At 39.4% G+C, this 72,089-nt stretch overlaps 1 pseudogene; it reads left to right on the top strand.

Moving 5' to 3' along the window:
- The first annotated feature begins 37,634 nt into the window (after window positions 1-37,634).
- Window positions 37,635-43,392, top strand: LOC124101734 (sentrin-specific protease 5-like; annotated as a pseudogene).
- Window positions 43,393-72,089: the final 28,697 nt, after the last annotated feature.

The raw sequence follows: 72,089 nt of genomic DNA, 5'->3' as shown, positions 1-72,089 counted from the left end.
AAAATCCGGAAGAAGTATCAACTGTAACATGCAAATATTTTAATTTTCCAAATTCTGGCAAGTGTGTGATGTCCATCTGCCAAATATGGTTAGGTATCAGTCCTCTAGGATTGAGTCCAAGATTAACTTGTGGTAAAAAGGTCACACAATTTTGACATTGTTTTATTATTTGTCTAGCTTGTGCCTTAGTTATTTTAAAATGCTTTTTTAAAGTATTTGCATTGACATGGAAGGATTTATGAAAATGTGTAGCTTCTTCTAGTGTAGAAAAAAATATGTATGTCATGTGTAGTTTTGTCTGCTAAATCATTGCCCAAACTAAGGGCTCCAGGCAATCCTGTATGTGCCCTGATATGTCCTATAAAGAATGAATCTTTTCTGTCCCAGATCAGACTTTGTATAGTGGAAAGCAAAGAGAAAACAGTAGAGGAAGGGGAAATCCTACCAGCATCTTCAAGGAATACTATAGCATTAACTACATACTGACTATCAGAAAATAAATTAAATACAGAATCTTTAAACATCACAAAAGCTTGTAAAACTGCATTAAGCTCTACCTTTTGAGCTGATTGTTTGGGTACTAAAAATGTAAAAGTTTGATCAGGGGTAACTACTGCTGCTGTACCATTATTTGACCCATCAGTGAATATATTTGGAGCATTCATGATAGGTGTTTTTCTTGTCATTTTTGGAAAAACTACAGGATAAGAAGACCAAAAAGACAACAAAGGATTAGATGGTAAGTGGTTATCAAATGAAACATTAGATTTGCATATGATTATTGCCCAAGTATTTAACTCATTAGCTAACTCATCAATTTGATCCATAGTATATGGAGTAATAATTTTATTGGGAGAAATTCCAAACACTCCCTTTGCTGCTTTTATTCCTTTGAGTATTAATTGTCCTACAGCCTCAGGATACCTAGTAAGAATAGTGTTAGGAGAATAAGAAATGTATCCACAATAATGGACCTTCTTGCCAAAATACTCCTGTAGGAATATTTTTTGTTGATAGTACAATAAATAATAAAGGCAAACTTATATCAATTCTATCCAAATGCATATTTTCCATATATGGTTCAATGATTTTTAATGTCTTTCTTGCTTCAGGCGTTAACATTTGGGGTGAATTTGGATCTGATGGACCTTTTAGGATATCAAATAAAGGTCCCAACTCTCCTGTTGGTATGCCTATATAAGGCCTTATCCAATTTATGTCTCCTAATAACTTTTGAAAGTCGTGAAGTGATTTGAGTTGATCTACTCATATTTGAATTTTTGGTGGACGGACCATGGTCGAGGATAATAGAACTCCTAAATAATTAATTGGAAAATTTAATTGTACTTTATCTATTGCTATCTCTAGATTATAATTTTTAATAAGTTTGTAAGTGTGGCATAACATTCTAGCAATGTGTTTTTATCTTTGTGTGCTAATAATACATCATCTGTATAGTGAAATATTTGTAGTTCAGGATTTTGATTTCTAAGTGGCTGAATTGCTTTGTTAACATAAATTTGACACATAGTTGGGCTGTTAGCCATCCCTTGAGGGAGTACTTTCCATTCATATCTCTGATCAGGACCTTCATGATTCAACGCAGGGACAGTAAATGCAAAACATGGACTATCCTCAGGATGAATTGGAATTGAAAAAACAACAATCTTTAATATCTATAACTAAAACATACCAGGTTTTTGGCAAAGCAGACAATTGAGGAATCCCCGATTGAGCAGGTCCCATAATAACCACCTCATTATTAGTGGATCTTCAATCTTGCAATAATCTCCATTTACCAGATTTCTTTTTGATGACAAAAATGAGAGTATTATAGGGAGATACAGAAGGTTGTATATGTCCTTCCGCTAATTGTTGTTTGAACAGGTCATGGGCTGCTTGTATTTTTCTTTAGTCAGGGGCCACTGAGGAACCCATACGGGTCTTTCTGATTTCCAAGTAGTTTTTATTGTCTCAGTGACCCCTCCTGAAAACCCAATCCATGTCTATCTATTTCTTGATCTATTTGTATTGGTGCCACTATACTTTGTCGTTTTTCTCCTAATCCTTTTCCTTTCCTAAAACCTTGTCTAGTCATAATAGTGGGTGCATTTGAATTGATGTTATTTGTTAATGTTAGTCCTAATTGATCTAGGACATCTCATCCCCATAAATTTATAGGAAGATGATCCAATACATATGGCTGTATAGTTCCTTCACATCCTTCAGGATCCTTCCAATCTAATACCATCACACTTCTAAGGGGATTAATCGCCACTCCTAGGCCTCAAAGTGTTTGAGTAGCTTGTTGTAACAGCCAATGTTTTGGCCATTCTTGATGAGAGACAATGCTAAGGTCTGCACCTGTATCCAGTAGTCCATTAAATTCATGTCCTTGAATATTTTGTTTTAGCATGGGGCGAGAATCTAAATTTAAAGAAAGCATAGCCCAATCTATACCTGTGGAGCCTAATCCCTTGGAACCTCTTTCTACAGTACTACTGGAAAATTTATCATGTAGGCTGGGTATTATTAATAATTGTGCAATTCTCTCTCCTGGTGAAATTACTGATATACCCCTTGGAGAACTGGCTATAATTTTTATTTCACCTTCATAATCGGGATCAATTACCCCAGGACTTATCATAAGTCCTTTTAGAGTAGAAGAACTGCGTCCTAATAATAAGCCTACTGTTCCTTTAGGAAGAGCTCCCTTTACCCCTGTAGGAATAACCTGGACTCCCATCTCTGGAGTTAGTACTGCTCTGGCGGAGGCGCAGATGTCCAACCCTGCGCTCCCTCTGGTTTGTCTAATGAGGGATCTAATGGATAATGTGTCCTGGGCATTACCCTTATGGTGTTGCTGGGTTCCTCCAATGCCCTGTATATTTGTGGTCGTGGGCTCCAGAGCATTGGGCCCCCCTATCTGTTTTTTGGCAATGGAGTCCAATGTTTTTCTCCATGATATCGTGGGTAAATACCTGGTCCTTGTCCATTTTTTGATAACGGAGTACCCTCTGTAGTGGTTTGAGAACGGCATTCATTAGCCCAATGTCTCCCTCTAGGGCATCGTGGGCAAATACCCGGTATTCTACCCCTTTGATCATATCCAGTTTTGTTAAACCCTCCTCTTATAGAGCAACTCCTTCTAAAATGTCCTGTTTGTCCCCAGTTGTAGCATGTTTTTGGCCTGGCACCTAAAGCCTATTATACTGCAGCTGCCAAGGCTTGCCCCTGTTCATTAATGTCTCTACATAATTTAATATATGTGTTTAAATCTCCATGTTTCCATGGTCTAATGGCCTCCCTGCACCATCTATTTGCTTGTTCGTAGGCTAGCTGTTTAATTAATGGCATTGCTTGTTTTGTATCCCCAAAAACTCTAGTAGCTGTTTGTATAAGCCTATCTACAAATTCAGCGTAGGGTTCATTAGATCCTTGTATTACCTTAGATAATTGACCTTATAAATCTCCATGTCCTTGTAAAGTCTTCCATGCCCTAACCGCATCTGCAGCGATTTGTGAGTATATGGCAGGATCATATGCAATTTGTTGCTGCTGACCCTCATAAGGTCCCTTTCCTAACAACATATCTAGATTTCTCTGAGGATAACCAGCTGCTGCATTTCGCCTACCCATCTCCGTGCAAAATTCCTCATTGGCAACCTTCCATAACAGGTATTGTCCTCCATTTAGCACAGCTTTACACATACTAGTCCAGTCTGCTGGCGTTATGTTCAAATTGGTAATGGATTTGACCATGCTTACAGTGAATGGTGCTTGAGGACCATAGGTTGTTACAGCCTCTTTTAGATGCTTCACTGTTTTGAAATCTAAAGCATGGTGAATTCGCTGCCCTCCTTCCTGCTCAAATACAGGGCATGCTAATCTTTGAGGTCCTGTCTCAGGATCCTATCTATCAACTGCGGGGGTTGGGGGCCTCCCAGCATATGTTGTGTCCATAGGTGGAGCTGTTGGTTAGATACTTATTCCCTCTGGTGATAGAAAGGTGTTAGTAGCAGCCTCCTGTTGTAACTTCTCCCCTGATGGCTTTTTCTGCTCTAAACTTTTTCCCCTTTCTGACTATCTCGAGAGGCCTCCTCTTTTACTTGATCTATAATGTCTTCTCCTTGACTAAGGAAACAAGATTGTACCAACATCCATAACAGTAATGTGCCAACTGGCAGAGTTCCTGGGCTTTCCTTTTCTATCCTTTTTAAATCTTCAACGTATGCTCTAACTGTTCTTGATTTTACTGGGGTGACTCCTTCCTCTAACAATTTACTTAACATTTTTTCGGTTTTTTTTTTTTTTACTAATTTTTAATTCCATATTTCCCTGACGAAGATACCCCTCACTAAGATAATGCAAAAGAAGACTGAGACAAAATGAAACAAAAATGGAACAAAAATTCATTATATCAGCCTTTCTATCCTCCTGAAATATCCATCCGTCCTTTCTCCCTATCTGTTCCTCAGATGCAAATAGTTTTTCCTCAGATGTGAGTGGTTTTTCTTCTGTCTCACCCATCTCCAGGGACAGGCAACTTAAAACAGAAGCGAAACAAAACAAAAGAAGAATCTTAAAATGGCTTCCCATCCTCTCGCCCTGACCTCAGGGGCGAGTAGTTTACCTTATCACTTACCCTCAGTCCTTCCCTGTATGGGCCACCAAATGCCGCAGTCTGGCTGGGCACAATTCACGAACCACTTATCAAGCAGGAAGGAACTTTATTTTTAGCATGCACGCTGCACCACCCAAGCTCTCCAGGAATTCCCCAAGAGCCCAACCGCCACCTCCCGCACTTCCGGGGAGCACTCTCAACTGGAACTCTTAGGTCATTTTAAAATTTTCCTGTTCTTGAGGCAGACTGGCTGGGCCGCCAGGATGGAGCCAAAAGAGTCCCCCAATGAGCAGCTTAGTGGTCTGAAAGGGCGGGGAAACAGCCCAATGAGCGTCACCGCAGAGGAGCCAATCAGCTGAGCAGGTGGAGCCCAGCCCCTCTATCTTGCCTCCTCAGAGTGGTTTGCTCCTTGCTCCGTGGCTTGTGGACCAGGCCTGGTCTTACCTCAACCTGCGCCCGGAGGAGGCATTGTGGGCAGCGTGGATCCCCAGCCCAGCTCGCTTGCAACACCCGGGACCAGGCGAGAAGACCGCTGCGGGGGCTGCGGAGGGAGGTGGAGATGGGGCAGGCCACTGCAAGGGAAGGCGGGGACACGGAGGGGGACACGGAGGAAGACCCGGGAGCCGCAGAGCGGCCGCCGCAAGGGTGCACAGCCCTCAACACTTTGACTTAAAGACCCAACAAGAGCAACTGTATAAGAGAAAAAGTTTATTTGAGGGCTCATGGTTCATAGAAGGCTGCCTTCATTTCTCTGGGCTCAAGGTGAGGCAGAACATAATAGCAGAAGAGTGTGGCAGAGGGACAGGCCTCACATGATTAGGAAGCAGAGAGAGAGAGTCCACACACCAGATAAAAACATATACCTCAAATATTGCCTCAATTCATACCTCCTCCAGCCACATCCTACCACTTCATCTACCACTCAGTGAATCCCTATCAGGGGATTAAATCAGTGATTGGATTAAGGCCCTCCTAACCCAATCATTTCTTCTATGAACCTTCTTGCATTTTCTCATTCATGAGCTTTTGGGTGACATCTCACATCCAAACCATAACACCTGTGATCTTTAAATATTAAGCATAATAAAAGTGTAAACTTTTCTACTCTTTTCAGAGTATTGTATGTGCAAGATCTATTGGGATATGGTAAAAGACACATATCTGTTTTTAGATAAAGAAAACATTTGTAAATTTAAAAGTACATGTTCAATTAGTATCTCTGATTATTGCAGAATGAAGCATGTCAGAATAGGAGCAAACAAACAGACAAACAAAAATCCAGAAAAGAAATGGCCTTACTGATATTTATTAGCCTTGAATATCAGTAAGGCCAAAAAAACATGCTCTTTTCAGGCGAGAACGGGTGAAAGAACTTTGGAGTCTTCAAAGTCAACTCTTTTATTTGTTGAGGTCAACTACTTAGGAAATTATGTAGTGCACACGTTATTCAGTGGATGTTGTTTAAATGAAGAATAAAACCTTGAAAACTGGAAATGTGCCTAATCATCAATTTAACGTATGTATCATAACCTGGGTGTACTAAGTCTCCATTCAATATCTCACTTGTATGGCTCCTCAGCAGTCTATCTTGAACCAGAAATGATATCAAAGGGGACTGTTTTATGTGAAGATCAGGATAATGATAAATTTTTTGATTATCAAGTTACAAATTTAAATTGCTGAGTTAATTTTCCAGAGACACAGACATGCTGATCTTCTCTTAATAGTTTTATTTTTTTCCTATTTTTCTTATCCTCTGCCACCCCCCTATACCGATGTTTCTGTGGGTAAAATTTATGTGAAACTTATAAAAATGAATGTTAGTATCTGGGAAAATAGCAGCAAGATTCAGTGCTAGAAAGCATATATGGATCATTCACAAATAAGTCAGAAAAGCCACACTGTAAGGAGAGAGCCAAAAGGATATCAACAAGAATGTTCTCTGGTCCAACAATGTGGTTCAGGGTTATGAGAGTTGGAAAAAAAGGGTGAGGTCTCCTGAGCCCCACATCTGTTATGTAATGAAGACAATTAGCTTTCTGAGTAAAGTACCACTTATGATAGAATCCAAAAGTTTTATGAAGGTCAGACATGCTATATTTATTGCTTCCTCCTTGTATAAAAACCAGAACATTCTGTCACTATTGTGATACAAGCCATCAAGCACCAAATAGCAAATCACTACCAAAAGTAGTAGAAGAGATAAAATCAATAAAATGAGGACTGAAATCAATAAAATTGAAACAAAAGAAACAACCAAAAAAAGTGTCAAAACAAAAAATGGGTTCTTTGAAAAAAATAAAATTGATAAACCCTTTTCAATCCTAATGAAAAAAGAGAAATCTCAAATTACTAAAATTTGAGATTAAAAAGGAAACATCACAACAGATGCTATTAAAATACAGAAGATAATTAGAAACTATTTTGAAAATTTATACTTCAATAACATAGAAAATCTCAAAGACATCAACAAATTTATAGAGACATGTGATTTACCCAAACTGAATCAGGTGGATATACACAATTTAAACAGATCAATTTCAAGCAATGAAATAGAAGATACCATCAAAATCTACAAACCTAGAAAATCCCAGGACCAGATGAATTCTCAATTGAGTTCTATAAGGTCTTCAAAGAAGAATTAATACTCATACTTCTCAAATTATTCCATGAAATAGAAAAGAAGGAAATACTTCTTCATTCTATGAGGTTAGTATCACCTTGATAACAAAATCAGACAAACACACATCAAGGAAAGAAAATTTCAGACCAATATCCCTGATGAACATAGATGCAAAAATTCATAATAAAATTCTGTCTAATCAAATACAAAAACATTTTAAAGATAGTGCACCAGCATGAAGTGGGGTTCACCCCAGGGATACAGGGTTGGTTCAACATACAGAAAATAATAAACATAATTCATCACATCAATAGAATTAAATATAAGAATCATATGATCATCTCAATAGATACAGAAAAAGCATTTGACAAAATACAGCACCTCTTCATGTTCAAAGCACTAGAAAAACTAAGGGTAGTAGAAACATACTTCAACATTGTAAAAGCCGTCTATGCTAAGCCCAAGACCAACATCATTCTAAATGGAGAAAAAATGAAAGCATTATTCTCCCTAAAACCTGGACAGTGATGCCCTCTTTCACCATGTCTAGTTAACACAGTCCTTGAAACTCTAGCCAGAGCAGTTAGAAAAAAGAAATTAAAGGAATATGAATAGAAAAAGAAGAAATCAAACTGTCACTATTTGCCAATGACATGATTCTATGTCTAGAGAACTCAAAAAATTCCACCAAAAAAACTTTTAGAACTAACAGATGAATTCAGCAAAATAGGAGGATATAAAATTAATACCCATAATTCAATACCCAGATGAATTCTCAGTTGAGAATTCAAATGAATTTCTATACCTCAGTGATGAATCCTCTGAAAGAGAAATTAGGAAAACTACCTCATTCACAATAGCTTCAGAAAAATTAAATAAAATACTTGGGAATCAATCTAACAAAAGAGATGAAAGAACTCTACAATGAAAACTGCAGAACACTAAAGAAAGTATTTGAGGGCTGGGGATGTGGCTCAAGCGGTAGCGGGCTCGCCTGGCATGCGTGCGGCCCGGGTTCGATCCTCAGCACCACATACAAACAAAGATGTTGTGTCCGCCAAAAAGTAAAAAAATAAATATTAAAAAATTCTCTCTCTCTCTCTCTCTTTAAAAAAAAAAGAAAGTAATTGAAGAAGACCTCAAAGACAAAAAAAGATCTCCCATGTTCTTGGATAGGCAGAATTAATATTGTCAAAATGGCCATACTACCAAAAGTGTTATACAGATTTAATGCAACTCCAATTAAAATCACAATGACATTTCTCATAGAAATAGAAAAAGGAATTATGAAATTCATTTGGCCCCTTTATCTAGGTCTTCTCTTCACCTCATTGATTTTTTTTTGTTGTTGTTGTTTTTTTTGTTTTTTTTTTTTGCTGAGAAGAGGCTTTATAGTTTGAACTCACTTAATACCAAAAAAAACCCACCAACAACCCAATCAATAAATGGCCTAAGGAACTGAACAGACACTTCTCAGAAGATATACAATCAATAAACAAATATATGAAAAAAATGTTTAACATCTCTAGTAATTAGAGAAAGGTAAATCATCTCACACCCATCAGAATGGCAGTTATTAAAAATACATGCAACAATAAGTGTTGACAAGGACTGGGGTTGGGGGGAAGGCACACTCATGCATTGCTAGTGGGACTCAAAATTGGTGCAACCAATCTGGAAATCAGTATGGAGATTCCTTATTAAAAAAAAAAAACTTATAATAGAACCACCATTTGACCCAGCTATCCCACTCTTCGGTCTATTCTCAAAGGACATAAAACCAGCATACTACAATGATGCAGCCACATTAATATTTATAGCAGCACAATTCACAATAGCTAAATTGTGGACTCAACCTTAATGCCCTTCAAAAGATGAATGGATAAAGAAACTGTGATATATATATATATATATATATATACACACACACACACACACACACACACACACACACACACACAAGGAAATATTACTCAGCAATAAAAGAGAATAAAATTATGGCATTTGTAAATGAATGGAGCTGGAGAATATCATTATAAGCAAAGCCAATCACCCCAAAACAAAAAACAAATGTGTTCTCTGATAAGTGGATGCTAATCCATAATGAGAAGGGACATGGGATGAATGGAGGAAATTTGGATTGGTTAAAGGGGAGGGAGGAGAGGAAAGGGGGTATGGGGGTAGGAAAGATGGTGGACAGAAATGGACATGATTACCCTAGGTACATGTAAAATTGCACAAATGTAGTGACCCTACTTCATGTACAACCAGAGATTTAAAAAATTGTGCTCTATTTGTGTACAATGAATTGAAGAGCATTCTGCTGTCATGTACAACTGGTTAGAACAAATAAATTTAAAAAAGAAATTTATTTGGAAAAATAAGAGACCAAGAATAGCCAAAGCAAACCTTTTCAAGAAAAGTGAAGCAGGAGGTACCACAATACCAGGACATAAAATATACTACAAAGCTATAGTAACAAAAATGGCATGTTATTAACACCAAAACACAATAGTACAGAATATAAGACAAAGAGACAAACCCATATAAATACAGTTATCTCATACTAGACAAAAACACCAAAACCATGCATTAGAGGAAAGATAGTCTCTCCAACAATGGTCCTAGGAAAACTGGAAATTCATAAACAGCAAAATGAAATTAAAACCCTGCACAAAACTCAACTCAAAGTGGATTAAGGACTTAGGAATTAGACCAGAAACTCTGTACCTAACAGAAGAAAAAGTAGGCCCAAATCTTCATCATGTTGTCTTACAACCTGTCTTCCTTAGCAAAATTTCTAAAGCACAAGAAATAAAATCAAGAATCAATAAATAGGATGAATTCAAACTAAATATCTTCTTCAGAGCAAAGGAAACAATCAGTAATGTGAAGAGAGAGCCAAAGAATGAGAGAAAGTTTTTATCATGTGCACATCAGAGCACAAATGTGAGGATATATAAAGATCTCAAAAAACTTAACAGAAGAAACTCCAAATAACCCAATAAATAAGTGGGCTAAGGAACTGAATAGACACTTTGCAGAAGAAGAAATGTAATCAATCAATAAATACATGAAAAAATATTCAGCATTTATAGCAATTAGAGATCTGGAAATCCAAACTACTTTAAGATTTCATCTCTGTCCAGTCAGAATGGCAATTATCAAGAATACTAGCAACAATAAAAGTGTTGGTGAGGATGTAGGGGTAAACAAACACTTATACATTGCTGGTAAGACTGCACATTGGTGCATCCAATCTGGAAATCAGTGTGGAGATTCCTCATAAAAATCTTGGATGGAACCACCATTTGACCCAGTTATCCCACCCTTGATCTATTTCCAAAGGACTTAAAATCAACATACTACAGTGATGTAGCCACATCAATATTTATAGCAGGTCAATTCACAATAACTGTGGAATCAACCTCAATGCCCTTCAATAGATGAATAGATAAAGAAACTCTGGTTTATATATACACAATGGAATATTTCTCCACCTTAAAAGAGAATGAAATTATGGCATTTGCTGGTAAATAGAGTTGGAGAATATCATGCTAAGTGAAATAAGTCAATACTCAAAAGACAAAGGCCAAATGTTTTCTCTGATATGTGGATGTTGATCCATAATGGCTTGGGGTGGGTGCAAGGGAAGAATGGAGAAACTTTAGATTGGCCAGCTGGGAGTGAGGGGAGGGCAGTGGGTATGGGGATGGGAAAGACGGTATAATGAGATAGACATTATTACCCTGTGTATATCATGTGACTCTGCATCATGAATAATCATAGAAATGAAGAATTGTGCTCTATTTGTGTCAAAATGCATTCTGTTTTATATATAACTAATTCGAACAAATAAAAGGAAAATGAAATTATTTCATTTGCAGGAAAATGGATGGCACTTGAGAATAATATGCTAAGTGAAATAATTCAAATGCAACAGTCAAGGATAGTATATTTTCTGTCACAAGTGAAAGCTAGAGAGGAAAGAGGGAAAGAAAGGTCGGGGGTGGGGGGCAGGGATCCAATGAAAATCAAAGGGAGATCAGAAGAGGATGGGGGATCAGGGGGTGAATGAGGGGATGGGGGAAAGAATTGGGGAATGATATTTGCCAAATTTTATTGTTGTATTGTGTGTATGTATGAATATGTAACAACAAATTCTATTGTTATGTACAACCATAATGTACCAATTAAAAATGTGGAAAGAAAAGTAAAGCCAGGATCATGCATAATTGTCAGATCTTTCCTCTAGTTCTGTATACATTGTGAGAATAGGACCTGCAAAGCAATGATATGAGAGGTGACTTTATGGACTCTGTGTTCAGCTATTTAAAAATAGGATACCTTATTAAAAAAGAAAGTAGCCCTAAATTTTGTGTTTTAGCATTGTGATATAAAAGAGATTGATAACAGCAAAGCAAAACAAGAAGAACAACAACCAAAAGATGGGATACTAACAGATTATTAAATAGCATATTATTGCCACATGAGGATCTGAGCAGGACTCCAGAAGTAGAGAAGTCCCCTCCTAGGACCTCTCAGCTTCTTTACCAAGTCACAGAGGAGAATGTAAGATGCAACAGGTACAAGGAAGAGGCCTGAGACGTTCTATAAAGGGGAAAAATACCCACTCAAGATTGGGAGTGACAGCAATCTGAGCGTCACCTGCCTTGGTCTGAAGTTTTACCACTTGTAGAGGGACAATAGCAAGGGGGCTGAAGTAGAGATACAGTCAGAGTAGGGTTGCACCATTCTGGGCCTGTTTTCTTTGTGCTTGAATATCATCATTGCATGTTCCAACCAGGCTACTTCTCTACATCTCATGCCTCAATGGAGTCTTAAATCTCCAACCAGGGAGGTGTGTTTTACTATTACAATGACATTAAGTTGATTTTTGGTAAGTCTTTAAAGGCTCTGCTCCCTGAAGGATTATTTCCTCCAGCTGTCTTGTGGTTTTAGTGCTTTTTCATCAGTCAAACCTCAAGCCCTGGGCAGGGACATAGGCTCAAGGATGCCAACTGGGTTGCACACTAGTTATTTGTTCTACACTGCAACTCTCTATAGGCATTTCTCTATGGAGACAGCATTCAATCTCTTTGAATCATCAAATCCTTTCCCAAGTACAAATATTAAAGCAGTTATTCTAAATGTAATGATGAGGTTTAATGCACATGAAGGTAATTGACTGTCCTGCAGACAATTATAATATCTGAAAAAAATTTTAAAATGAACACACTAGAGAATGACAACAAAAACAAAAGCACACCTGGAAGGGAATTTTCTCCTTGAAGAAAATGAAGTACACGACTGTGGGAATGGGTTCCTGATAAAAGTTATGTGTTTGGACCCTTCCTCCCATCTCTGCTTCTCTCTGCCATGCACTTGTGGGTGTATTCTCTCTCTCTCTCTCTCTCTCTCTCTCTCTCTCTCTCTCTCTCTCTCTCTCCTTTCTACCTTCTGCTATCAGATGATATAGTAAGAAGGTCCTTGCCAGATGTGGGCCCCTTGAACTTGGTGTTTTGTCCTCTACAAATGTAAGAAATGTCTCTGTTCTTTATTAGTGACCCAGTCTCAGGTATTCTATTATGGTAGTACAAAATAAACCAAGAAAATGAAGTACACAGGGTAAAATATATACGGCTTTCCCCTCAGAATACTCCCAAGTCTATATAGTACTGGCAATTATTACTTAAGTTAAAAATAGCATTTTATTATATTTTATTAAATGAGGTGTCAAACTAAGTAATCTGGGCTCTCAAAATAAGTGTATGTTAAGAAGGGATTCCCATACGAGGGATCCCCATGGAAGAAGACAAAAATATATCATTAATCTCATTCTTGCCTGATTCCTAAATGGCAAACACCTAAGCAAGACTTGAAGAATTCTAAAGGAAAACAGTTGGAAAGTGTGAAAACAGAGCAGATGTCCTAGAGGTTTTCCACTGTACGAGAATTTGGAGCCTGAGTTCTTTCATGATTAAAAAACAAAAACAAAAAAACTTCAGTAAACACTTGAGGTTTGCCACATAGCCTCCATAACCAAACATAGGAAGAAAAGTCTATTAAGTTCAATGTGAACAAAAAATAATGTGTCTTATTGAACAAAAAATAGCACTCATTAGAGAAAGCTTTTAGATCCACAGCCTCTATAATAAATCAAATTTCTAGGAAAATTATTGGTATGTAATCAAATAAGAAAAATATGACCAATTGTCATATATGGAGAAAGCATAATATGACTAAGAGTTGGAATTGACAGACAAGGAATTTAATTATTATAACTAGGCTTGGTGTAGTAAACAAAAAATATGCTTATAAGAATTTTAAAAAAATAGAAAATCTTAGCATTATAACGGAAACTATGAAAATTCTGAAATGGAAAAACTACTCTGGATCATAGGAAAATTTTCCTTGATGGGACCAAATGCAGATTGAAGAAGAAAGAACTGGTAGTAAAATTAAAGAAAGATTAATATAAATAATTTAACCTGGAGAAATAAGAGTAAACAATTGAATAATAAATATTAGGTTATCAATAGCCTGTGGGATTATCTGCAGCAGTCTACTATATGTGAAGTAGAGTTTTTGAAGGAAAGAAAAGAAAAAAGGGGGTTTAAAATATATTCAACCTGGGTGTAGTGGCACATGCCTGTAATCCAGTGACTCAGGAGACTGAGGCAGGAAGATCACAAATTCAAGGCCAGCTTCAACAACTTAGTGAGGTCCTAAGCAATTCAGCAAAATCCCATCTCAAAATATATACATATGTATATATTTTTTTTCAAAAATATGGATCAAAAATTTTCCAATTTTTGTGAAAATGCCAATGGACAAATTCACAAACTTAAATTAACCCCAAATTGAATAATACTGAGGCACATTGTTGTCACCCTACTTTAAACTAAAGAAAAAAGACAAAATCTTTAAATTAATACTAAAAAGACAAACTATAGCTAGGAACACTGTTGGGGTGCCTATAATCCCACCAACTCAGGAGACTGAGGCAGGAGGATCACAAAATCATGCTGGGCCTAGGCAACTAACTTTAGGAAGACCCTATCTCAAAATGAAAAATAAAAAGGGCTGGGGGTACAGTTTGGTGGTATAGCAGCTCTGGGTTCAATTCCCTGTACTGTGAAAAAATGAACAAGCAAACAAAAAAGCAAAAAATTACAAACAAGGCTTCTCACCAGAAACAATGAATTCCAGAAGATCAGAGTATATCTTCTATATCTCATAAAGTATGAGTCCACCAAGAATTATTTCATCATCAAAAACATAATTCAAAACATAAGGAGGGGCTTTCAGTACCTCCTCAACAACGGGGTCAGAGAGACGCATGGATACGCTTAGATTCGACCTGCTGAGAAACTCCTAGCAAAATTCCACTAAAGAGAGACCAGCCGGGAATCGGTAGGATTTTTGGAGGTGACAGTTTGTGTTAGACGAGTGAATCTCCGCCACGCAGCGCAGAGGTCCAGACCCGCCAGCCGCTGCCCGCGCAACTCGGCGACTGTCGGCTGCCTGCACGCGGCCCCCGCGTCAGGGCAGATAGCCTCCGAGGCGCAGCGCAGCAGGAGCGGTGCAGGGACTCTAGGAAGAGGTCTCTCGCCAAGCCTTCATGAAATAGCGAACCGGGAGCTGAAACCAACCAGAGACAGACCAGTCCCACCCCTCCCTTCGGACACTCCGGCAAGGAGCCTGGGGCCCGCCATAGCAGAGTGGTGACATCACCAGAGTTCCGCCGACAGAATTCCTTCCCAGCGGAATCCACATTAGCAGGTGTGTGACTCCCACCCCCTCTAGATACAAGCAGCCAGGAAACCACCGGGGGCGTGTCTGTAGGGAAGCAGAGGGGATTCCAGATCCCCACCTCCCCTTAACACCAGCGGCGACACCCAAGATCTTAGCCGCCAGTTTCTGGGGGCATGCCCACCAAAGGGGTCCGGAAAAATTAAACTGTTGGTTCCCAGATCACCCCACCACAGCACTGGGGCTTAGATGAATGACAGAGAGGGTGTTCATTGTTCGGGATATAGGACACGCGGTGGGGCTGCAAGTGTAATCAGATCCTTGGGGAACCGCCTCTGGTGAACAGGACCTGGCTGGCTGGCTGGGAGGAGGAACAGGGGGAGGGGCTGGATAAGTGAAAGGGCTCTGGACTAACAGGATTGAGAGACTCCCAGGAGCCACCTTACAGGGATTTCTGTCAGCACATAGAGGGCAGAAGCTCGGCTCAGAGGGCACAGCTCCGCCTATTGGAAGAGAAGAAAATGGGATTCAGCCATAGAACAGGGGATGCCAGCATGGCAGAGATCTGATGCCATTGGAGAGCGGCCGAGGAGAGAACTTCATCGGTGCCAGCGGTGACGGAAACAGTTGGTCCCCTGGTAGGGAGGGTGAGTCACAGATACCCGAGTCTCTCTCGCTTTGTCGTGGAGCCAGAGGAGAGGAGCGGGGCCACTGCCCGCGCCCGCAAGGTAGGCAGACCTGCGACCAACCTGCAGATCAGGCCCAGCGGTCTGCAGGCGTGGTAGGAGGGGCAGGACAGAGCCGCCGCCAGCGCCCAGATCAGGCCCAGCAGTCCGCCTGTGTGGTGGTCAAGTGACCCCAATTGGAGTGGGGCGGAGCGGAACTGACACCCGTGCCCGCAAGGTGGGCAGACTGGCAACCAACCTGCACATCAGGCCTAGCGGTCCCTGGGCGTGGTAGGAGGGGCAGGGCAGAGCCTTCGCCGCCACCTGCAAGGTAGGCAGACCTGCGACAGAACGGCAGATCAGGCCCAGGGGTCCGTGGGCGTGGTAGACACCTCACACCAATTGGAAGAGGGGCAGAGCAGAGCCCCCACCCGCACCTGCAAGGGAGACTTTTCAACTATACAAGAGCAATATAAATATATAGGGGGGGAAAATTTCAAAAACACAACAGTTTCACCAAGAAGAAAGAAACGCAAGCAGTATGAAAAGACAAGGAAAGAAAGGACTACAAGCAATGCAGGTCAACTCAACTTTAGAAGAGGTAACAGCTGCAGCAGATGGAATGTCAGATAAAGAATTCAGGATATATATGCTTCAGATGATATGGAGTATCAAGGAAGACATTAGACAGCAAAATCAGACAATGAAAGATCACTTCGACAAGGAATTACATAAACAAATCCAGGAAGCAAAGGATCAACTATACAGGGAGATAGAGGTTATAAAAAACAAACAAACAGAAATCCTAGAAATGCAGGAAGCAATAAACCAACTTAAAAACTCAATGGAGAATACTACCAGCAGAGTAGAACACTTAGAAGATAGAACATCAGACAATGAAGACAAAGTATTTCAACTGGAAAAGAACATAGACAGCTCAGCAAGACTGTTAAGAAACCATGAGCAGAACATCCAAGAAATTTGGGATAACATTAAGAGACCAAACTTAAGAGTCATTGGGATACAGGAAGGTATAGAACTCCATACCAAAGGAATGAGCAATTTATTCAATGAAATAATACGAGAAAACTTCCTAGACTTGAAGAATGAGACAGAATCCCAAATTCTAGAAGCCTACAGGACGCCGAATGTGCAAAATCATAAGAGATCCACACCTAGACACATTATAATGAAGATGCCCAACATACAGAATAAGGAGAGAATTTTAAAAGCTACAAGAGAAAGGAAGCAGATTACATTTAGGGGCAAGCCAATCAGGATAACAGCTGATCTTTCAACACAGACTCTGAAAGCTAGAAGATCCTGGAATAACATATTTCAAACACTGAAAGAAAATGGGTTCCAACCAAGAATTGTGTATCCAGCGAAATTAAGCTTCAGGATGGAAGATGAAATTAAAACCTTCCACGACAAACAAAAGTTAAAAGAATATGCAGCTAGAAAACCATCTCTTCAAAACATCCTCGGCAAAACATTACAGGAAGAAGAAATGGAAAATAACAATGAAAACCAACAGTGGGAGGTAGGACAGTAAAGGGGGGAGGGAATAATCATAGAGGAAAACAAACCATGTTTAGTAACATAAATAAACAAATATGGCTGGAAGAACAACCCATATCTCAATAATAACCCTAAATGTTAATGGCTTAAACTCACCAATTAAGAGACACAGGCTAGTAGAATGGATCACAAAACAAGACCCAACAATATGCTGCCTACAGGAGACGCATTTGATAGGAAAAGACATACATAGGCTGAAGGTGAAAGGTTGGGAAAAATCATATCACTCATATGGACTTCGGAAACAAGCAGGAGTGTCCATACTCACATCAAATAAAATAGATTGCAAGCCAAAGTTAATCAAAAGGGATAAAGAGGGACACTACATACTGCTTAAGGGAACCATACACCAACAAGACATAACAATCATAAATATATATGCCCCAAACAATGGTGCAGCTATGTTCATCAAACAAACTCTTCACAAGTTCAAGAGTCTAATAGACCACCATACAATAATCATGGGAGACTTCAACACACCTCTCTCGCCACTGGACAGATCTTCCAAACAAAAGTTGAATAAGGAAACTATAGAACTCAATAACACAATTAATAACCTAGACTTAATTGACATATATAGAATATACCACCCAACATCAAGCAGTTACACTTTTTTCTCAGCAGCACATGGATCCTTCTCAAAAATAGATCATATATTAGGTCACAGGGCAACTCTTAGACAATATAAAGGAGTAGAGATAATACCATGCATCCTATCTGATCATAATGGAATGAAACTGAAAATCAATGTTAAAAGAAGGAAGGAAAAAGCATACATCACTTGGAGAATGAACAATAGGTTACTGAATGATCAATGGGTTATAGAAGACATCAAGGAGGAAATTAAAAAATTCTTAGAGATTAATGAAAACACAGACACAACATATCGGAATCTATGGGACACATTGAAAGCAGTTCTAAGAGGAAAATTCATTGCTTGGAGTTCATTCCTTAAAAAAAGAAAAAAACAACAAATAAATGATCTCATACTTCATCTCAAAATCCTAGAAAAAGAAGAGCAAAACAACAGCAAAAGAAGTAGAAGGCAAGAAATAATTAAAATCAGAGCTGAAATTAATGAAATCGAAACAAAAGAAACAATTGAAAAAATTGACAAAACTAAAAGTTGGTTCTTTGAAAAAATAAACAAAATCGACAGACCCTTAGCCATGCTATCGAAGAGAAGAAGAGAGAGAACTCAAATTACTAGCATATGGGATGAAAAAGGCAATATCACAACAGACACTTCAGAAATACAGAAGATAATCAAAAATTATTTTGAATCCTTATACTCCAATAAATTAGAAGATAGTGAAGGCATAGATAAATTTCTTAAGTCATATGATCTGCCCAGATTGAGTCAGGAGGATATAGACAACCTAAACAGACCAATATCAATCGAGGAAATAGAAGAAACCATCAAAAGACTACCAACTAAGAAAAGCCCAGGACCGGATGGGTATACAGCAGAATTTTACAAAACCTTTAAAGAGGAACTAATACCAATACTTTTCAAGCTACTTCAGGAAATAGAAAAAGAGGGAGAACTTCCAAATTCATTCTACGAGGCCAACATCACCCTGATACCTAAACCAGACAAAGACACTTCAAAGAAAGAAAACTTCAGACCAATATCTCTAATGAACCTAGATGCAAAAATCCTCAATAAAATTCTGGCGAATCGGATACAAAAACATATCAAAAAAATTGTGCACCATGATCAAGTAGGATTCATCCCTGGGATGCAAGGCTGGTTCAATATACGGAAATCAATAAATGTTATTCACCACATCAATAGACTTAAAAATAAGAACCATATGATCATCTCGATAGATGTGGAAAAAGCATTCGACAAAGTACAGCATCCCTTTATGTTCAAAACTCTAGAAAAACTAGGGATAACAGGAACATACCTCAATATTGTAAAAGCAATCTATGCTAAGCCTCAGGCTAGCATCATTCTGAATGGAGAAAAATTGAAGGCATTCCCTCTAAAATCTGGAACAAGACAGGGATGCCCTCTCTCACCACTTCTGTTCAACATAGTTCTCGAAACACTGGCCAGAGCAATTAGACGAAAGAAATTAAAGGCATCAAAATAGGAAAAGAAGAACTTAAATTATCACTATTTGCAGATGACATGATTCTATACCTAGCAGACCCAAAAGGGTCTATAAAGAAACTATTAGAGCTAATAAATGAATTCAGCAAAGTGGCAGGATATAAAATCAACATGCATAAATCAAAGGCATTCCTGTATATCAGCGACAAATCCTCTGAAATGGAAATGAGGACAACCACTCCATTCACAATATCTTCAAAAAAAATAAAATACTTGGGAATCAACCTAACAAAAGAGGTGAAAGACTTATACAATGAAAACTACAGAACCCTAAAGAGAGAAATAGAAGAAGATCTTAGAAGATGGAAAAATATACCCTGTTCATGGATAGGCAGAACTATCATCATCAAAATGGCGATATTACCAAAAGTTCTCTATAGGTTTAATGCAATGCCAATCAAAATCCCAACGGCATTTCTTGTAGAAATAGAGAAAGCAATCATGAAATTCATATGGAAAAATAAAAGACCCAGAATAGCAAAAATAATGCTAAGCAGGAAGTGTGAATCAGGCGGTATAGCGATACCAGACTTCAAACTATACTACAGAGCAATAGTAACAAAAACAGCATGGTACTGGTACCAAAACAGGCGGGTAGACAAATGGTACAGAATAGAGGACACAGAAACCAATCCACAAAACTACAACTACCTTATATTTGATAAAGGGGCTAAAAGCATGCAATGGAGGAAGGATAGCATCTTCAACAAATGGTGCTGGGAAAACTGGAAATCTATATGCAACAAAATGAAACTGAATCCCTTTCTCTCGCCATGCACAAAAGTCAATTCAAAATGGATCAAGGAGCTTGATATCAAATCAGAGACACGCCGTCTGATAGAAGAAAAAGTTGGCTACGATCTACATTCGGTGGGGTCGGGCTCCAAATTCCTCAGTAGGACACCCATAGCACAAAAGTTAATAACTAGAATCAACAAATGGGACTTACTCAAACTAAAAAGTTTTTTCTCAGCTAAAGAAACAATAAGAGAAGTAAATAGAGAGCCTACATCCTGGGAACAAATCTTTACTCCTCACACTTCAGATAGAGCCCTAATATCCAGAGTATACAAAGAACTCAAAAAATTAGACAATAAGAGAACAAACAACCCAATCAACAAATGGGCCAAGGACCTGAACAGACACTTCTCAGAGGAGGACATACAATCAATCAACAAGTACATGAAAAAATGCTCACCATCTCTAGCAGTCAGAGAAATGCAAATCAAAACCACCCTAAGATACCATCTCACTCCAGTAAGATTGGCAGCCATTAGGAAGTCAAACAACAACAAGTGCTGGCGAGGATGTGGGGAAAAGGGTACACTTGTACATTGCTGGTGGGACTGCAAATTGGTGCAGCCAATCTGGAAAGCAGTATGGAGATTTCTTGGAAAGCTGGGAATGGAGCCACCATTTGACCCAGCTATTCCCCTTCTCGGTCTATTCCCTAAAGACCTAAAAAGAGCATGCTACAGGGACACTGCTACATCGATGTTCATAGCAGCTCAATTCACAATTGCAAGACTGTGGAACCAACCCAGATGCCCTTCAATAGACGAATGGATTAAAAAAATATGGCATTTATACACAATGGAGTATTACTCTGCATTAAAAAATGACAAAATCATAGAATTTGCAGGGAAATGGATGGCACTAGAGCAGATTATGCTAAGTGAAGCTAGCCAATCCCTAAAAAACAAATGCCAAATGTCTTCTTTGATATAAGGAGAGTAACTAAGAACAGAGTAGGGATGAAGAGCATGAGAAGAAGATTAACATTAAACAGAGATGAGAGGTGGGAGGGAAAGGGAGAGAGAAGGGAAATTGCATGGAAATGGAAGGAGACCCTCAGGGTTATACAAAAGAACATACAAGAGGAAATGAGGGGAAAGGGAAAAATAATACAAGGGGGAGAAATGAAGGTCAGTAGAGGGGGTAGAGAGAGAAGAGGGGAGGGGAGGGGAGGGGAGGGGGGATAGTAGAGGATAGGAAAGGTAGCAGAACACGACAGTCACTAGTATGGCAATATGTAAATCAATGGATGTGTAATTGATGTGATTCTGCAATCTGTATATGGGCTAAAAATGGGAGTTCATAACCCACTTGAAGCAAAGTGTGCAAGATGATATATCAAGAACTATGTAATGTTTTGAACAACCAACAATAAAAAAAAAACATAAGGAGGAATAAGTTACTTTTAGATAAGTGAAAGTTGATAGAATTCATCCTAATCAGACCTGTTATATAAAAAATTGAAAAGAAAGCATAAAGCTAAGAATAAATATACAAGATGAGAGTAGAATCTACAGAAAGAAACAGCGCTGAAAATGATGACTATATAAGTAAATGTAAAAACCAAATTCTGTCTTAATTTGTTTAAAAAACATGAATATTTAAAGCAAAAATTGTACCATGCTGTTTGATTTATGAGATGTGTAAGTATGAAATGTTTGAAAACAATAGCAGAAAAGACAAGAAAATAAAGTGGTACAGTATTAACTGTGAATAAATCATTAATAATAAGTTTAGGAAACAATCCCTAGAGTGACCTTTAAAATAATATAAAGGTACATGTGTACTTTTGTACTAAGAATGTACTTTAGAACAAAAATCAAGAGTTACAGTAAAGATTTTTCTTTAAACACATTGCTTTTATAGCTTCTAAAAGCATAAAAGTTATATGCATTCATGAAAGGGAAAATGGTAATTTATGAAAGTCACTGAGATAAAATTAAATTGAAGAAATGAAATCAGTTCTTAGAATCATTTTGCATTAAGGTCTTGACTAAATTATTGTCTCAAAATTTTGGAAAACTGGTAAATGATCTCTTTTATAAGTGACTTCAGGTGTGTGTTAAGGTTTTGTGAGGTCCTATACAAAACAACTTTATTACACTGCATAGTAATCTTTCAAGCCCTTATCATTTATTATTCATAATTGAAAGAAGGAAGAGATTGTTAAACTTGATTAGGAAAGCAAAACTGAACTATAAGCTATAGGCAGTTACTTTAAATATGAAAGGCAGGTTGAAGGAAAAAGCAAAAATATGCCATACAAATACTTACTATAAGAAAATTAAAGTGTTTATACTGTTAAGACAAAGGAAGGGGCAAGACAAGAGATATTGCTGTAAGTTAAAGAGGAAAATTTTATGATACTAAAAGAGAATATTCATCACATACATTCTCTTAAATGTATACATATACCATAATAAAGCTTCAAATTTAAAGAATCAAAAAATGATAGTTGACTTGACAGCAATAATGACACAACAAAAATTAAGAACGTAAATAATCCTATTTCCACCAAAGAAAATAAATTTTTATAAAAACCTCAATATGATTTCAATGATCAATTCTGTCAGTATTTCATATAGAAAATAGGTTCAATTTATAGAACATCCTTCAGAAAACAGTTTCTCAGCTTATTTCCTGAGACAAACATAATCTTCATGCCAAAGCCTAGCAAAAATATTGCCTTCAAAGACAATTACAAACTAAAATAAATATACTTTAAATATATTTGAATATAAATATAGAGACAAAAATAAATATAGAAACAAAATTCTTTGTTACAATAGGAACAGAGAGGCTGGGTATAGCTCAGTGATACAGCCCTTGATTAGCAGGCCCTGGGTTCAATACTTAGTACCACATTAAAAAGAAAAAAGGGGGAGGGGGAAGGGAGGGAGAGAGGGAAAGAAAGGAAGGAAGGAAGGGAGGGAGGGAGGGAGAGAGGGATGGAGCGGAAAATAGAATTTAGCAACCCATTAGAATAATATTTAAATTCATCCTAGGAATACAAAAGTTATTTAATATTTGAAAATCAGTGTAATTCATTGCATTAACAAAATACAGAGTAGAAAGTCACAATCATTTCAATTTTAGATAAAACACTTGACAAAATTCAACACAAATGCATTATCTTTTTTCCTTTTTTTTTAATGCAGTCCTGGGGATCAAACCCAAGGTCTTCTTCATAGTAGGCAGGTTCTTTACCACAGAATTATATCTCCAGAAAATTTTTTCTTAAAAAAGAAAACAAACAAAAAACAATTAACTGCTACATGAAAACAAAAGTTGTGCATATTTGTGGGATAATGTGAATGTTTTTATACATGTATATATTGTGTAGGGTTTAAATCAAGTAAAATATATTTATCTCCGGGACATTTATCATTTCTTTTTGGTGAAAACTTTCATAATTCTTCATTCTAGCTTTTTGAAATATATATCACAGTATTATTATATATAGTCATTCTACAATGCAAGAGCCACCACAAATTCTTGCTCCTATGTAACTGTGACTTAGTATTAATTGATCAAACGTTTCCCATCCTTCCCTCCCCTCTGCTCCTCCTGGCCTCTGGTGACCACCATTCTACTCTCAACTTCTATGAAATCAACATTTTTAGATTCTATATGAGTGAGATAATGCAGCCCTTGTCTTTTGGTGCCTGAGTTATTTCATTTAGCATCACACTTTCCAGCTCTATCCATTTTGATGTACAACATTCCATCTTTCCAACCACAATATTCTAGTAAGCCAAGGTCAAACATTATGCAGAATCATAATGTAGATGTGGTTTTTTCAAAGAATTTCAATTCACAGTATCATTCCACTTATATAAAGTTCAATAACAGGAAAACGCCATGGTAGTAAAAATCAGAACAGTATTTGTCTATTTGTTAGTGATTGGAAGGAGGGTGAGGGAATATTCTGCAGTAATTTATATATTCTATATCTTTCCAGTGTGATGATTAAAAAATACATTTATAAAATTTTTGCATTGTAGACTTAAGATCTTATTCATTGCATGTAAATTTTAATTCAAATGTGTCTATAAAATTGGATAACATATTAATACCAATTTCCAGAAAGATGATACACTATAAAAATTTGAGAACAAGCTTTAAAATCAAAGAGAACTGTAATCCAGCTCTTCCACTTACTGGCCATGTGGCACTGGATGATTCATGTGACTTGTCTGTGCCTATACTTTCCAGCAGAAGAACAAAGGTGACAATATCAATCACACAGAGTTGTGTTGTCATGAGTCTTAGTAAGATAATATGTGCAAAAGCCTTAGAACAGTGACTAGAACACAGAGTGTGTTCAAAAAGTAGTAAAAATTGTTATAGTTAAGCAGTAATAATTTTTTCTAAAGGAAAGCAGTGGTTTCATACTTAGACTGAGCTGTCTTCTTAGCAATGCAATACAATACATGATATCTCTCTGGGCAGAGACCCAGAGAGACACAGAGATGGAGGAAGGATGAAAGAATATTAGATCAGATTTACCGAAGCACTCAAGACAGAATGCTCACATTAACATAACTGAAGGAGACTGAGGAATGCGGGTTGTGTCAATAGGATACTGTGAGGATTAAATAAAGTGCAACATGAAAAATTGCTTGGCCTGGTGTTTCATATTCAGGAAACCCTCAGCAAGCAGTTAAAATTAATTTATTCATATTCACACCCAAATTTTTCCAAAGCACAAATACTAAGAAACATAAAAAAGCTTTCTAAAACCATTTTCTTATTCAGAAAATGCACTCGATAAGTAACCTCCTTTAATAATTCACTCTTATTGGCTGTTACTCATTTTTCATTGGATACATTTTTTGCAGGTCAAAATTTTTCTTATGTGGTAACATTAAAAGATTTACCCAAGTATACAAATACATATATCTGAGTAAAAGATGTTTTTCTTTTAATATTTACTCAGTCCTTTCTGTTCCATTTTAATTTCCTACCCCGTCAAACTCTCAAGTATGTTAATCATTCCTATTGCTCTTCCAATATATTATCCTTAGTTTATCTAGTTCCAAAGGCACATGACAGTGTGGAGGTCTCAGTTTTAATTTGTTTTTGAATATGGAAACACTAAAAACTTTTTCAAATAGTTATGTTAAATAGATACTAAAGCCCATAATATAATTATAATTCTATCAATTTGGAAATCATCCTCTTATTAATGCTGCTTATTGCAAGAATTATTTTGAGTGAGGAAATTTCAATATTATTCTTTTTCATCCCTTCAACAAAATGATTAAATATAACTTTTTCCTGTATCTTTGGTCAATTCATAAAATTTATTTTCATCATAAAATAAATTCAATACATGATATATAGTATCCTTATTTATTTGTGTTTTTTAATTTCTTTTTGCAACTTCTTCAGCAAGTTTATTTTATCTATTTTAACCATCAACAAAGCCTTTCCAAACAGGATCAGGGAAGAAACAAGTGAAGGTGAAATATTATAAATCAGTTATCAGTTTTACTATTCATCCATAGCCTCTTAAATACTAGCAATGGAAAAGAAAATAAGGCTAAGAAACCTTCTCTACCATGGCATAATCTGAGGAAGGATATTGGAGAATAAATAGACTTTGGATGCTATCCACTCAAAATAATTTTTGCAATAAAAACATTAAGAAGGAAAATTCTGAATTGATAGAATTATAATTATATTAAGGTCTTCTAATTAGTATAACTATTTGACAAAGTCTTCAGTGTTTTAAAATCTAAATGTATCTTCTCAATGTCAATGTCTATTAAACTTAAACCATGTGATATGGTTTTAATGATAATGCAAAATATAACTAATATGGGTATTAAATAAAACAAGATTAAATAAACAAGAACTTCTTGGAATACCAATTACTATTCTATTCCTAATAACGTGTATGTCTCTTAAGATTGTATTTACACTAATAACAAAAGAATTTTTTTTAATGTTGTAAATATATTAGGTTTTATATACAATAATAAAATTTAGCCTAGACCTTAACAAAATTCCATGCATTCCACTTTAATATAATCCAAATTAATTGCAGGGTTTTTAAGGTTTATTTCAATTTTTCTGGTCTATTTTTTCCACTATCATATTGACCAATTCTCAATTTTGCCTGTGACAAAGAATCAGCCAGACAAAACCTTCTTTTCTTATTAATATTACCCATTCATAAGTACATAAGTTCTAACATTTTTATAAACATCACTAAAATTAAAAATTCTGATTTTAAGACTGGATAATGGGGCTGGGGCTGTAGCTCAGTGGCAGAGCACTTGCCTGGCACATGTGAAGCACTAGTTCAATCCTTAGCACTACATAAAAAATAAAATAAAGGAATGCTGTCCATCTACAATTACAAAAACATTTTTAAAAGACTGAATAATGATGAGTTAAAAGGAAAAATATGATCACCTGATCTTTCTTTGTTATTAATGTTTATTTTCTGTTTTCTTTTAGCCTACTCTGAGTGCACAAAGCATAAAATGCATGCACAATTCAAGAATTTAAATATATGCTTTTTAAAGTGCTCTTACAAACTATATAGATAAATAGGAATTCTGAATAAAATTTAAAGATAGATGCAAAACTGTTCAACATCTACAAGGCAATAATCATTTTATTCCACATGTCACATTCCACTAGAATTTCTGTGGCAAAAATAATTTACATTATTTTGTCAAGCGACTATCTGAATATAGGGGAGGGGAAGGCCTAGACTAAGGATCAGAGGTGTCTTCAGAAGCCTGTGGGGTTACTGTGGGCTTTTGAACCCGAACTTCCTTTGGAGCAAGAATTAAAATCAAGAATCAAAAATGGAATGGACTCAAACTAAAAAGTTTCTTCTCAGCAAAGGAAACAATCTCTGAGATGAATAGAGAGCCTGTATCTTGGGAGCAAATCTTTACCCCTCACACATCAGATAGAGCACTAATCTCTAGGGTATATAAAGAACTCAAAAAGTTAAACCAAAACAAACAAACAAACAAAAAACCCAAATAACACAATTAATAAATGGGCCAATTTCCTGAACAGATACTTCTCAGATGATGGTATACAATCAATCGACAAATATATGAAAAAATGTTCATCATCACTAGCAATTAGAGAAATGCAAATCAAAACCACTCTAAGCTTCCTCATAGTAGCTCCAGAGATGGGCATAACCTGCTAGGAACTGAACAGCCCACTTTACCCTTTTTTTTGAAGAAGGTGCTATGGAAGGCCTTTGATATCTCCCAATATAAATAAAGCAGGTGTGGGTGCCATTTTGCCAGAAGCTTGATCCTTCTGATCAGCTTGCCTATCCCACCCCTGTTTTTGAAACTACTGTTTCTGGGGGGGGGGGGGGGTCGCCATTTTATTTCTCTTTGCTTTTATTTCTCAGCCAAACCTTTCCAAAGAGAGGAATCCCATTTACACTACCTGCACGGGATGTGGGCAGGAATTTAAAATATTCTGATTCCTAATTTGCAGATCTTTCATTCAACAAATATTGATTGAGTACCTGTAGGTGACTGGCATTGTGCTAGATTCTTGGGATAAGGGGGTAAAAGATAGCCAGCTTTAAGATCCAGAGCACATCCAGAAGTACAAGGATGCCCAGATGTTGTCACCATGCCTAAATAGCATGAATACCAGCTGGGTAATCAGGAACAGATCTCTTTCTTGGATCAGACTAATGCCTATATTGCCTCAGTTATGCTACTCACAGAAGCAAACAAAATCCCCACCTTTTCAGAGGTTTAGCAGAAAGCTTATTTCACATTTTGGTATGGATATTCTTTATTAAAAATGGAGTTTACCCCCCTGATGAATCAGTAACACAGGAGTTTTTCATCCTGTGGCATCATCATCCTCAAAGACCTCAGGACTCTCGTATCCAGTCAGGAAATGGGAGAGGGAAGGTTGGAGGGAGCACAATTGCTTCTTAACCTAAGATGGTGAAGGTGGCTGAGATGGTGTGCACCAGGGGTTTGTTGCTGAGAGTAACCACTGTCCTCAGCTGGATGTGAGGGGTCAGAAAATTCATGACCTTCCCAGAAAAAAAATTGCATAGTACAAAGGGGTATGGGGACTATTGGTGAAAAAAACATCTCAGCCTCTGAAGAAGTGGTATCCTCACTGGACTTCAGTATTAAGGCCTCAGTATTTGGCCTCAGGATGATACATTCTATCATTCTAAAAGTCTCTGAAAATTAGGAGTCATAGGTCTTTTTTTCAGCTTACCAAATTTGAAGTTATACTTATCCATCAACTTTGTCACAGAAACATAAACACAAACATGGTTGAAATAGAGTTAGTATTGAACAGTCTTATACTTTGGTAATTCTTTTTAGCCTTTTTCTAGAAAACTCTACAGACCTCAGTTTATCACTACATATGCCATACCTCAGTATTTTTTTTTATATTTATATGGTTTTCTGTGTTGGAGAATGTATAAAATTTGTTGTAGCTGATGAACTTTTCTTCTGATTTCATCTTGAGTGATAAAAGATTCTGGTAGGTTGGCTATCATTAAGACTATAAGCTTTAAAATTTCTAGCTTTTCTTTCCTTCCTTCTCTTCCATCTCTTTTCTTCTTCCACTTTTTCACTTTCTTGAAGAGCTGAAGAGAGACCTAAATCTACTGACCTGGAGAAGATCAGCTTCTCCAATGTAAATCATATTATGGGGAATGTTATGTTTGAGGGTCTTTTGAGTGTGTGAATTGCACTAGGTTCTGTACAATGTCTATCAAGAAGATTAAAGAGAAATCAAATCTTGATTCCAAAATCTTACTTTCTATATTTTTCTTTTTTGAACTGAAACTAAATGTTTGAACTTGTACCAGTATTTTCTGTTTTTCTTGGATTTGACCTCTGTATCTAGCCATTACTTTTCAATCAGTTTGTATCTACATGACATTTGTCCTATGTGTTAATCCAAATCAAAACTTGAACACAAATGGTAATGTCAGTCGTCTCTTAGGGCAGCTGGCTCACTCAATCATTGACACCACGGTCAGAGTGCTGAAGACACGACCTCTGAGATTCTATTGCACTGCTTCAATCTCTGTTTCCATTGCGATCTCCATCCTTATTTCTGTTAAAGGTTTTTTGGATAATATTATGACAAGTAATAATATACTATTGGAACTTTTCCATCTCAATGGTCATGAGTCCTAGGTCTGTCTCTTTAAGCGTTAGGGAATAAGCAGTAACACCTCAGTTCTCTCCACACCAGAGGAGACAGCTATGCAAAACCAACATTTGAAGAAGTTGTGTAACCTGTACAAGATCACACTGCTTAGAACCAGGATTTAAGCGTCTATGTCATTAACCTCTACTTTGTATTAATATTTTTGTTAAGACAGAAGTGCCAAGCAGATGACTGTTGGTCCAAAGGCGCCAGGAGCACTGTGCCAGGAGGGTGGAAACTGGTTCGGAAGCAAGAGCCCCAGTGCCACGCCCCGCTCCAACTCGGCTTTCCCAGTCCCCTGCACCGAGCTCTGATCCGGCTGCTGGCAGAGAGGCGTGGGAAGAGGTGATGTGATGCTAGGCAGCCTGCAGCCCTGGCCGCGGCAAGCAGGCTGGTCACCTCCTCCCTGGCGGTGATTGCCCTTGGTCTGGAGAAGACAAGGAGCCTCTCGTTGGGCTGTGGGCGGGGCAGGTGCCAGGAGCAGGGGAGGCAGGTAAGCGGGAGCACGGATGGCCCTCGGCCAAAGACCGATGGATCCCTGACCCGCTTTGCCCCGCGCCGCTGAGCGCCCGCCCAACGCCTCAGCCAGAGGCCTGGAGCGTTAAACTGCCCCCAACTCCCGCTCAGCCTCGAGCTGCGGGCAGCAGTTTCTTCCCCTGCACTGTGTCTTCTAAGGACGGGGAAGGAGCTCCTCTGGAGGGACCTCTGCTTCCCCTTCTTTCTCTCCAGCCCAAGCCCTGCGACGCAGGCAGCCAGAAAGCTAGCGTCCCCCGCCACTCTTCCTGAAGCTAGGAAAGGCTTTGAGAGGAAGACTGCTGTTAGAAACCCCAGCCCCTGTCAGCTTGCAAGTCAAGGGTTTTTAAGTTGTTTGGACAGTTCTGCCTCGTCCCTGCCTTGGTTTCTTGGCCCATGCTCTTGGGACCCTTTTCTAGAGGAAGGCAATGGCACTTGGACTTTAAGGTGGGGGGAACCCACTTTTTCTATGCCATCTGTGCAAGGCGGTATCAGCCTTCATTACACTGTGTGGCCACTCCGAGGAGAAATGCTGTAGAGGTTGTGGGAGTTTTGAACTTGGAATCTGGAGAGCTGAGTTGAAATCCTACTCTGCCTTTGGTAGTGACTTTAATTCGCGTGTTAAAAACTGGGGTTTCATATACTATGTAAAGTAGAAGACTTAAACGAAATGTTTTGGGAATCCAGTTACACTCCTTTTAAGAGTACACAGGGCACATATTGGTGCAAATGGTAAGTTCCTAATTGCGTTTTTTGTTTGTTTTGTTTTTGTCTTAACTTTTGTCCAGAATAACTAAGTTTGGTCTGGAGAAGGGTGCTGGGATCTTATAGTCAAAACCTAACTGCAGTCTGTGCCCATGGGCAGCCTCAGGAAAAAACCAGACCCTCACCTAGTCACCCAGATGTTTTGTGCTTACTGATCAAATGTTGGTATCTGAAGAGGATGACTTAAATCAGTTTTGCTCTTTACTCAAGATGGCTTTTCCCAGTAGGCTGTTACTAGGAGAAAAGCTGGGTAGGCCTTTGTTTACACCTTGTCCCCCTTTAGAAGCAATCCTCCGCAACTATTTTTGAAGACCCCTCACTCTGCCTCTACAACATTCATTTCATGTTCATTGAAAATGTAGACAGAGTCCATTCAGGAACTGGAATCCTTTAGTGACTGGCTATTACAATTCTAAGTTAATTTGAGGCATTACCTTTCTCTCTGGTGGAGAGAGAATATTCACCACTGTAGTGTAGTGGACACTGTCGCGACCCCTTGCCCGCAAGGAAGACGCAACTCGGGAATCTTCTTTCAGCAGTTTATTCAGGCCCTTGATATTTCTTCTTCTTCCCCTCGGATGCCCCTCCCAGCCTTAATAAAGCATCTCAAGCCCCAATGCAAAGCTGCCGCGTGGAGCTTTCTCACAGGGTGGTGAACAGGGTGGTGAAAAATCATGTGCCAACTCTCCCAGATAAGGAGTTGTTTGTCACAGACCACAGCGGAGCCAGCGTCATCTTGTAATGGCGACCATAATCTGCAGAAATGGCAGAAGCGGCTCACCACAGGACACAAGTTACAAAAGTATTAGGAGAGAAGAGAAAACGATGTAGTCAGTGCATCAAGTAGGACTTGAGTCTCACCTACTCTTACAGCTACTTGGGAGGCTAATGTGGGAGGATTGCTTGAGCCCAGGAGTTGAAGGCCAGTCTGGGCAGCATAGACCCTGTCACAAAAAAATAAAAACAGAAAATTCCAGATGTCTGTGCCCTACTTCAGTATGTCTGAAGTGCTATATTGATTTATTTCACAAGCAGGGATGGAACTCAGGGCCTCATAAAAGTCTAGGCAAGCACTCTGCTACAGAGCTACATCCCCGACTCTGTATTTCTAAAAAAGGTTCTCAAAGGCTGGGGTTGCATCTCAGTGACAGTACACTTGCTGGCATGCAGGAGGCCCTAGGTTCCATCCCTAGCAACACACACACACACACACACACACACACACAGCTTCTCAGGTGATGCTCATGACTTGAAAACAGATACAGATGAGATTTCACATTTTAGTTTATAAACAAGTGCAGCAAGATGTCCAATAGTTTGCTGCCTTAATAGTTTTCTCTTTTTCTTTGTTTAATACTTGAATAAAAAATTCTACTTCAGTTTTTTGGTTTTTTTTTTGAGAAAGAGTCTCACTATGTTGCCCACCCTACCTCAAACGAGGTCCTCCTGCCTCAGCCTTCCAGGTCTCCAGGATACATGCACACACATCATAGTGCTTGGCTCTGTTTTGGGTTTAATAGTGCCTTGAGCCCAGAGGGGGGAAAAGTAGTAACTCTGTGGAATTCTGTTTTGTAGTTTCCTAACCAATTAGACTCCTTAACCCTTTTTTTAAAATGAAAGTAGTAAAAATTACATTGAATTTTTTTTTTTTTTACCAACTGTTGCTTGCTTATGTTTGTTGGTTGGCAGAATTACATAAAATTATATTATAAATTTTTTTGGTATACCTTTATATTGAGCCTTCAAAAACCATGGAAAAATTCTGATATAAGGGTATTTTGCACCAAGCATGTTGATGCATCCCTGTGATCCCAGGAATTCTGGAGGCTGAGGCAGAGGCAGAGAGGCAGGAGGATTATAAGTTAGAAACTGTCTCAAAATAAATAAATAAATAAATAAATAAATAAATAAATAAATAGGGCTAGGGATGTGTCTCAGTAGTTAAGTACCCTTGAGTTCAACTCCTGCCACAACAATAAAAATAAAGCAAAATAATTTAAAAAATAAACAAAAAATAAATAGACCTGGAGATGTAGCTCAGTGGTAAAGCTACTGGGGTTCAATCCCAGTACCACTACTAATACTACTACTTAAAGGTAATATGACTGCGAGTACAGAGAAGAGACTTGAAGTCTAGAGGCTTTATTTTGATAGAGTATCTCTAGGTCACTGATAGCTTCACTAAGTTGCTGAGGCTGGTTTCGAACCTGTGATCAGCTTCCTGCCTCAGCCTCCTCAGCTGCTGGAATTAAAGGTGCCAGCCACCATGCCCAGCTTGTTTTCTATTTTGAGATGGGTTCTCACTAAATTGCTGAGGCTGGCCTCAAACGGGCAATCTTCTTACCTCAGCCTTCTGAGTCACTGGGATTAGAGGCATGTACCATCATGATCTACTTTATAAACTGAACTATCTTGAACTAGTGGTTTACTGGGTGTTTACTGGATGCAGCACTTTTTTCTCTCCAGTTTATTTATTTGTTTATCATTTCTTTTCCCCTCTAGTTTAGAATATCCTGTGGTACCCTTGTGAATTCACTGCAAAACCCTAGGTTGCAGTTGGGGAACTGTGGCCTTAAACTTTTAATATTTTGGTGTATATTCTTTTAGACATTTACCTCTATTCAAACATATACATAATAATTTCCCCTTTTAACAAAAATGGACTCATACATATTACTTTGCAACTTGACTTTTTTCCTCCTACTACTGGGAATTGAACCCAGGAGTGCTCTATCTACTGAAGTACATATTTGTGAGGATAGGGGAAAGGGATTTGGGGGTCCAAGTGTTATTTGGGGGGGTAGGGGTACTGAACCCAGGGTCACTCTGCAGCTCTTTTTAGTTTTTATTTCGAAACAGGGTCTTGCTAAATCACTGAGGGTCTCATTAAGTTGCTGAGGCTAGCCTTGAACTTGTGATCCTCCTGCCTTAGCTTCCTAAGCAGCTGGAATTGCAGGTGTGTGCCACCACACCTGGCTGTCCTTTGTATTTTTTGAGACAGTGTCTTGCTTAATTGTCCAAGACTTTTTTTTTTTGACAATGTCATGTTAAAGATAGTGGATTTGGTTGGACATGTACGTATAATTCTGTGCCAGTCTGAAAGTTCTATTAAAACAGTTTTTTTTAAAACCTCAGAATGACAAAGAACAGGAGTAAGGAAAACAAAATTCTAGAAGCTGGAAAGCAGAAAAAAATAGTGGCAACTTCTTAGGAGCTTTGAGAAAGATGAATCCTAACAGTGGAGAGAACCAGAAAGATTTATTTTATTATTATTATTTTTTGGTACCAGGGATTGAACCTAGAGGTGCTTAATAACTGAACCACATCCCCAGCCCTGTTTTATTTTTTATTTTTTATTTTGAGACAGGGTCTTGCCAATTTGCTGAGGACCTCAGTCTCCTGACCTATTGGGATTTACTGGTATGCTCCACTGCACCCTGCCAGAAAACCTTTTAAGTTTCAGGACTAGCCATGTCATGTACTAATAAAAACTGATTTTATTTTATTTTTGAGATAGGGTTCACTATGCTCCCCAGGCTGGTCTCAAGCTCCTGGGCCCAAGTGATCCTCCCCCCATCTCCCAAGTACTGAACGATAGGCATGTGCTACCACACCACATTTGAGTACTCCTACCCTGGTGCTGCTAGGGGTCGAACCCAGGGCCTTCTGTGTGGAGGCAAGTGCTTTTTACCCCTAGTCCTATTTAAATGAAGGTGGAAGTGAAACAACATACATAAGAAGTTATGTGAAGATCTTTTCAAGAAAAATATGTCCAGACCTACCTTTTTTTCCTCTCCCAATACACATTAATAGGGTTAACAGACATTAATTATCTGGAGTGGAGAAGGGTTATTATTTGGAGTGGCAGATACTATGCATAGTTGTGAGGCAGTGCTTTATAAAGAAACAACGTGCATATTTATAAGCTAAAGGTGGAAAATCCTATAGCCTTCTTTCCTGACTTAATTCCTAGAATCTTGCCCCTTTTTTAAATTTAAGGTTTTTTTGTTTTTTTGTTTTTTTGTTTTTTTGGTAGTGGTGATTGAACTCAGGGGTGCTTTACCTCTGAGCTTCACCCTTCTCCTCCTCCTCCTCCTCCTCCTCCTCCTCCTCCTCCTTCTTCTTCTTCTTCTTCTCCTTCTTCTTTTTTTTTTTTGAGACAGAAGCTCACTAAATTGCTTTAGGACCTTGTTAAGTTGTCCAGGCTGGCTTTAGACTTAGGATACTCCTGCCTCAGACTCCTGAGTCACTGGCAGTATAAGTATGCAACATCACATCTGACTCTTTCTGTACTTTCTTAATCTTTTTCTGAAACTTATTTGGATTTTTTGTTTTGGTACTGGGTATTGAACCCAGGGATGCTCAACCACTAAGCTACATGCCCAGCCCTTTGTGTACATTTTAGTTAAAGGGGCTCACTGAGTTGCTTAGTGCCTGGCTAGGTTGCTGAGGCTGGCTCTGAACTCACAATCCTCCTGTCTCAGGCTACTGAGCCACTGGGATTACAGGTCTGCATCACTGTGCCCAGCCTTATTTGGATATTTGACCTACTGACCTAATCCATTCATTTTCTTCCATGTTAATTTCAGTCTATTGTCTATTGTCCTCAATTTTAACTGTTTGCTTTTTAAAAAACTTTGGATTTTGAAATAACTTCAGACTTTCAATAACAGTTGCAATGAAGGTCATTTTGGCACATGTCTGTAATTCCAGCAACTCAGGATGCTGAGGTAGGAGAATCTCAAGTTCGAGGCCAGCCTTGGTAATTTAGGGAGACCTTATCTCAACATAAGAAATAAAAATGGCTAGGGGTTGGGGGTGTAGCTCAGTGGTAGAGCACTTGCCTAGCATGCACAAGGTCCTGGGTTCAATCCCAGTTTTACCATAACAGGAGGGGGCTGCTGGAAACATAGCATGGCGATAGAGCATCCCTGGGTTCAATACTTGTACCTTAAGTATATGTGCGTGTGTGTTTAAAATTTGCAAAACATGAAAAAATTTTCACATATACCTCACCTAAGTTTTCTGTAGTATAATGTAGCCAGCACATGATCAAAACTATGAAATTGTCTTTTTTTCATGATCATACAATATCATTTCTTTTTTTATTTGTTTTAATTAGCTACACATGACAGTACAATGATCTTGACATATCATGAAATTGTCTTTAGAATAAAAATACTGTTAATTGGTCTACAAGCTTTATTTAAATTTTGTCTGGTCCTATTAATTTCCATTTCTAGATTAGAACTCAGTCTAGGATTATACATTTCATTGCCATGTAACCTTAGTCTTAGTCTTTTAATCTCTATGGTTTCTAATGTCTTTGACCTTGATTGACACCTTTGAAGAGTTGTGGCCAGTCAGTGTCTTGTTGTTTCTCATGAGTAAATTCAGGTTACACATGTTTGACCAGAATACCACAAGAGTGATATAGTGCTATAAATGTCTTTTTTCTTATTGTAATTTAACTCTCTAATTTTAGTATTCATTGATTATTCTTGCCTGAGTCTCTTACTTATTGGAGGGGTTGTAGATTTCCATCATTCCTTCTCTACGTTTTTGAAATTCTGCATAAGGAAGAGCTACCCCTTTTCCCTATTTATTTATTGAGTCAAGTTTTTTTTTGTATCACTATAAACTCAAATTTAACTTATTTTTGGATTATAACCCACCAGTGTCATTATGCATTTGGTTGCTCAAAAGTTTTCTTGGCCATTGTGAGTCTCTTCAAGTTGATTTCTGTGTCTTTTTGACATGTCATTCTTAATTTTTTAATTTAAAAAATCTAGCACCCTAATGATATTCCAGGATATCTTGTGTTTTCTTTGCCCTGTTTCTTTCTCTCAAGTATTCTAATACACACACACACGTACACTTTTATATCTGTATGTATACTAAATACTATGTATTCATTCTGATACCTCCAATTTCAGTGTAGCACCATAGGTTCATTCTCACTTTGTTTCTTTCAAAGCCATTATTATTTCAGTAGTTTTTCTTTCTCCAGCAGTGAAAACCCTAGTGTAATTATGCACAACATATTTGCTTATTCACTCAATTTTAGAATAGGGATGGTTTTAGGACTGGTAATGTAGCACAGTGATAGAGTGGATGCCTAGAATGCATGAGACCCTGAGTTTGATCCCAAGAACTTTCTCCCACCACTCCCTTAGAAAACAAACAAATAAATAAAAATAAATATACATGTATATAAATACACATTTCTGTGGAAAAGCAAGTTTTCCATCTAGAACTAGTGTACAACGATTGTTCACAGTCTTTTTGTCTTTAGTTCTAGAGCATACAGCCAAAATATTATTTTCCAAAGTTTCTTTAGCTAATTCTTTTCTTCAGTAAGGTTATGCTATTCATTTGAAATACAGTTAGGTTTGTTTAAGTATTCGAAGCATTAACATGGTTCTAAAAAGGCAAAACTTTACAAAAAAGCATATGTATTCAGATAAGTACTTTTCCTCTCCTTTTATACTCTTTCCCAATTCCTCCATTCTTTTCTCCTGGTTCCCACCTTTCATACAGTGGCATATTATTCCTACTCATTTGAACTTTATTCACTTAATAATATGTTCTGGAAGTCATTACATGTTTGTTCATATAGTGAAAATCTCCCTGACACCCATAGTAGGGATTGAGCCCTGGACGTTTTACCACTCAGCTACATTCCCAACCCTTTTTATTTTATTTCAACAGAGGACCTCATTGAATTGCCCAGGCTGGCCTTGAACTTGCCATCCTCCTATATCAGCCTCCCAAATTGCTGGGATTATAGCTTGTGCCATCACATCTGGCTGAATACTTTTTTTTTTTTTTTACAGCTTCATTAATTGTGTGGATAAGCCATAGTTTATTCAAGCACGCTCCTGTGAATGTACATTTAGGTTGTTTCCAATATTTTGCTATTAGAAACATTCTTGAAGTGAATAGTCTTGTACATATGTATTTTTCTTATTGCAGGTATGTCTTCAGAGTAAACTCCTTAAAATGGGGATGCTGCATGTAAAGGTAAATACTTTTGTACTTTTATTAAATATTAACAAATAATTTTTTCTCCAAAAGGATTGTATCCATTTGTAACCCCACCAGCAAAGTATGAAAATGCCTTTTCTTGGGCAGGGGTTGTGACTCACTGGTAGAGCGCTTGCCTAGCACATGTGAGGCACTGGGTTTGAGCCTCAGCACCACATAAAAATAAATTTTAAAAAAGGTATTGTGTCCATCTACCACTGAAAAAAGGAAGAAGGAAAGAAACAAAGAAAATGTCTTTTCTCCCCACCCACAGAATAGCAGAATATGTCTGTCTGTCTGTCTGTTTCTCAGTCTTTTTTTTTTTTTTTTAATTCTGGGATTGAACCTGGGGCTTCACACATGCTAGACAAGCATTCTACCACTGAGTTACATGGCCTGACCTTTGCCAATTTTCTTATGAGTGAGGTTGTTTTTTGCCTTTTTTATTTTTGTTACCAGGGAATTGAACCCAGTTGTACTTGACCACTGAGCTCATTCCCTGCCCTTTTTATTTTTTATTTTTTGAGACAAGGTCTCACCAAGTTGCTTAGGGCCTCACTATGTTGCTGAGGCTGGCTTTGAACTTGCAGTCCTTCTGTATCCAAATCACTGGAATTACAGGTGTTTGCCACCATGCCCAACCTTATGACTGAAGTTGAACATCTTATGTTTAAGGACAATTTAGAAGATTTATTGTGAATTGTCTTCTTAGGTCTTTCTTTCATCTTTCCAGTAGGCCAACAGGCTTTTTGTCCTTTATTCCTCAATAAGACCTTTTTATGTATTAGGAATACTATAGCTCTAAATCCATGATGGATTGTTGCAATTATGGCTTATTCATCAGTTGTCTTTAATTCTGTTAAGCTTTCTTTCTTTTCTTGTTTTGTGATACTAGAGATTGAACCCATGAATCACAGAGATATACCTCCAGTTCTCTCTCTCTCTCTCTTTCTTTTTGAGACAAGGTCTTGCAAGTTCCTTAGGACCTCACTAAATTTCTGAGGCTGGCCTGAAATTTGCAATCCTCCTGCCTTAGCCTTCTGAGTCACTGGAATTATAGGTGTGTTCCACTGCACTTGTCTGTTAGGCTTTATATGCCGTTTTTCATTGTTCTTTTTAAAAACAATAACATCTTTATTTGTACATATAACATTAAGATTTTATTTTACATCTCTTTTTTTCACAGCACTGGGGATTGAACCCAGGCCTCATACATGACCCAAGTATCCTTTTATTTTATTGTGGTAAAATATACATAATTTACCATTTTAACCATTTTTATGTGGACAGCTTAGTGGCATTAAGTACATTCATGTTATTTTGCATCTATCACCACCATCTATCTCCAGAGCCTTTTCATCTTCCCAAATAAAAATTCTGTTCATATTAAACATTAACTCCCTTTTCTGTCCATTTTGGTTAGTTTAAAAATTTTTATTATATATAGTTTTTGTTTTATCTTTGTTTTAGTCTGCTTTTCATCCCTAGAAATCTGGTAATTTTTGGTTGTTAAGGTCATTTTTAAGACTAACCACTGAGGCTGGGCTTGGTGGCAAATGCTTTTAATCCCAGCATTCAGGAGGCTGAGGCAGGAGAATCACAAGTCACAAAGAATCACAAAAAAAAGTCAGCCTCAGCAATTTGTGGCCCTAAGCAACTTAGCGAGACCCTGTCTCAAAATAAAATATAAAAAATGGGCTGGAGGTGTGGCTCAGTTGTTTAGTGCCCATGGGTTCAATTCCTGTTACCAAAAAAACAAAACAAACAAAAAAGAATGGCCACACTAACAAGCTGCTTGGAAATTCTGAATACATGGTGGAACATCTCCTTTGGGGTGTACTGCTAGCAATATAGGGTCATTTTGTGGGAAATATCTGTCTGTTTATGGATGTTCTTGTGAACTAACCAAATTGTCCAGAAAATAGACTTTCAATCTTCTGCTTGGATGGATAAGATAAGACTGCCTGGATTCTGGGAAACAGAGGGAACAAATGTTGGAAATCTCATATTCACTGTATAATTCCATCTTCAAACTGTGCCTGGAATCCCTGTCTGCAGATCTTCTGTTTTACTCTTTTTGAATAATAAACTTGGGTAAGGGAGGAGCAGTAGAATGAGGAGGGACCTGGAGTCTCTTTCTTAACCTTTAGGGTACACAGTAGAGTAATTGTTCAGGCCTTTTTGTTGAGGTATTATGTTATATATTCCCCACCCCATATACTGGTTTCCTTCTGAGGGGTATATACTTGGCTGCCAGTGTTCTGGAAGCCAATGGGAAAGGGGGTGGAGTTCACTGTGTAAACTCATTTAGTAGCTTAACTCTCAGCTGAACATGGTTTACCTGACTATCCTTGTTATCCTCCCAGAAAATGAAACTTCGGTTATTTGTGAGGGTAGGGGAAAGAGATCTGGGGGCCCGAGTGCTGTTGCTCTTTGGGTAGGGGTGGGGGTACTGAACCCAGGGTCACTCTATCACTGAGTTACATCCCCAACAACCCCCTTGCCTTTTTTTTTTTAACATGTCGAGGCAGGGTCTTGTTAAACTGCTGAGGTTGACCTCAAACTCATGATCCTCCTACCTTAGACCCTTGAGTTGTGGGGGTGGCATGCTTGTGCCAGTGTACCCAGATTCCCACCTGCTTTGTAGATTTTCAACTAGTTCTTCCTTTTTCAGCTCCACCCATACTCCTGATTTTCATATTTGTTGCTTCTAATTTTAAGCTTGCCTCTTGGCCTCCCTTACCATTGGCTTAGATTTCAGCTCTTTTGGCCTGCTGATTCTGCTGCTACTCATTCATCTGCTTGGTCCTTTCAAAGTTTTATTGTTGTTATCTCCTCTTTCATTGTCTTTGCCCTTGAGGGGCTTTGCCTTTTAAAAAATCCAATTTCCATGCTGGGGATGTAGCTCTGTGGTATAACACTTTCCCAGCATGCATGAGGTCCTAGATAAGGCTCTGGGTTTGATCCTGAGCTCTGGATGAGGAAAAAAAAATTAGCAATTTGTTATCTTAGTGGGATTTTCAACAAGAAGTGAAGTACATATGTCCATCCTTCTATTTTTGTTCTGATAGAAAACTGATGCACAGTAAGGAAATACTTCCCTACCCCGCCCCACCCCAAGGCTGGGAAAACTATTAATAAGTTGTCAGCAAGCTGAAATTAGAATATTGGTTCCTATTCATAGTCTTGTATTTCTTTCACTGACCTGTAATGGCTGATGCCTAAAACCTTCAGTAATATTAGATATTACTAACTTGAGGGTAAATTGTGTTTGCTTTTAATTGCCATTCATTCCCTCTCCCATCTCTTATCATCAAACGTGTTTCTGAAGTTTACGTGTGTATGCTTGTGTTGGTTTTTGTTCTTTATATTCACTTGAGAACCAGAATAACTGGGTGAGAGCACCTGATGGAATCCTTTTCCTGCACAGTCATTCAGAGAGTCTTTGACTGTCAAGGAGCAGTCTGTTCTCTCTCTTGAGATACTGATATCATGCATTGAGGGAGTATCTACCTGTGGATGACTCTACAGAGCAAAGTACCTGCCCTTTTAAAATATTGGTATAGGAAACAAGTCGTTTTGCTATGGGCAAATTCTAAATAAGTAGATATGGGACCAGAGCATGTAGCTCACTGGTGAAGCACATACCTGGCCTTTTAAAAAATCCAATTTCCATGCGAGACCTTGGGTTAATCCCCAGTATGACAGAAAAACAAATAAGAAAGAACATGGAATTAGTCTTAAGTGGTATTTGGTTCCCTTTCCCTTCTGTGTTCTTCATTTTATAAATGAGAACACAAAATGTGGATGACTTTTTTAATGTCACTTAGTTAATGAGAAACAGAGCCAACACTTAGAAAGTCTCTTCTGATGCCCTGGTCTGTGCACTTCTTCAGATATAGAATCCATCCTGAGAAATGATTTTTGAAACTTATTTCTACCCAAGGCATATATATGGCAAGTGGGGTCTTGTTAGACTGCTCATGTCTTCTCTCTTTCCTACTTTTCATTGTGATTAAAACCTTGATCAGGGTAGAATTTCATTATTTAATTGTTCTAAATTGAAGTATATATGCTCTTTTTTCAATTTTTTGCCTTCATTTCTGTGAATGCCTTCATGACCTTACTTTTAGATTGATATGTAATATTTCTTTATATTTTCTTCTTTGTAGCTACATCCACATCTCATTATGCCTCAGAAAAATGAAAATACAGGAAAATTCTGTGGATGAAAGGAATCCACTTAGCCTTTTATGAGAAATGGAATACTGGGTTTGGAGACTTGAAGAAATTCTACTTTCATCAACATTTATGCATTCTGAATGCTAAGTTGGGAAGGCCATTTACTTGGAATAGACAATTGAGTCACTTCCAGTGTACAAAGAAGGCTCCTGAAATCCAGAAATTGTGGATTCAGGATGAATCCGTTTGTGAAGACGAAATCCAGTGTGCCTACTCAAAATCCTAGTTTTCTAAAGTGGAAAGAAAGGACACTAAGTACTTCATTTCTTTCTCAGGGAGTCTCCTGTAACTCCAAGCAGAGAACTTGCTATCATCAGCAAAGGAGTTGGACCATTAATATTGTGAAGAGTCTCTTGAAGGCAGTTGCTGGCTTGCCAGCAAGTAGTGCATTAGGTCAGACCAATGGTCATAGACCTAGGACAGTGCCACAGGCTTCTGAGTGTCCCATGAAGTTCACTGGGGAAAGCCAAGGTCCTAGTGAGAGTGGCAAGATTGTAGTCACCTTGAGAAATCATAAGAGAAAATGCTTTTGTTATGGCTGCTACCAAGGACTAGAGTACCACAGGAGTGGGGGACCCTATTCCAAAAATGTTCCAGCTTAACCAACATTGAAGAATATAAATGTTTCCTCTGATGACATATGAGAAATTATCCATGATTAGATTTCAGTCTAGGATTCTCAGATCCCAGCTCTTCAGTACGAAAAGCAAAGTTTGCAAGCCAAGGAAAGCCCAGCGAAGCTAGTACAGAAGGTCACTGGGAACCACTAAGAGACCCTTAAGGATAATACAGAGGGTGGCAGTTGTAGCCCATTTTCTTCCCCAGAACCTAAAGATCCTTCTTGTCAGCATCAGCCATACTTCCCAGATATGGACAGCAATGTTGTAGTGAAGGGAAAGAACTCCCATATGCCTGATGGCTACCCTAAAGGAAATCCTTTCTCGGACAAGAAGCTTAATTTAGATGAAGCATTCCCTGACCAACAGAATGGCAGTGCCACATATCCTTGGGACCAATCACCTTGTTCCTCTCCAAAGTGGGAGTGTACGGAGCTGATTCACAACATGCCCTTATCAAAACGTTCACTTCAGAAACTGAAAAAGAGATTGACTCTGAACCACGAAAATCGGACAAGCACTGTCAGTGATGACAGAGTAAAGCTGTCAGTGACCGGAGCAGATAAATCTGTGAGTAGTGTAGATGGGCCTGTGTCTGAAAAGAGTGTTCAAATGAGAACTCCTATCAGATGGAGGAGGATGGATCTTTCAAGCAGAACATTCTTAATTCTAAGTTGCAGGACCACCCTTACTGTAAAAGTCCACTGGAAGCTCCCCTGGTGTGCAATGAATACAAACTAGAAAATCATCTGGGAGGTGGGAAGAACAATCCAAAAGCATCTCCAGTGGATGATGAACAGCTTTCAGTCTGCCTTTCTGGTATGCACTCTTCCTTTATTCTCCCCAACCTCTGGCCCATACTTGTTGTCCATTAACTTTTCTTAGAAGAGTCCTATTTTTTCCCTCCCACACCTGGCTTTCCCTTTAACCTCTTGATATTTTTCTTGAGAACCTTTATATTGCTCTGTGATGTGGAACTCACAAATTATTTTATGAATTCTTTATTGCGTGATGGACACTTAACACTGATTTCCAATTATTTTGTCTATAACAATGCAATGAAATTATTGATACTTACACATTTTTTCCTGTAAGTTAAATTCCTAGTATTAGAACTGCTGGTGAAAAAATATTCACACTTAAATTTTTAAGAGAATTGATAAATTACCTTCCAAGAGTTAAACCAGTCAGCTTTGCCAGTCTTATGGATTATATGAGAGTTTTAATTTGGCATTTTTTAAGTTTGGACATCTTTTTATGTGTTGGACATACTTTTTGTTTGTGCCTGGTTTTCCTATGTGTGTTTTCATATTAGATTATTATTATTTTCCTATTAGATTATTATTCATGTTAGATTATTCCTATTTCATTTATTTAATATATAAGAAGGTCCTGTGTACCAGCCACTATACTGGTTCTTAAGAGTGTATTGAAGACAGGATGCACTGATTTCACATCACTTCCCACCCGCCAATACTGGGTACTGAACCCAGGTGTACTCAACCCAGTCCTTTTTATTTTTATTTTGAAACATAGTCTTGCTAAGTTGCCAAGTCTGGCCTCAAACTTGCAATTTTCCTGCCTCAGCCTCCCAAGTAGTTGGGAGCACCACTACATCTGGAAGGATATACTGATATCTGCCTTCATGAACCACAGAATCATTTTAGTTGTAAACATGTTAAATTAATTACTAATTGTAAATTTCATGAGGATTGTGCCTCCAAAGGGGTAAAAGTCTTCAGTACCCCAAATTATTTGTGGTTTTGCTTCACAGAAATTTTCATTTCTTACATAGTAAACTATATTTGTCTTTCGCTTTATGGCTTATAGTTTTTATATTGTGCCTTAAAAAAGCCTTCTCTTGTCAAAATTTACATTGGGCAGCAAATTGGCATAAACATTTTTAGAAGGCAGTTAGCAGTCTTTGATTTATTCCCCTGCTTGAAATTTATCCTAGATATAAAAGAATACTAATGTTTATATAGATTATTGCTTGTATTATATTAGTAATTCCCTAATATAAACTTATGTTAAAAACTGAAAACAAAACAATAGGTTTCTATTAAAGCATAAATTTTTGCACATTCAAAAAATGATGTAAATCATGCAACTGTTTAAGAATATATTTTAGGGCTAGGGATGTAGCTAGGTGGTAGAAGGAGTGCCTGGCATGTGTTAGACCCTGGGTTTAATCCCCAGCATCACTAAATAAATAAGCTTGATTTAAAATTTTTTTAGTTGTTGATAGACCTTTATTTTGTTTATTTATATATAGTGCTGAGGATCAAACCCAGTGCTTCACGCATGCCAATCAAGTATGCTACTGCTGAGCCCCAGCCCCAGCCCTTGATTTGGATTTTGAAATTGAGAGATGTCTATATAAAATTAAAACAGAGTCTGAAAAATGATTTGATATAATTGTATGATAAATAAAAGGCAGAAAAAGTAGAGGGCTAATAAATCATTTATTTAGGTACTGAGAATTGAATCCAGGTGTGTTTTACCACTGAGCTACATTCCCAGCCTTTTTTTATTTTTTATTTTGAGACAGTGTCTCGCCAAGTTACTGAATTTGGCCTTGAATTGAAAAATCCTCCTGCCTCAGCCTCCTGAATTACTGGGATCACAGTCTTGTGCCACTATGTCTGGCAGCAAATCTTTAAAAGAATGGCCTAGAATTAAATGAGTTTTCTTTAAATAAACAAACAAAAAAAGGTTGGCAGAACTATAATATTTAAACCTGAAAAAAATAGCTTTTGCCCACAAATTTTGATCAGCTTTTATAAATACAACATTTCCAAATATGAATATGTCATGTAGTAAAACTCTAGCATGACCTGAGGAAGTAGGAATTCTTACAGAACACCCATTTAGTGATGTACAATGTAATTTATTGTTTTAGTTAGGCTAAAGGAGAAAAATCATGGTATCTTTCTAAGTCTTGAAAAGCCTGTTAATAAGATTCAGCTTCTCTCTTGAGTTTAAGTCTTTTTGAAAACTAGAAGTAGCCAGGCACTGTGGTGCACACCTGTAATCCCAGCAACTTGGGAGGGTGAGACAGGAGGATTATAAGTCTGAGGCCAGCCTCAGCAACTTAGCAAGACCCTGTCTCAAAATAAAAAATTTAAATTGCTGGGGATGTAACTCAGTACCCAGGACAGTATTAACAACAACTAGGATTCAAAGGACATGTCCTTCAGTTTTTCACATAGTAAAGAATGTTTGTCAGAAACCCATAAGAGTTCCAGGTTTAAGAGGGAACCTGATCTTCCTCCCCACTTCATAGAAATTATGAAAAATATATTTAAAGTACATGTATCTTCATGCTCAAAAACGAGGAGAGTGCATGAGAAACTCAGAAGCTTCCACAAGACAAAAAATAAAGAAAGGTCCAGAGGGGCAGAAGGAAAATCAGTGTAGGATGGGGGAATACAGAAGGAGATTATTTCCTGGAGTGGATGAAAGGGGGAGACCCATATTAAAAGCCTGAATAGTTGGAAAATCTCAACCTGTGCCACATATTGGCAAAGAGGACAGCTACTTTCAAATAAAAATTATAAGAACAAGAGACAGAACATTTGCCCCAATCCTGTAATACCTGCCAAACATCACCACTCCCACTGAAAGTAATTCAGGGCAGAGCAACAGCTACAGCCCATTATAGCCCCTTGCCCTCAGCAAGTACCTAAGGAGAGGTGAGCTCACAATCTTATCAATCTGGAAAAAATCAACCTGGTCAAAGAGACAATGAACCTGTGTTGCCAGGATTAATACAGCAATCAGAATAGGAAACAGTGCAGGGCCGCAGGCACAGTAGGTACTCCCTTAACTGACTTCTATAGCATTAGCCAGAATTGAGTTTCATGGGATGCTAAATACTGGCTCTACCATAACTGTCACACTCCTTTCAGTTGATTTTACTCATGAGAAACTTATTGCAGTTTCATAATTTTAGCCAGCACTGCATAAATTGATGAAATGAACATAAAAAGAAAATTACTCCCTTGAAAACCAAGTTGAGTGCTCCCCCCACCCCACTTCTAGTGGTCTTGGGATTGAACTGAGGACCTGGTTCATGGTAGACAAGCACTTCACCACTGAGCTGCATTCCCCAGCCCTTTTTATTTTTTGGAGCCATGGTCTTTCCCAGGCTGGTCTCAAACTTGGAATGCTTCTGCTTCAACCTCTTGAGTAGCTGGGATTACGGGTATGGGCCATCATACCTCACTCAAGTTGAACACTATTAATGACTATCACTATTTGTTATTGTAAAGATGAATACTGAGTTACACTTATACAAGGCAACTCTAAAAGACTTGAGGTAGAATATGAAAATTTAGGGTTCTGTATTCAGATTACATGTCAAGTGTCATTTCTTCTTTCACTTTAAAGAAGAGTTTACAGTTCTATCTTCTATCTCATGGGTGTATCAGGAGATGATGGGAGGAAAACTGAAGAAAATAACAAGGTAAATTTTCCAGAATGAAAAGTATGAGTCTTCAGATTGAAAGGCTTAGGGCTGGGGGTGTAGCTCAGTGGTAAAACACTTGCCTAGCATGCCTGAGACCTTGGGGTCCATCCTTAGTACTGCAAAAGGAACCAAATTAGAAAAGCATAGTGCATACCAATCAGGATTAAAACATCAGTCTAAATTTGTTCAGTGGAATTATGGAACATTAAGGGTTAAGAGAAACAACCGGAATAGTTCTGTTTGGAAGGAAAAATCAATAGATCCTGTTCCACAGTACATCCTGGGTGGATTGAAATTTTAAATAGAACCAAAACAGAAAACATTTTCGTATTTTTTTAAATGTGTTGCTGGGAACAGAGGGCCTCTTCTAGGCAAGCAAGCACTCTACTACTGAGCTACACCCCTAGACACAGAGAAACTTTTTGTTGGTGCTGGGGATTTTACCTAGAGCTCATGCTTGCTGAGCACTTGCTCTACCACTGAGCTTCACCCTTAGCCCCCAGACACACAAAACTTGTATATGAATTATCTTAACACCATTATTCATGTTAGCCCCAAAGCAGAAATCTAAATATCCAAATCTATCTATATAATGGAATATTAATCTACCATAAAAAGAAATACTGATACATGTTTTGATGCAGATGAATCTTGAAGAAGCCACATATATAAAAGACCTCATAACTTTATTCCATAAACTTGAAAATATACAGAATGGAAAAATACAGTAAAGTAATAGTTGCAAGTACCTGGAAAGAGGGGAGAATGGCAAGTGACTGCTAATGGGATAATGCAAGTGTTCTGGAATGTGGTATTGGTGATATTCTGACTTTTAATCATAGTTTTCCCCTATTTTTCATTGAAGCGTTGTTATACATAATAGTGGGATTTGTTACATAGTCATACATGCACACAGTCTAACTGAATTGTACTCTTTAGAAGGGTGATTTTTTGTGAGACATGAATCATTTCTATAAAACAGTGAAAAGAAACATAGGAGTTCATTTTTAAAGAAATTTAGGGCTGGGCATCTTAGATAGGTATCTCAGTGGTACAGCTCTTGCCTTGCATGTGCCAGGCTATGGGTTCCATTTCCCATAATGCCAAAAGAAAAAAATTCTAAATTGACAAAAACTTTAGTTATGGAGTACAGTGTGATAGTCATATGTATACTTGTGTTGATTCAAGCAAATTAACATACCTATTACTCACACTTTTCTTGTAATGAGAATTTTTTTTCCCTCAGTACTGGGGGTTGAGTCCAGGGACATTCTACCATTGAGCTTTATCCCCGGCCCTTTTTATTTTGGGATAGAGTCTTGCTAAATTGCCAAGGCTGTCCTAAAACTTGTGATCCTCCTACCTCAGTTTCCTGAATTGCTGGAATTAGTCATGTGCCACCAAACCTGGTTTGCAGTCTCTTTTGTAGCCAGTCCAGTGGTGCACACCTGCCTTCCAGCACTCAGCACATTGATATAGGAGGATTGCTTGAGCTCAGGAGTTCGAGACTGGCCTGGCCAACATACTGGAACTCCATCAAACAAACAGAAAACCCACAAAGCCTGTTGTCAATTTCCCTTTTCTTTTCTACTGCTGAGGATTGAATTCAGGGCTGCCTTACCATTGACATTCCCAGGACTTTTGGGGTTGTTTTCATTTTGAGACACAAAACAATTTTCTTTAAGCTGCTGATTCTCACCTTGTGATCCTCTTGCCTCAGCCTCCTGAGTAGCTGGGGTTATAAATGGGCACCCCTGCACTCAACTCTATTGTCAGTTTTCAAGTATGCAGCAAATTAACTGCAGCTACCATATTGTTCATTATATCTCTGGAATTTTACTCATGTCTAACTGAAACTTTGTAATTTCTGACTAATATTCTAACCTATAACTAATAATAAATAAGTTCCCTTAAGGTACACTTGGTATTATCCAGGCTGGTGGGTTTTCTCTCTTCTCATCTCCAGCCCTTGCCAGGAAGCCAGCCAGGTCAGGTCTATGATTATTACTGTTGCCACATTTTAAGGATGAGAGAAATGACAAGTGCCTTGCCCAAGGTCAAAGATCCAAACCGTGTTGGTTCCTAAGCTTGGGTCTCCAGAGGGCAACTCTCTTCCCTTCCAGGAGAGCTCTGCCCAGCTCCTCAGAGCCTCCCCCACACCCCCAGAAAACACAATTCTCTGAACCTAGAACAGACAAGGAGAAAAGATGTAGGAAGCAGCAAAAAAAAAAAAAAAAAAAAAAAACATTTATGAGTATATAACAGGCCTGGGGGTTTTGGCACTTCCAAGAGGGGAATGAGTGAGGACTCAGGCAAAAGAAGCCTCCATGTGGGGCTCAGAAGATGAAGTTCAGGTGCACATCCTGGCATCACTGTGTGTGATGGGGTGAATGGGAGGCTGAGTCTCCCCTTAGGGCCTCCCACTACAGCATTGGGCTGATGAGAAGCTAAACACAGAGTCAGTACATGGGGGCTCTCCCTAACCTCCACCCTGTACTCAAGTCTCTGGACCCCTGGAGGCAGGACAAAGGAGAGGGCTGGAACCACAAGTCACTGCAAGGTCCCTTGAGGGGGTCCACTGTGGGTTATTGACCTCACTGCTCTCCTAATGTTCCACTCTGTATGTTTCACATGGGACTTCAAGTAAAAATTTCCATAAAAAGAATCTCCTTTAAAACTTTATATACTACTGGACTAGTCTCAGTTCTTATTAATAGTGGAGAAAACTGAGACACAGAAAGTTAAAGGACTGGCCCAAAGCCAATCAGCAAGTGAGTGGTGCAGTCTTTTCTCTTTGTCTATCCAGGGACACCTGGGATGTCCTCTGAAGCTCTGTGACCTGGACCCTGCACCCTCCAGGTCCATAATTCCACTCCTTAAGCTTCATATGTTTCAGTTTTAGGGACAAGATGACTTTTGGGGGCTTCCTCCAACACATGTACAACCCACAGACACCCCTCTCCCAATGCATGCTCGCTACTCCTCACCTCCTGGAAAGCTGCAGCCTCATCACTCCCTGGGGGGCTCTGCTCATGTATGTAGAAATGCATAGTTGGAGACCTAAGCCCAGGGAGGTCTGTGGGATGGTGTGGGGAGGAGTATCTTGGTGAGCATAGAGCCTGCCTGGGATCCCACTTGGTCCCTTCCTCCATCTGCAGCCAGACAGCTTCAGACATATACCTGGGGAGTGATAGGCCAAATGTCAGGGGTCACTACCCATGTTGACCTGGGCTCCCTGACCCCATTCTCACCCCTCAGCTTGGAAAGCACGGAGCCCAGGGCTCTTATCCAGGAGCCTCATCCTGGCGGCTGTTCCCCTCTACCCCATTCTTGAGGCAAGAACTTAGACAAGGAAAAGTTCCCAGAGGCTCCCAGAGTTCCCTGGAGAAAACCCTAAAGGAAAGGTACAGTGAGAGTTGGGGCCTGGAGCTGGGTAAGGGACCAAGTAAGAAGACCCAGCTTCACCCCACCCCACCAGCCCCAGGGTCCACCACTTGAGCCTCTGGTTTAATAAGTCACTTGGGTCACAGTGGTGTACACATGGTGATATAGCAGTTTGTGACACAATCCTGGCCAAAGGGGTTGTCCCCCTGAAGGAATTAGCTCTGGAGGGAGATGGGTATGGGAAGAGGAGCTCAGAACCAACTGGACTGGGTAAGACCATTTCCTAGAGACCCTAAGTTGTTCAACTAAGCCAGGGCTCAACCCAGGCCTGGAGCAAGACTCCAAGGGAGGGAAGCTAAGAGTGACCCAGGGCCTCCTGCCTTCCTGGGTTCCTAGGAACAGTGACCTCCCTTGCCCCACTTGTGAGCAGCTTTCCCCAGACAAGTGCCAATACTGCACCCACCTCTCCTGCCTTCCCAGGGCTCCCTCATCACCTTGTGCCTCCCTTTGGAGCATCCTTGCTCTGTCTCCATTGGCCACACTTGTCCTCCCACCACTACCTTCCAGATACCTTTTAAGATCTTCCTTGTGCTGCTCAACTTCTCCAAAGATAGTGTCACCACCCTGTTCCCACTTCACTTTCCCACCTCTCATTTTTTTTTTTCTAAAAATGTGTCATCATTGCATTTTACTATCTGGGAGAACAATGGCAGCAGGGAGGCTCAGTCATATTTTCCTAGATAAAAATCACATGGCCTAGGAAAATCTGGGCTGAAGGCCTTCAGTACACAAAGCAGTAAAGATCAAGCTCAAAGGTCAAGTCCTCCCCTGGACACTGATTGGCTTCTCCTCTCCCTTATTTTACTTTCCCCTTCCCCCCCACTTCATCCACCAGCCTCACCCCTTCCTCCCAAACCAGGTTAAGTCTTACCTCAACTTCATGAGCTTTAGCTAGCAAATATTCTGTCACAATGGGAAGTGGCCCAGCAGCACCTCTGTCCACCCCAAACTCTCCCATGGCCCACACATGAAGATTTTGATATTCAATACTGTTCTCCACTAGAAGGAACTGGAATTCCACATCAGGACAGTTATGGAATATCCCACCATGTCCAAAAAGCAATATGAACCATTGTGCTCTATGAGGTTCTGCCTCCTTTAAGGTGTTAACTAGTATTCTGCCAAATGCAGTGGGCATGCCCATAATTCCAGTAACTTTGGAGGCTGAGGCAGGAGGATCACAAGTTCAAGGCCAGCCTCAGTAACTTAGCAAGACCCTAGGCAACTTAGACTTTATCTCAAAATATAACAAGTATTAGGGACACAGTTTTGGTGGTAAAGCACCCTTGGGTTCAATCCCTAGTACCAGAAAAATTAATGTCAGAGTTTTAAAAAAATTATAGAATTTTTAAATTTATAGAATTTTTGATTAGGTTTGTATAAAGTATAGAAAATGTTGATTGTATATAAGATAGAGAAAAATGCTTAAAAGAATTAAGCAGTAATTCGAATACCTTCTTCTCCCCACATGGAACCCTATCAGACATGAATAGAGTCCAAAAGCTCTGAAGCATCCAGACCAGCCTCTCTCACTGGCTCTACTCATGGGGCTACTGCTCCAATTTGTGCCTCAACACCCTCATACTTCACAGGGCCAAAATCAAGTGGCATTTATTTTATTTTGTATTTTAAAAATTTTGTATTTGTTCTAATTTGTTTTACATAACAATAGAGTGCATTTTGACACAATCATACATAAATGGAGTATAACTTCCCATTTTTCTGATTGTACATGATATAGAATCACACTGGTCATGTACTCATATATGCATATAGGGGAATAATGCTTGATTCATTCTTCTATCCTTTCTACCCCCATACCCCCACCTTCTCTTCTCTCTCCTATGCTTAATCCAGAGATCTTCTTTTCTTTCCTAGCCTCCCACTTTTGTGAATTAGCATTTGCCTATTAGAGAAAACATTCAACCTTTGTTTTTTTTGGAATTGGTTTATTTTGCTTAGCATGATATTCTCCAGCTCCATCTATTTACCAGAAAATGCCACAACTTCATTCTTCTTTATGGCTGAGTAACACTCCATGTGTGTATATATACCAGAATTTCTTTATCCATTCATTTTGCCCAATCTTCTGCCAACTTCCTGCTGCTTCTCCTTGTCTTGGGGGAATCAGGACATCAGGATTCTCTGTTCATTATGTCTTATTTCTCAAATGTTTATTCTTTTGTTTGTTGGTTCACTCATTTATTCAGATTTCTCTGTGTGCTGGAGATTGAAGAGCCCAAGGCCTTGTACATGCTAAGCACATGCTCTACTGTTGAGAGCCACAGCCAAAGGACTTAGTGCTGCGGAAAGGCATATGTGTCCAAAAAATGTACATAAGCCCAAGGTACTTTGGAAGGATATTCTAACAGGACAATGGAAAGGTCCTGACCCAGTAATTGTCTGGAGTTGGGGGTCTGTTTGTGTGTTTCCACAGGGAGAACAGCAGCCGATTTGGATTCCAGAGAGATTAACCAAGGTCCTGACCCAGTGATTGTCTGGAGTCGGGGGTCTGTTTATGTGTTTCCACAGGGAGAACAGCAGCCGATTTGGATTCCAGAAAGATTAACTAAAGCGATTTCTACAGACCAAAAAGAAGATGATTTGGCTCAAATCCATAACAACTGATATCCAAAACTCCAGTTTGGCTATTCTTACATCTGCAACAGAACCAGGATGCTTTTTTCAATATCTATTTTATTATTGCCGTTTGCCATATCATGAAGTTCTATTTTGTTTTTTGAGCTCATACAGACCTAGGTTAATGTTTTGCTGATCAGTTCTATTTTTTGACTATAGAGTTTTTAAACATTGCAATGGAGATTTCACCTGTAAAAAGTTATAAGGCCTTTACTATAATGTTATGTGTTGTATGTATTATATTATGTGTGCACACTTGTGTTTTGTGTTATATGTTTGAATGTATGTATGTCCATATATCATATATGATGAGCGCTCATGATAAAATGGATCCAAATATTTGTTTTTCACGTGATTTATATGGTTTAATTTAAATTGGGTAAACAACTGTTGAGGATTGTTTTAATATGTAAACAAAAAAGAAGGTTAACAGATCTGTTTGTTTACTTTCACCTTTCCTTTTCATTATATTTAATAATTCTCTTAAAGATAATGTAAATTGTTAAGAAAATTGTTTTCTTTTAGTGCCTTCTGTAATGTTACATAATTTTTTCTTTAGCCATTATTGCCAGAATTCCTATCTTCATCCCAGTGCTGGTGAAGACAATGTAAATTGTTAAGAAAATTGTTTTCTTTTAGTGCCTTCTGTAATGTTACATAATTTTTTCTTTAGCCATTATTGCCAGAATTCCTATCTTCATCCCAGTGCTAGTGAAGTCAAAGATAAAACCAATCTACAGCTTCTACAATAGCCATCACTGAACTGCTTGCAGAACTTGCCTGGACACATTGTGAGCTCACCTGTATGCATTGTGAACTATCTGTTGGTACAGCGAATTGTGGTAGTGCTGGAGTATTTTTGCTGATGGTGTCACCGGTGGTACAATTTTTCAAAGGAGCCCTCAATTGGCTTAATGTCATGGCATTTTGCATCCTCCCCTACTAGTGATGGTCTAAAATTTGGGGGCCAACAGAGGTGAGGCAAAGAACCTCACCCCCCAGGTGCAAAGGCCTATCCACAAGTATGGCTGTATGCTGGACCGGTAGTCAGTGACGGGTATGATCCAATTGCAGTGGTACCAACCTAAGACAGGAGGCTGACGCCTAGAGGTCAGTTCATCCGATGATGGGTAAGGACCATATGTTGAATTGGACTGCCTAACAGGCACGGTCCCTAAGCCACATGCTTGTTGTTTAAACAGAGAGGGGGAGATGTTGAGAGCCACAGCCGAAGGGGCCCCAGCAAACTTCCAGCTGCCAGCTGATGATTGGCTCACAGCGGCCCCAGCAACATCTAGCTGATTGGCTCCTCGGCCCCAGCAACATCTAGCTGATTGGCTCCTCTGCGGTGATGCTCATTGGACTGTTTCCCTGCCCTTTCAGACCACGGAGCTGCTCATTGGGGGACTTTTTTGGCTCCGCCCACGTGACCCAGCCAATCGGCCTCAAGAGCAGGAGGATTGTGGGAGGTGGAGAGAAGCTTGTGTGGGAGAGAGAGGCTTGTGGAAAGCCGGTGGTGGCAGTTGAGGCTCTGAGGGTTTTTCCTGAGAGGCTATTTTGTTTGGCGTGTGTGGTTCTAAAAATAAAGTTAGTTTCTTTTGACAAGTGGCTCCTGATTGTGCCCAGCCAGACTGCGGCACTCTACCACTCAGATGCATCCCCAGCCAGAATTATTTTAGAGCATCAAAAATGCCTCAGTCAAGCTGAGCATGGTGGTTCATGCCTGTAATCCCAGTGACTCAGGAGATTGAGGCAGGAGGAAGGCAAGTTCAAGACCAGCTTTAGCAACTTAGTGAGACCCTGTTTAAAAAAAAATAGCAGAGACTGGGGATGTAGCTCAGTGGTAAAGTGCCCCTGGATTCAATACCCAGTAGTGAAAAAACAAAGTCCAGTCACTGCACTTGGGATTGAAAACACATTGCAAACAGCACACCCCTACTTTCAGGGTGGTGAGGGCATCTGCATTATAAGGCCCTTAGCACTGTGGGGAGGGTAGTGCAGAGAGAGGGTATCACGGGAAAAGTGTAGGCAATCCTGCCTACACACACAGGTTCATGCAGAGAGAAGCCCAGTGAGTTAAGTGCTAAGACATGCTATTCCAGCTTCTTCTGGTTCCAGAGGCTGTGTACAGTTCAGAAAGAAGTCTGAAGAATGTCTGCTGGCTTTGGCCATTGATGAGAGCATCATTGTGGTAGTAAGAACAGGAGCTGGTCTGCTGTGGGCCAGGAAGTGGAGGGTGGGGCTAGTGAGCATAGTTAACTCTTTCAGGGAATAAGGCACAGAAGGTACAACAGATGGGGTGGAGGCCTGGAACCTTAAAAAATGGAATTTGCTTGACTTTTAAGATGAGGCACAAACATGTGTAAATGATCACAGGAAGGAATGGTAGTAATAGTAATAGCAGCATATAGGGCACTTTCTGGCCCCAGCCACTGTTTTATGTGTCTTAAATGGATTAATCCTCACATCCCTGTTTTACAGATAGGGAACTGAGCAACCAGGTGGCTAAGTAGCATACCCAAGATCTCCCTGCTGGTCAATTCTAGAGCTGTGATTTGGACTTTTGTCATCTGGCTCCAGAGTCCTTGCCACCAACCACCAAGCAAGTGACTCCAGGAGGAGTTGCAATTGGGGAATGTAGGGAGGGAGTGAAAATTGGAGCATAGGATCAGTGCCTGAAATGGGTGCTGCAAGTAATGGAAAGGAGCCCTGTCTGGTGAATTCAGAGGGCAGACCACATTTAGGTCCATTGATACTGGTGATCTTGGACTTGGAGGGCCTCATTCTGAGCAGAGGAGGAAGGGCGATGGCCTATGGCCTGACCTGGGGCTGGAAGAACCACAGGATGGAGGGAGGGAAAAGGCTGCCAGGCAAACTCAATGATGGAGTGAAGCTGGAGAGAGGAGAAGACAGGCAGACCACAGAGCTGAGGAATAAGGGCCAAGCACAGGAATCACAGGGGGGAGGGGACCAGATATGGCAGTGGTGGGGGTGGTGACTAAAAGGATGGGAGGTGATGAGCAGAGAGGCTCCTCTGTCTTTTCAGCTGTCTCAGGGTTTGCAGCTTCCCCCTCCCCCATTGATGCTGCCCACCAGTCTTCCTAAAGGAGCCTTTAGTCAAGTAATTGCCATACTAAAGGAGTCCCATGGCAAAGATGGTCACTCCTATCATTCCTGTTCAACACTAAAAAGAAATAAAGATACACATATTGGAAAGAAAGTAAACTGTTCCTGACAGATTACATGATTTTCCATGTAGAATGAATAATGAAACTCAGTGGTAGAGCACCCCTGATTCAATCCCCAATACTAACAATAAAAATAACAACACTAAGAACTTCTGCTCTTTTGGAAGATGCTATGAAGAAAATGAAGTGACAAGCCACAGATTGCAAGAGAAGATTTGCAAAACATAGATCTGAATCCAATATGGAGAACTCTTAAAACTCAGTAAGGAAACAACCCATTTTTTAAAATGAGCAAAAGATTGGAGCAAACACTTTACCAGAGACATACTATGGTCAGTAAGACATGCAAATATGCTCAACATTATCACTCATTAGGAAAACACCAACTGGAGCCTTAATGAGCTATCACTACTCATTTATTACAGGCTACAATGAAAAGACAAAATAACAACAAATGACAGTGTCAAATGTTGGTAAGGATGTGGAGCAACTGGAATTCTCATACATTGCTGGTAGAAATTAGGAATGATATAGTGGTTTTGGAAGACAAATTTGGAAATATCCTATAAAGATTAACACATGATTATTGTAGACTCAGCAATGCCGCCCCTAAGAATTTACCCAGCAGAAATGAGAACGTCTGTTCACATGCCCATACACCAATATTTGTAGCAGCTTTATTTTGAACTGTGAAAAATCTAGCTGAGCACAGTGGCCTACACCTGAATCCCAGCAGCTTAAGAGGCCAAGGCTGGAGGATTGTAAGTTCAAAGCCAGACTCAGCAACTTAGCAAGGCCCTAAGCAAATTAGTGAGACCTTGACTCAAAAAGAAAACAAAAAGATTTTTAAGAAAAAAATAAAGCGGGTGGGGTTTGGGGATGTAGCTCAGTGGTTAAGCACCCCTGGGTTCAATCCCTAGTACAAACCAAAGAAAACAAAACAAAAACACTGTGGAAAAACTAGATACAATGAAAAATCCTTCAATTGGTGAATGTATAAATAATCTGTAGGACATTCATATGATACCACACAGCAATAAAAGGAAATAAACTACTAATATGAGCAACACATGGATGAATCTCAGATGCATTGTACTAAATGAATGCAGCCAGATTAAAAAGACCAAGACTTCATTTATACATGATTCTGGAAAAAGAAAAACCAGGAAAATGTAGGAAGAGAAATTGATAACAGAAGATGATGAAAGGATTTTCTGGGGTATGAAACTGGTCTAACCTTGATCATGGTGGAGAGTGCTGGATGGTTATCTATTTGTCAAAATCCTTAACTGTAGACCAAAAAAAAAAAGTAAAGTTTACTGTGTATAAATTATTTTTCAATAAATAGCTTTTTTCAAAGAAATCCTACCATGGATTCAAGGTTTTTACGTAATCCAAACAAAAATTTGTCATGCTTGACTTTCGAGGCTGTTTTAATTTTCACCCCACCCCATGGGGTCAGTTTCATTGCCCATGCCCAATTGTGCTTGAATTAGAGCCATTTCCTCCTCATTCTCTTAACATCCTAATTTTGAGTTTCCGGGCCGTTTTGCACAGGTTTGCCTCTCACAGGCAATGCCCTCCTCTCCTCTGCCTCTCCACAATCACACTTAGGATAAGTAGAGTGGCATGTCCTCCTCTCCAATGCAGGCCTCGCCAAACTTTCAATTTCTTCCAGTTTGCTACACCACTCAGGACCCACCCCATCTTACAGTATTCCTGGATGTCTGCCGGTGTTATTCTGATCGCAGATTGCTTATCAACCTAAGTGCAGGATGTACTTACTCACCTCTATACCCATCCCTTAAATAACACGACTCCTCGCACACAGTAAGCTGTGGAATCAAAACACCCTGGAGGGGGAATGACCACCAAGCCCCAGGGGGAGGAGAGATCTGAGCTGCATCTTAAGAGGTAGGTCTGGAAGAACTCATGAGGAATCATTAGGGCTAAAGGCAGTGCAGAAAGTGCCGGGTGACAAAGAAACCTCTGCACATCCGGGTATTCCTGCACAGGCATGGAGTCCCACTTACCTGGCCCTTGGAGAGGAGCCTGGTGATGCTCACCACTACAACCTGGATCAGCAACCACAGGATGAGTGGCGGCAGGGCACTGGTGGTGGGTACAGCCACCATGAAACTGTGCTGGGACTAAGAAGCCAAGCCTGGGACAGTTCCTCACTGGCCCCGCCCCCATATGGTCCCACACCCATATGGCCCCGCCCACCTACTCTTCCTCCCAGGACTGGACTTAGTCCAATATACCCAAGGGAAACCTCACTTCACCAGGCTGTCCTGCCTGTTCCTTTTCTACCTTAATTACCCAACTCCGTGGCCCTGCTAGACTCTCACCTCCACAGTGCATCCTACCCTGCCTATCTTCCTGACCCCATTCACCTTCCAGATGTCTTTGACAAGTCTTTGACAAGTCCTCCTAACAGGCTTTTCCCTCTTTTGCCCTCATTTACCCTGCCCCTTGGCTCTCTGCCCTTCCCTTCCCTCAACCCCTGCTGTTTGCAGTGTTGACCCTTGGGACTGTGTGGATAGGCATGGCTTTGTCCAAGGAGAACAGCATGTCTCTGGTGCGCACAAGAAAGATAATGCAGGTCACCAGCAGGGCACCCAGGTACCTACCCCATGAGCAGAAGCAGGAATAGAAAAATGTTACAATGCCCCATGCAGTTATTTACCCACCTACAGTGGTGGTCAAATACCTAGAGAGAAGGAAGGAGGCTTCCAGGGTCTATCTGGACTGGTCTCAATCACCCCCAAATCCTCAGGCCTTCCCCAGCATGACCTTCTGGGCCAACTGCTCTTGGCCCTACATACCAGCTCCCATCTCAGGGAGAACCTGGCATTTCCAATGTACACTTAGGACTCCATGGATCATCAGGTCACCTGTCGTGAGACAAGACTGACTGGTGACACTTGAGCAGGATATAGAATAACTCTGGGCCTCTTTTCTCAAATATTCAATAAATATGTAAAGAACAACCTTGCCCAGACAGACTTCTGCACTTGCAAACCTGTACAGGTTGTACACAGGACAGAAGAGCACTCGGAACCCAGGAAACCCTCTAATTTGGAAACCCAGAGGAAGACAGGCGAAGATCCCCAAAACAGGGCAGCAGGGAGCAAGTACTAGGTACTAGGTACTAGTACCAGCAAGCCAGGGGATGGGACAGGCACTGCCTTTTTTCTCCTTAACTCCACCAGGCTCAGCACAGATGGGATGCCGTTTGCATGTCAGCACCAGTGCAAACAAGGCCAGCCTCCCAGGACATGTGCAGACACAGAGGTGATAACCAATGTAAGTGACCAAGAGTGGCTGAGAGCCACTTGTAGCAGTCTGGGAAGATGGTCTCATACCCACTCCTGGCCTATGTATGCTCTGAGGTTCCTGGTCCTGGCCAAGTACCTGGGGATGATTTGCTGAGTGGATAGGGAGGAGGAGTACTCACCTCCACACAGATGTTGCAATGGGGATGGTAGATGGTGCAGGGTAGATGGTGGAAGCAGTACTTTGGGCACTAGGACATTTGAAAGGCCCTCCAAAACATCTATGCCACATATGCTGTCTCAGGGTCCTGCTTGAAGGAGCCTGGCATGGGAAGAGATTTGGGCAGTGACAAGAGCCCTTCCATCATGCAGCTGTTTGAGGCAGCCCCATAGCATCACTGGGCAAAAGAAGGGTGAAGAGGAGGTGGGCATGGGAATCCTGGTCCCTGTAGAGCAAGCTAAACTCAGATTGGCTGGCAGTGAAAGAGAAGGGGGGTTTCCAGCCAGAAGAGCTCTATATGGAGTTCCACTTTTGGAATAGCAACCAGTGCTTGAAGTTGAGCGAGAAATGGGAAGGAGGAAGAGTAAACTGCGTGGTTTGAAAGAGGCTGTTGGCCTCTCTTGCCAGTCTGCTCAGTCCTCTCTTTTAAAGCAACTGGAAAATCTCCAGGATTCTGTTTTCACACCTCAGTGGCTTGGGAAATGAAGTGCCAGGGTCCAAGTAATAATGACATGAGAGAAGGGATCCTGAGGCCATAGTTGGGGTTAGCAGTTTACAAATTACCCCTGAAGGCAAGAGCCCTTAGGGTACCACCTTCTTCTTCCAGGGGTCTGAGGCCTTACCTTGATGCAAGATGCCATGATCTGACAGGTTGAGAGAAACCAGACTGCAGAGGTGACCAGAAACAGAAGGCCAGTAACCAGGGGAAAGTCCCACTCTCCATTCTGGACCAGCCATCTGCATTTGAAAACAGAGCCAGACTCAGAAGGCCTGGCTCACCTGAGGTAGGACTCATACAACTTAAGGACAGATAAATGTCCAGGCTACAGACAGACCATGAACACTCTGAGCTTCTGACTATATATTCATCCTCCCTCGCCTGAACCTCTCTCTCCACTTCCTTGCCTCTGCACTATCATTGTCTATTTTCCCTTCTATTTCTTTATAAGAAACCTGACACCTTTCATGGGAGACTCATAGGAAAGCAAAAGTATGCAACTGATAATGAGCAGCAGCACCACATTGAAAGTGGCAAAAAGACTTGGGATAAACCATGAATATTCAACCAGAAGTTGGGTTGGGAGCTCAAAATCATTGCAGAATGGCATGGCTAAGCCTCCTATTCTCAGCAAAATAAAGCCACCAGTTACCTCTTCTGGGTTGTCAACAAGAGTGCATTGGGAAAAGGAAGGAGTATCAGTTGAGTTCCTGACCTGTCCCTCCACTGCCTCCCCCTGGGCTGCATATTATGAGAAAATAACTGGGTTTCTATTACACTGATATGTGTCATTGTATTGGCCACTGAGCACCTGAAACCCTCCATATTTGGCAGATTCCTCTCAACATAAGTCTTGGTGAGGGGAAGAAACCATTTTCCCATCCCAAATGGAGCTGAAAATGGCCAAATACTTTTGGTTTCTCTTACAGTGATTACAGAAGCCTGTGATCCAGGTGACATCAATTTCATTGTAAAACTGCTACCACCAACTGAGAAGTCTCTGCTAAGATGCAGATGTCCAATGCCCATGTGTAGTAAACCCCCCACCCATCCCATTGGTTTTGTTTTGTTTTGTTTTGACAGGGGATTGAACTCAGGGGCACTGAGCTACATCCCCAGCTCTTTTTCTTTTGAGACAGGGTCTCACTAATTGCTAAGCCTGACTTTGAACTTGCAATCCTGCCTCAAACTCCCAAGCTGCTAGGATTACAGGCATGTGTCACTATGCCTGGCCAAGGAAATTACATTGATTAAAAATAGATCAGGGCTGGTGGCATTGAAAATGGGGCAAAAAAACCAGTCATGTAGATAATGAACAATGGGGTCAGGAAGATGGGAACTGATTCAAAAGGAAATCAAATGCTAATACTTCCAGAGCACTTGCCCCTCCTCCAACCTATTGTGAAGTTTACCTGACTCCAAGGAAATGTTCCTCCCACCAAAGAGTTGTTTTTGAGCAACTCCTGGGCAGCTCCCCTCCTGCCTTTCTTGGAAGATATGGAAAATAGGGAGAGGCATCCCCTGGACAGCTCCCCTCCTGCCTTATGGGCATATAGGCAAGAAGGGAGGAGGGGCACATGAGAAGAAAGAAAACCTGAAATCTATAAAAGGAGCAGGACACCCCCACTCCCTTGGGCACCACCAGAAGGAGGATGTCTGTCTGTCTCTCTCTTTCTCTCCCCCCTTCCCCCTCCGTGTGTGTGTGTGTGTGTGTGTGTGTTTTATCCTTTAAATAAATTTTTTGATCTTGCCTCAGTTTCTTGGGTGTTAACACCAGGGGAAACAGGACCCAATCCTTATTTCCAAGACTAATTTCAGATGGGGGCTCTGCAGAGATTATCACCAGGATAAGCTCCTCCATGCCCCCACATCTTTCTGAGGTGTGCCTTTCTTTATTCCTGGAGGACAACAATAGATACCCATCAGCTAATTAAATTCAGTTACTCCATACTGCCATCCTACAAGATTCAGGTGACAGGATTCATGCCAAGGTGGCTTCTAATCATCTATCCTGCAGGTCAGGCATGTTGAACTCTGCCAAAGCCATTTCTCAGAATCCTATCCAGGCCCGGCCCAGAGTGTGTCTGGCATGAGTACACAGTGTCTCTAATCCCAGTCCACCTTTGGATGCATAGAGATGGACAAAAGGTTGGAACAACTACAAGATTCTATCCAGGGCCATGGTCTGGTAAACCTCAACAGTTTCTTCCCCAACTTCTCTCCTGACTACCCTCATGGGGTATCCTGTAGTGACCAGTCAATGAAAAAGCTCTGTGCAAAAGCCTCAGTGACACACAACTCTGGGTGAGCCAAACTGCACTCTCCTGTACTAATTCCTCCCGAGCTTTCCCCCTTCCCTCTCTGATCAGACTCTAGCTGTTGAGAGGAACATTTTACATAAAGAAATGCCTGGGTTCCCTTTGTTCACATATTAACCCTTTACAAGCCTTACGGATTCTCCCCATTGTTTCTATGCTCCATGAGTTTCTTTAGCTGTAGAAGGGAGGCATTTTCATTTCACCTCTTCTTTAAACTCCTACAGGATAATGACATTAAGCATCTAAGGACCATTAAATGTCCTCCTTACCCTCCAGAGAGTCCTTTGGCCCATAGAGTAGAGAAACATACCCCATGTAGGTTATATATTTTCCATGAGTTATCACAATTAGAAGTTCATTGTGGCAGGAGAGGTCAGTCATACCTCTGAGTCTGGACTTTCCAATGCCTTGGCATGAGGCAAAACAAGGGCTCTTGTTCATTCTGCCAATGATGCTAGCAATAAATTTGGAAGGACCATGTGGTGAGAGACAGGTTTTCTGGCCATCAGAAGCTCATAAGAAGACATACCTAAAGAAAAATATGGAGTCTGGTGCAGGTGTCTGAGTTCCATTTTCTCATGCTCATATGGGAGCTTCATTCTCAACAGTTGTGTCTAGTTCACCACTAGCCTACAAACTGAAAAAAAAAAATGGAATTTTCATGTTGTTCAGAGGGGAGCTTTGTCCTCAAAAATGAGGGGTAGAAACTGTACACCACTAGAGGTTCTGGGATGCAGGTGCTCAAAAAAAAATGCCTCAATTTCTTCTTCTGCCAGGCCTGGGAAATTACCAGACCACAGTTGGAAAAAGGGAGTGTCTCATAATTTTCTGCATCCAACCTGGCCTGATTACCAACAAGAAGAATAAAAACTGGTCTCTGGAGGAAATATAAACTATAGGACTACACTTCAAGAAACTGATTTTGCAAAAGAAAAAAAATGGTCAAATTGCCCTATGTAGGGCTGGAGTTGTAGCTCAATGATAGAGTGCTCACCTTGCATGTGGAGGGCACTAGGTTCAATCCTCAGCATCACATAAAAATAAAATAAATGGGGCTAGGGATGTGGCTCAAGTGGTAGCGCGCTCGCCTGGCATGCATGCGGCCCGGGTTTGATCCTCAGCACCACATACAAACAAAGATGTTGTGTCCGCCAATAACTGAAAAATAAATATTAAAAAAAATAAAAATAGAAATAAAAATAAAATAAAGGTATTGTGTCCATCTACAACTAAGAAAATATTTTTTTAAGTGCCCTATGTATGAGATTTTGCCTCTCAAGCTCAGAAGAGTACTTTTTAGCTTCTGCCAGATCTCTATTTCTCCAAGGCTTACAGAGCTTGTGAGAATTACAAGACTCACAGAGGACCAGTTTGAGACCAAAAATAAAAAAAAAACATCTTGTCACTTTTAAATTCAAGGCTCTGTGGGACCTAAATGGCTGGCTATTTTATGTGCTTTTACATTCTACCATCCTGATTTCTTAACAAGTTTCTTCCTAAACACTAAAGTATAGGAAGGAACAATGTAATGATCTCATATATACAAGCCTTCTTTATCTTGAGAAACTTTACCTGAGGATCACATTCCTTAGATATCTGGACTGACTCTAATTGAGGCAAAAGTACACTCCAATCTGATAAAGATGTTCTTCATACTCCTATACTAGAGTAAGAATAGCTATGTCATTTCATAGAACTCCTGTTTGGAGATATATATATATATATATATTTTTTGAACTCATGATTTTATGATAAATTCACATTTGAACCTGCATGCCTAAATTAATATATTTTTCTGATTAGTCTTATTTGATCTACACACTGTCTTTGTTCAAAGGTCAGTTGTTCAAGAGTTGATTCTCAAATACATTGGAAAATATCCTTTATAAAATCCTAAGGAGGACACAGACATGGTGAAGTTGGGAATAACTCTGATAGCCATCCAGGATAAATGGCCACCTGAACCCTTGATTTCAGTGTCCACCATGGCTGTCAGACTTTATACCTGGCATTTCCAACTGTACAGGCCTGCCCTAAATTTAAGTCATAATGTAAAATCTGCTAGACTTTTAATTTCTAAATCAAATAGAAGCTTTAATAAACATCTGTGGCATTGTCTCCTACCTGTAGATATCTCCCACAAAAAGCTACAAGATCTCTGTTTCCTGTCTGTTTCAATTTAAATTAGGTAAACACATGAGAGGAAAGATGTCTTTAAAATTACTAACTCGGGTACTCAGGGTTTGTACAACTCTGGTTAAACAACAACTGATATTTTAGAGTATTCAACTATATTACAGAGTCAAGTTTTTCTAGGTGGTCAGACAATTAACAGATTGTTGATTTCTATAAAATGTCTAGAATGTAATATCCATTCCTTCTAAGATTTTCCTTCAACAGGAAAGAGAAGGTTAATACTATTAACTACTCTTGTCTGATATCTTGGTTTTTACAATTAAAATGAGTAAATTAGATTTAATATCAATGGGAGTAATCATAAATGTGTTTGTTACAAGAGACATAAGATTAATTTTCAAAGTTAAAGTGCTAAAACATAAAAAGTAAAATATAAAATCAAGTACTTTTGACTTCCTATATTCTAAAAAATAATATATTTAAACATTATGTGTGTTTTCAAAAATGGGAAAATAAAATAAGATTTAAGATTATTTTGTTTCTGTGTCTTCACTACTAGGAGTTAAGATTCTATCAGGTGTAATTTTAGATACAAAGAATACAAGAGGTTTCAGTTGGTTTTTAAAGTACCATAAAAACAAGATATTTTGTGTTATTAAAGTGGAGTAACGTCTAAATTCAGGAATTTCATAAGGATTGTTTCAGGCTGTGAATTTTAAAAGGGGTTGTCAGCTAGGAAAGAGATATAAGAAAGTTCTAGATATGGAAATCTATTTTAGTATGGAAAGTAGGAAAAAGGAAATATTTCTGGATGAGAAAATCCTTTGTGTGGTAAAATAAAAGTTGTAGAATGTCTCAGTAAGTTGCAGAAGGATTGTGGAAGGTAAATTTCAAAAACTCTGTAACTTTGGAATACAGATAAATGCGTGCTCAATATCAGCTCAATTCACAGTAGCTAAAGTAGTTAAAGCCATTCAAGACTTTTCTTAAGGACAAATATCAATGTACTGATATAAACCAAAGTTTAATCTATGTGTTGAAGTAACAAGGATTTCTTAAAACATTAATCTGCTCTTATCCATCAAGATGATCACCTGTGTCTGTTAAGTTTTATTATTTAGAGAAACTAATCTTAAAGGAATTAGAGTTTGTACAACTCTGGTTAAACAACAACTGATATTTTAGAGTATTACACTATATTACAGAGTCAATTTTTTCTTTAAAAGCTATACTTGGTTAATATAAGAACATCAGTGTGATTGTAGTGCTGTTACTGTATTGTTGGTATAAAAGATGTATTCATATCTTTCAAGTATAGAAATTTTTAAAATATAAGGTTTAGAATAACATTTTTTTCCAAGCTGGTGTTCTTCAAACTAAAGTTTAAAGTAAAGGTTTGGGATTATAAAATTATGTTTCTACTTGGAATGGATCCACCATTTGACACAGCTATCCCACTCTTTAGTTTATAATGAAAGGACTTAAATTCAGCATACTACAGTGACACAGCTCAATTAAATCAATGTTTATAGAAGCTCAATTCACAATAGCTAAACTATGGAACCAACCTAGATGCCCCTCGACAGATGGAGGGACAAAGAAATGTGGTACATATACACAATAGAATATTACTCAGGCTTAAATAAGAATGAAATTATAGCATTTGCAGGTAAATGGATAGAACTAGAGAATATCATTCTAAGTGAAATAAGCCAATCCCAAAAAATCAAAAGCCAAATATTTTCTCCGATAAGTGGATGCTGACCAATAGTGGGGCAGAGGGATACAGAAGAGTAAAGGAACTTTGGTTTGTATAAAGGGAAGTGAGGGGAGGGGTGGAGCTGTGGGGATGGGAAGGATGGTAGAATAAGACAGATATTATTACCCTATATACATGTATGATTACACTACTGGAGTGACTCTATACCATGTACAGTCAGAAGAATGAGAAGTTGTGTTCCATTTGTGTACAATATGTCAAAATGCATTCTACTGTAATTTAAATAAATTTTTTAAAATAAAGTAAATAAAAATTATGTTTCTTGGTTCATAGCTTTTATAGAAACTAAATATGTTTTTACTCTTGTTATTTTATTTTATAATATTCTCATAAACTTTATAAATATTATCTGTTAGTGCTTTACAAAAGTACAACTTCTAATATAAAACATGAGTTAATTTGGAGCTGGGGGTATAGCTCAGTGGTAGAGCACTTGCCTAGCATACGTGAGGCACTGGATTTGATCTTCAGTACCACATAAAAAAAATAAACAAATAAAATGAAGGCATTCAGTTCATCTACAACTACAATTAAAAAAAAAAAAAAACATGAGTTAATTTGTAATAATAGGCCATCACCTAAAAGGACAGTCAAGATGTAAACCAACTTCCAGTACTAATACTAATCTCCAACAAAATGAAAGGGTAAATAACTGTAGTTATAGATATTAAAGTTAAAACTCAGTACTCTTTCTTTATGACTGGTGAAACTGGTTTGCCAGAGGTTTAAGACCCAAACTTGGTGACTAAATTTAAGAAGTAAAAGGGCCAAGAAAGAAAATAGCCAATATTTGGCTCTTGGCTTCTGAGGTCAGCTTGAACTCATGGAGTAAGAGGACTTCACTAAGGGCTGCAACTCTGAGCCACATGACCTCCCAATCAGGGGGAATCAATGAGACCCTGGAGAACAAAAAGCCAACAAGTGCACATATTGCAAAGAGAAGGATCATTGGAGAATAAAATGTCCCTGATGCTTCCAAGAAAAGCCACATAGCCAACAAGAACCTAACCCATCCTGGCAGACAGCACTAAAGGAGCTAAGAGGATAATCTCAAGTTCCCAAAAGCAACCCCCTGAGGGAACTCAGCTGACTTTTTATTTAAAATTTTTTTAAAGTTGTAGAAGGACACATTACCTTTATATTATTTATCTATTTTATGTGGTGCTAAGGATCAAACCCAGTGCCTTACATGCTAGGCCAGTGCTCTACCATTAAGCTACAGCCCCAGCCCTCAACTGACTCTTATCAATAGATAGGAACAAAGTTGATTTGATAAGCTTGGTCTTAAACATCTAGCAAAACAAGTTATGACCAAAGTACAGCAATACCTGGCATTTAAAATAAAAGAGAATAGTTATTTTAATGTAACTTAAGATGTACACTTGTGTTAACCCTACCACAAGTCAGACTGGAGATTACAAAAGAGGAATTCTTTTTTTTTAAGCAAACAGATTTTGGAAAATATTTTTTTGGATGTTGATAAATTTTTATTTATTTATTTATATGCAGTGCTGAGAATCAAACCCAATATCTCACTCATGCTAAGGTAAGCACTCTACCACTGAGCCCAAACCCCAGCCCCAAAGGAGGAATTCTTAGAAGGAGTGCTTGGTATCCATCCATCAACAGAGACTATCAGAATCAGAAGGTTTTTTAGTCAATAGTCAATTTAAGACCTACAATTCTTCCTAACTTCCTACACAGTTAAGCTTTATCTGTGTTTGCAAGTATGATTTAGCCCTACATAACAGAGATAAAGGCATCTCTACTAAACTGAGTTTAGGCCAATAGAAATATATTTTACAAAATCAGATGACATTAGATATGTTAACTACATATCATGGAGGCATCTGTGACATTATAAAAACTAAATGTTGTATTTACTTAACTCTGGCAATATTAAAGATTTACATTCCCAAATAAAGGCCTTGTCCTCACCAGCCTTATTATGTGAATATCATTTTTAGCTCTTGAATCTCCTGGTGGGAGATTAATGGGTTTTATCATCATGATATTCATTGATATATTCCAAATGCTACAACATTTATTTTATATTAATCACATTCCAGTACTCATGTCTTTTTGTTTTTCTCATAGAAGCTGTACAGATGATTGTACAGCCTATTCCTTCTGAACCAGACTTTGCCATGGATTTCTTGACTGACCTGAAATATTCATAAAAGGGAAGCTCAAACTGCTTGCCCTGTGTTACCCCCTCTCAGCTTGAAGCAGCCAGAGTGGTCTTTGCTGATTTTCCTCTCACAGCAGTAGAACTGCATTTTCAGACAGGGAACTGATGGGGGGGTTGCAGTATAAATAGTAAATATTTGGGTTGGAGGGGGAAGATGGAAGATGATTTGGGTCTTGGATGATGGAGGCTGCCTCTGAGGGATTGAAATGCTAATATACCCAGAACACTCCCCCACTTCCTCCATCCATTACCAAGCTTATCTGCCTAGAGGGCACTTTTCCTCCCAAAAGGTTGTTAATGAAGCAACTCTTAGGTGGCCCTCCCCCACCCCCATTTGGGCAGACATGTAGAGACACCCTTAGAAGGATTCCTTCTCGTATTTTGGCTCTTCTTTTGGTCCCTGATCACACACTCAAGATAAGGGGAGAAGAAGGGCATGAGAACAAAAAAAATCTAAAATATATAAAAGGGATAGGACACCCCCACTTCCTCAGATAACCAGCTCTGGGACCCCTTCTCTGTGGAGAACTCTGTTCTATCTCTGTTCTATCTTTTAAATAAAACTAGCTTTCTATGCTTGCTTTGGCATTTCTCAAGTATTCAATCTTCACATCTTGGGTAACAGAACTCCTCCCTGATTGATTCTCATCACTGCAGTATCATAACTTGTTACACATTTGTGATTATCTCAGTTTTCTTTTAGGTTCCAAACTTTTAGAGAAAAAATATTTAAAATGAAGTTAAAACATACAAGGAACTCTTCAATAAAATTTGTTTTGACTGTGTGTGTCCATTATCCTTGTTAAACTGTGAGATAGAGCCATGAGGGTAGGAAACATGCCTCCTCATGTGTCTTCATGTTTGCAAGACTTGGAATAGTTCTGATACACAGCCCAGCTCAACAAGTAAAGAATATTCATTGTTACCTGGTTCTTCTCTTTAGCAGTTCTGAGTCAATGCCTCTAGAAATGATATGGAGGTACACAGCCATAACTGCAAGAAACTTATGGGGTGGGAGGCAAACCTGGGAATGATAAAAGAAGGAAGAAGCTGGGTTGGGCATGGAGAGCCTCTTGCCACAATGCATATGTGACTAACTCTCAGCCAACATGATGGGGAGCTCCAGGACAAAGGAGAGAAGGCTGCCTGTGAGAGAAAATCCTGCACCCCAACTCCCTTTCCATACATGGGGCAAAAATTATAAGGTCCTGATGCCCCTGGAGAGTGTGTCCTCCCTCCAATGCTGTGGCCAATTCCAAGAGTGCTACTGTCAGTCTTCATAGCTCAACAGTGAATTCTTCCTTGAAGTGACATCCCAGTGGTGCTCCTCAACACAGCCACCAATTCCCACATTTGCTTTAATGCCATCCTCTCTCTAGCAGTCATTGAATTAGAATATGAATGATATTACTTCACAATTATTGAAAATTTTGATTCCAAATCAATCACAAACTTTTAAGACAGGTTAAACAATCTCAACTATGCATATTTTTAAAAATTGAACTTAATTAAGGTTCCTACCAAAAAAAAGTCTACAATAATAAAATATTATTATTTTGGTGGCTGGGGTGTGGCTCAGTGTTACAGCACTTGCCACCCACGTTTGAGGCATTGGGTTCCATCCTCAGTGCCACATAAAAGTAAATAAACAAAATAAAGATACTGCATCGACGTATAACTAAAAAATATTTTTTAAATATTATTATTTTGTGTATAATTGTGATTACACAAAATAACCATAGTGTTCACAAGCAGCTATGTGTTTAGATTCATATGAGCAAATATGAAAGCATTTGTTATATGAATAAGTGACATTTAACATCTTTGGGAACATAGGACTATAAGGTCCTTGCTTAGCATCTGGATGGCCATCTTAAGTGACAACTGCCATTTTATGAAAAAAGTTTCACTTTTCCACCCAAGAGTATTTCTGAGAAAGGCTCACCACTCCCTCATATCAACCCAAACCTTAACCATCCCCATTAGGACCCACCTGGCTCTGATTCCTGAGCCTCCCCCCATAAAAGTCCCAGAACTCAAGCCTTTTTTGCTCTCTCTCCTATACAGAAATGGCCTTTATTTTTCAGCTCTGACAAATAAACTCTCGTGTGTATCACTGCCTGGTCTCTGTCTTTCATTTCTCGCTTACCGTCTCTCATTCCTCGCTTTCCGTCTTTCGTTCCTCGCTTTCCCTTCAAGGACAGTAGGGTTTTACAGTGGGAATAAAATATATTTGGAGTCAGACAAAACATGGTAAGCAAATTGTTGATTCATATTGACCCCTGTTTGATCTGAGTACCCTGCAGTTGTTCGTATCTAACATGCTCAGAAGAAGACTTTGCAGCCGAACCCCGAGTTTCAAAAGAGGGAGCTCTTTACTCCTTTAGAACAATAATAGCCTTGAAAGGCAGACTGGTTCAAAAAAGGAAAAGGATATCTCAATACTCACACAGCTGGGCTGGGGTTGTGGCTCAGCAGTAGAGTGCTCACCTAGCACGTGCGAGACCCTGGGTTTGATCGTCAGCACCACATAAAAAATAAAATGAAGATATTGTGTCCAATTACAACTAAAAAATAAATATAAAAAAATACTCACACAGTTGGCTTTCTTTCTTGCTTGTTTGCTTTCTTTAATTCATTTTCTATATCAAAAACTAGAACAGAACATTGTGGGACTGGGGCTATAGCTCAGTTGGTAAAGTGCTTGCTTCACATGCACAAGGCCCTGGGTTCAGATCCCTAGTACCACACACACACACAAAAAAAAAAAAAAAAAAAAAAAAAGGAACATTGTTCTGAATGTCAAAAGATCAATATTACTAAAGATGAATGAAAAGAAGAGACAGGGACAGAATTCATGGAGTTGAAAACCAGGTACCTTGGAGTGCTCATCCAGGACCTCCCCAACAATCTCCTTTCTCTTTGACTTCACCAATCCTCAGTTTCACTGTTTATAAAATTGGGATCGCACCAGTAGGTGCTGCAGATAGCAACTATAAAATCTAAATAAGATGCCACACATAAAGTGGTTAACATGGTGCCTCCACAGATGTAAGGACTAATATCATCTGTTCTTAATATCATTTGGAGAGTCACAGCCAGAATGGTGGAGCTGGTCTTGGAATCCCTAGTATTCTCAAGCTGTTATAGTTCCTGTCCAGTATAACCTCCCACCCTTATGCCAAGAAAAAACCTTTTCTCCCAGGTAACATTTGCTTGGTATAGGGTAATAGTAATAGTACCTGTTAAACAAAAAGTCCAATCACATTGGTGATTCTGTTATCCCTGTTATATCTGGGGAAGCAGAACCTGGGGGAATAGGGACAGGTAGGGGAACAAATTCCTCAAGGGGAAGTACAGCATAACAGATAGGGCACATTGGAACTGTTGCATAGGTTTGTTCTTCA

Source organism: Marmota monax, unplaced genomic scaffold (genome assembly GCF_021218885.2).
Source record: "Marmota monax isolate L192 unplaced genomic scaffold, Marmota_monax_Labrador192_F-V1.1 WCK01_AAM20220418_F8-fsc00052, whole genome shotgun sequence".
NCBI lineage: Eukaryota > Metazoa > Chordata > Mammalia > Rodentia > Sciuridae > Marmota > Marmota monax.
Note: the sequence above shows the minus strand (reverse complement) of the source record. Positions and strands in the feature narration are given on the sequence as shown.